General features: G+C 51.8%; 1 protein-coding gene across 1 annotated transcript; it reads right to left on the bottom strand.

The window, feature by feature from the left end:
• Positions 1-22,899: 22,899 nt before the first annotated feature.
• LOC140110546 (mothers against decapentaplegic homolog 6-like) lies at positions 22,900-52,546 on the bottom strand. Its single transcript, XM_072132259.1, has 5 exons — positions 52,441-52,546; positions 25,337-25,378; positions 24,786-25,264; positions 23,974-24,084; positions 22,900-23,586 (listed from the first exon to the last, which is right to left on the bottom strand). The coding sequence occupies exons 3-5, from the start codon at positions 25,198-25,200 to the stop codon at positions 23,051-23,053; spliced, it is 1,062 nt and encodes a 353-aa protein (XP_071988360.1). The 5' UTR covers positions 25,201-25,264; positions 25,337-25,378; positions 52,441-52,546; the 3' UTR covers positions 22,900-23,050.
• Between the last annotated feature and the right edge of the window lie 19,543 nt (positions 52,547-72,089).

Here is a 72,089-nt window from a genome sequence, read left to right as displayed (position 1 = left end):
CAGCACTGAGGGGGCCGCACACACACACACAGCACTGAGGGGGCCACACACACACACACACACACAGCACTGAGGGGTCCACACACACACACAGCACTGAGGGGTCCACACACACACAGCACTGAGGGGGCCGCACACACACAGCACTGAGGGGGTCCACACACACACACACAACACTGAGGGGTCCACACACACACAGCACTGAGGGGGCCACACACACAGCACTGAGGGGGCCACACACACACACACAGCACTGAGGGGGTCCACACACACAGCACTGAGGGGGCCACACACACAACACTGAGGGGGCCACACACACAGCACTGAGGGGGCCACACACACACACACAGCACTGAGGGGGTCCACACACACAGCACTGAGGGGGCCACACACACAGCACTGAGGGGGTCCACACACACAACACTGAGGGGGTCCACACACACAACACTGAGGGGTCCACACACACAGCACTGAGGGGTCCACACACACACACACAGCACTGAGGGGTCCACACACACAGCACTGAGGGGGCCACACACACACACAGCACTGAGGGGGCCACACACACAACACTGAGGGGGCCGCACACACACACACAGCACTGAGGGGGCCACACACACAACACTGAGGGGGCCACACACACACACAGCACTGAGGGGGCCACACACACAACACTGAGGGGTCCACACACACACACAGCACTGAGGGGGCCACACACACAACACTGAGGGGGCCACACACACACACACAGCACTGAGGGGTCCACACACACAGCACTGAGGGGGCCACACACACACACAGCACTGAGGGGGCCACACACACAACACTGAGGGGGCCGCACACACACACACAGCACTGAGGGGGCCACACACACAACACTGAGGGGGCCGCACACACACACACAGCACTGAGGGGTCCACACACACAGCACTGAGGGGGCCGCACACACACACACAGCACTGAGGGGGCCACACACACAGCACTGAGGGGGCCACACACACACAGCACTGAGGGGCCCACACACACAGCACTGAGGGGGCCGCACACACACAGCACTGAGGGGGCCGCACACACACACACAGCACTGAGGGGGCCGCACACACAGCACTGAGGGGGCCGCACACACAGCACTGAGGGGGCCACACACACACACACACAGCACTGAGGGGGCCACACACACACACAGCACTGAGGGGGCCGCACACACACAGCACTGAGGGGGCCACACACACACACAGCACTGAGGGGGCCGCACACACAGCACTGAGGGGGCCACACACACACACACACACAGCACTGAGGGGGCCACACACACAGCACTGAGGGGGCCGCACACACACACAGCACTGAGGGGGCCGCACACACACACACACAACACTGAGGGGGCCACACACACACAGCACTGAGGGGGCCGCACACACACACACACACACAGCACTGAGGGGGCCACACACACACGGCACTGAGGGGGCCGCACACACAACACTGAGGGGGTCCACACACACAGCACTGAGGGGGCCACACACACAGCACTGAGGGGGCCGCACACACACAGCACTGAGGGGGCCGCACACACACAGCACTGAGGGGGCCACACACACACACACACAGCACTGAGGGGGCCACACACACACGGCACTGAGGGGGCCGCACACACAACACTGAGGGGGTCCACACACACAGCACTGAGGGGGCCACACACACAGCACTGAGGGGGCCGCACACACACAGCACTGAGGGGGCCACACACACACACACACAGCACTGAGGGGGCCACACACACACAGCACTGAGGGGGCCACACACACACACACAGCACTGAGGGGGCCACACACACACACACAGCACTGAGGGGGCCACACACACACACACACAGCACTGAGGGGGCCACACACACACAGCACTGAGGGGGTCCACACACACACACAGCACTGAGGGGGCCACACACACACAGCACTGAGGGGGCCGCACACACACACACAGCACTGAGGGGGTCCACACACACACAACACTGAGGGGGTCCACACACACAACACTGAGGGGGCCCACACACACAGCACTGAGGGGGCCACACACACACAGCACTGAGGGGGCCACACACACACACAACACTGAGGGGGCCACACACACACACAGCACTGAGGGGGCCACACACACACACAACACTGAGGGGGCCACACACACACACAACACTGAGGGGGCCACACACACACACAACACTGAGGGGGCCACACACACACACACACACAGCACTGAGGGGGCCGCACACACACACACACTGCACTGAGGGGGCCACACACACACACAGCACTGAGGGGGCCACACACACACAGCACTGAGGGGGCCGCACACACACACACACACACAGCACTGAGGGGGCCGCACACACACAGCACTGAGGGGGCCGCACACACACACACACACAGCACTGAGGGGGCCGCACACACACACACACACAGCACTGAGGGGGCCACACACACAGCACTGAGGGGGCCACACACACACAGCACTGAGGGGGCCGCACACACACACACACAGCACTGAGGGGGCCGCACACACACACACACAGCACTGAGGGGTCCACACACACACACACACAGCACTGAGGGGTCCACACACACACAGCACTGAGGGGTCCGCACACACACACACAGCACTGAGGGGGCCGCACACACACACAGCACTGAGGGGGCCGCACACACAGCACTGAGGGGGCCGCACACACAGCACTGAGGGGGCCGCACACACACACAGCACTGAGGGGGCCACACACACACACACAGCACTGAGGGGGCCACACACACACAGCACTGAGGGGGCCGCACACACACACACAGCACTGAGGGGGCCGCACACACACACACACAGCACTGAGGGGTCCACACACACACACACAGCACTGAGGGGTCCACACACACACACAGCACTGAGAGGGCCACACACACACACACAGCACTGAGGGGGTCCACACACACAGCACTGAGGGGGTCCACACACACAGCACTGAGGGGGCCACACACACAGCACTGAGGGGGTCCACACACACAGCACTGAGGGGGCCACACACACACACACAGCACTGAGGGGGTCCACACACACAGCACTGAGGGGGCCACACACACACACACACAGCACTGAGGGGGCCGCACACACACACACAGCACTGAGGGGGCCGCACACACACACACATAGCACTGAGGGGGCCACACACACACACACACAGCACTGAGGGGGCCGCACACACACAGCACTGAGGGGGCCACACACACAGCACTGAGGGGGTCCACACACACAGCACTGAGGGGGCCACACACACACACACACAGCACTGAGGGGGCCGCACACACACACACACAGCACTGAGGGGGCCACACACACACACACACAGCACTGAGGGGGCCGCACACACACAGCACTGAGGGGGCCACACACACAGCACTGAGGGGGTCCACACACACAGCACTGAGGGGCCCCTTGTGTGTTTTGAAGCAACAGAACAAAATAATTAGAGAAAAAAAAAAAAACCCTGAATCCGGATAACAAGGTAAGAAGTGGATGAAATCTTCACATTGTGGCCCAAATGTAGTAACCCGGTGCCCTGGGCATTAGTACCAGTCTGCGCATTCCTGGTGCATGTTTTATCACACTATGTGCAGGGGGGGGGTATTCAGACCCCTTTACATTTGTCACTCCCAGTAATGTGCCCTCTGCTCCCCCCCCAGTAATGTGCCCTCTGCCTCCCCCCCCCCCCAGTAATGTGCCCTCTGCCTCCCCCCCCCCAGTAATGTGCCCTCTGCCTCCCCCCCCCCAGTAATGTGCCCTCTGCCTCCCCTCCCAGTAATGTGCCCTCTGCCCCCCCCCCCCCAGTAATGTGCCCTCTGCTCCCCCCCAGTAATGTGCCTTCTGCCTCCCCCCCCCCCAGTAATGTGCCCTCTGCCTCCCCTCCCCAGTAATGTGCCCTCTGCCTCCCCTCCCCAGTAATGTGCCCTCTGCCTCCCCCCCCCCCCCAGTAATGTGCCCTCTGCCTCCCCCCCCCCCAGTAATGTGCCCTCTGCCTCCCCCCCCCCAGTAATGTGCCCTCTGCCTCCCCCCCCCCAGTAATGTGCCCTCTGCCTCCCCCCCCCAGTAATGTGCCCTCTGCCTCCCCCCCCAGTAATGTGCCCTCTGCCCCCCCCCCCCCAGTAATGTGTCCTCTGCCTCCCCCCCCAGTAATGTGCCCTCTGCCGCCATCTAGACAAAAATAACAGAACTATTTCAAAATTTCAATATCACATGGTCACAGCCCCTTTGCTATGCCTCTAATATGTAACTCACATGCTGTCCGTTTCCTTCTGATCCTCCTTGAGATGGTTCTACTCCTTCACTGGAGTCCAGCTGGATTAATTAAACTGATTGGACTTGATTAGGAAAGGCCACACCTGTGTATATAAGACCTCACTGTCACAGCACATGAGAATCATCACTTCTAAGGAACTGCCCAAGGAGCTCCGAGACAGAATTGTCGCAAGATGAGAAATAGTCTGGATTTTGACCGGGTACAGGTGGAGACCCAGACAGTCAAGATACTGACCTATGTAGACAACTTATTGTTTTTTCTTACATCTCAATAATTATTGATACCGAATCTTTTGAAAGATCAAATTTTACTGTCAATATGCAGAAGTCTGAGGCAATGACTTTAAACATTCCTCCAAATCGGAGTAACCACCTTAATGATATAGATCATTTTAAACGCATTCATTTACAATTTTACTCAGTTTTATGGCTGTTTTTGCTCTTATCACTCAGTGATAGTCAGCGTAAGATTCCTGATCCCTCTGTGCTATGAGCTGCTGTGTGCTGACAATGTGCTTAGATTTTCAGGATACAGGTTTCTCTACACTTTATCTGACACATAGGAAGAGAGATGAGATGCATATTACACACAATGACACAGTCCGCTTTGCTACATCTCTGCTCTCACACTATCAGGTCTGAAGTGCCCCCCCCACCCCCCCTTTTAGGATGACCATTGGCTGTTATATAGCCGGCAATATGTCCGGGTCAGGCAGCTGAACGCGAACATGAATGTCAAATCCACCTACCGCTAGTCATGGGTCTTCAAGAAGAATCCCAAGAAACACAGAACTGTAACGATGGACACATGAAATATGTCCGTGTGCATGAACGTTTAATTCCAAAAAATTTATTTGAGGAAATATTTTATTTCCGGAAAATGTTCAGGTGCCAACACTTGGTGCCATTCAACAGTAAAAAAACAGAACCAGCGAGTGCAGCTAATGAGCCCCACAAATCGGGACGTCAATGACCATAGTATTTACACAGAGGCCATGCTCTCGGGGTGGAGGACTGCGTCTGTGTAATGGTTTGTTACTACCACAGAGAGACTCCAAGGTAAGTGATGGACAGAGTATATCCCAGTGAGGTCTCGGGTAGGACCTTGTCTGCAGAGCTTGCACTCTGTCACCATGGACGCACCGCTGTCACATGCGGGATATCCTGACAGTGCTGCGCCCGGCTCTGACACATCTTATAATGATTCTCCCTCCCCCCACACAAACACACAGGGAGGGATTACCGGACGGACCTGTTCTGCAGCATCCCCTCCATCCAACTTTTCTCCCCTCCCCCCCCCCCAGAGCTACCCGCTGGGCACAACAACCTGTCTTGTCTCCACCCTCACCTGATCTCACCCACCTGACGCTGCAGGTGCCAGCCCTCTGCCACACAAACAAGCCCGAACACGGGGCAAGACCCTGCACTGAAACATGGACATTCATGTGAAAAAATAAGTGCCCCCCCCCCCCCCCAATGTAAACCACTGCTTTTCAGATCCATTAGAAGTGGATGAAACGGAAAACAAATGGGGCACATTTACTTAGCCAGTCCTGTCGCGATCTCGCGGTGCGTTGTCCGACGAGGATTCGGTTCTGCCGCGATCCACTAAGATCGAGCATCTGTCGCTTCTGTGCCGAGGTGCGCCGGAGTTCACCTTCTTCTTCCTGGTGCATGTGAGTGCATTGTCTTGCGACACAATTCCGTTTTTAAATTCCACGGTTTGTACGAATCCATCGGGTTGTCCGACGGCTACGCCCCCCGTTTCTGTCGCATGCAAGCCGGCGCCGATGCGCCACAATCCGATCGCGTGCGCCAAAAACCCGGAGCAATTCAGGGCAAGACAGAAATAATCGCAAAACCTGAACGAAAGTGCAACATTCGGACCTTTAGTAAATGTTCCCCAATGTGACATCTGACACAACTTTGCTCGATCTACTGCCCTCTCTCCATTTACTAGGGGTGCCCTTATATCCAGTGCCCAGTAGACGTCCAGGTCTGTGAGGAAGTGTCAGGCTTTAAACCACAGAGATCTCTGATGCTTCGCCTAGTGGGTTCTCGACAAGGCCCTTATGAGGACACCAAACAATTGCCATAACTGAGTTTGTGAGGTGGGGATTTTTTCCACTTTTTTGTTTTAGAAAAACCTATAAGGGACAGCAATTGGGGAGTAATTGAAGACCCATGATAATTCCTTCACCAGACGATATCTGTGTGTTTCCTCTCCCAACTGGCCATCGATGAAGACTCCATCGTGATTGTTCTCATAACACCTGGCACAATCCCTATCCACAAATGTGACCAGGGTTTGGCTCAGATGTTACACATAGACTTGAGCCAGGGACAACCCCCCCGAAGGGGCAAATGTATCAGTTTCCTATTTGCCCCCACAAAATACTGCCTCTTTAGTGGTTTTCTTCAAAAGTGGAAAACCCCATTGGTCATGATCTGATTGGATGGTAGAACGTGGATTTTAAGGGTGTGTTGTGGGTTTACTAGGTGGGTCTTTAGGTTGTAGTCCCTGGTATAATTATGGTTTGCCAGTAATCGTGGCATAAGGTAGGGTGGCTATCACGATGATCAAAGGAAATGAACATCTTCCTTTCCCGAAAAAATACGTCGTCCTTTCCATCATACGTGTTGGGATCATCCATCACAAGATAAACAGTTTTATTTTTCTCCATCCTGGAAAATGTATTTGTGTATTAGTTTGGTGGTCCATGAATGATCTACATGATAGCACAGACTACACAAGAACGTATTTCCCATCCTGACCCTTGTCGATGGCCTCTCACTTAGCCTTCTGACCTCATCTAAGCAGAAACTGAAAAACAACTGTCTTCAGATGGCGGCCTCCCTCCCTCCCGGAAGAGACTCACGGGTTTGACTTTCAACTTAAAAGGACATTGACTTCTAATCCCCGATAGGTGGTGCTAGAGTTACAATTTTCCATTTTTCTTCCTGGAAAACGTATTTGTATATCCGTTCTCCTCTTCCTTAGGAGCCCAGCGCCTCGACTCAGGACAGTTACCTGAAAGAGTTTTCTTGCAAACCAGAATTTGTCCAATTGGCGTCTCAGTCCTGTTTGAAAACTTGTCAATGACCCGATGGTGCCGAAGGCATTTGTGAGAGCGGACGAGGGCCCAGACAGAAGGAAAGAAGGTTGTAGGATGAAATGCAAAGGAAGGCTACAAGGGAATACAGGAGCCTCATCAATAGTCTAGAGTGTCTCCTTGTTTTAGGTTTTAGGGGTTGTTATATTCTTTAGAAAATATTGCTCCGTCAGACTATTCCTCCGAGGACAGAAGAAAAGTCTAGGGCTGTAGTCCAGACCTTACACAGAACTCTTCAGAACTTGGAGAAAATCTGTGTTGTGTAAGAGGAAGATCTTGATGAAGTTTTAAACCAACTACAAAGCAAACGAGAAATATAATAACGGGAAAAAGTGAGCCACAGTCCAGAAACCATCCACCACGACTCAGATAATCATCTTTATATCTGTGATTCAATCCACCAAGTCCTCGTTTCAAAGGTCCATTCAAACAGATTCGAAGCTTCTTGTTTGTGTGGCTCAGCCTAGTACATGTAATGCAAGGGGAGACATCTTCTGTCCAGCCTGGCAACCAAAACAAGGTGTATGTTCCTGTATCACCTGACGATGATCTGATTGGACAACAACTTGCTGGGTCCTGGGATACAATCCTGCCATGACCAATCACAAGTTACGAGTATATCGGTCAAGTCAGGATTCCATTTGTGTCTGACATGTGTAAGGTCCTCAGCTTTAGGTTTGGAGGCCACAAAGAGGACATCTGCTCTATAATTTCCTCCACTGAAACAATTGGAGAAAAAGTTGACTCTGGGGTTCCCCCATGCTGAGGAGGAGAAGCAAAGGATCCAACAAGACCTTCAATGGATCTACCCGTGGCAGGTGTAAAGCCCGTTAGCCATGGGATTGCCTTTTCTTTCTTACAGAAGACATCGATAGGTTATTGATAGTGTGGGGATGGACCAGTCAGGAGAGAAATTGACTTGAGCAGGAGTAGATGGGTGCAGACCAAGTTTGGAGGTACAGAACCCAGTAAGCCCATTCAGTGTCACTTAGGCAAGGTTTAGGAGTTTAGAACTAGGAGGAAAACCTGTGATTCAATGATGACTGAAGGGAGGAGATTGTGATCACACACACAAAGTGTCAGGCTTCAGAGGTAGTCGACCCACTGGACCATCGCGGACGATGGCGTAAGCCGATACTTGGGAGCGGAGTCTAAGTGACACACGGTTTTCACCAATGCGGGTTGGACTTGCTACGGCGTGGTACCACCAGGTCGTTCCACAGGTGTGACTTTGTCCACGGGGACAGCCAAGGCGAGGTACAGTGACATTGAGCAGAATCGTAGTCGGGGACAGGCAGGAGATCAGGACGGGCAGCGGGGGATCAGAGTCAGGGACGTAGCAATAGGTCAAGGCAGGCAGCAGAGGAGCGGAACCGGGGGTCGCAACGGGAAATTACAATATCCGCGCAGGGCGTGAGACAAAGCTTTCTCTTAGGCACAAGGCACGAAGATCTGGCAGGGAGAGGCAGGTTTATATAGAATTCTGGGAAAAGGCCAGCGCCAATTAATGGCCCTTTAAACTTTCTGAAGCCGGCGTTCACTTCCCGAGGACCGGGATCAGCAGCAGGGAAAGCGCCAGCGTGTATGGGGGGGCATGGGTGAGTCCGCGACCCGAGTTATGCACATAGTCATGTGCATGAATCCCAAAAAAGATATAATTTACGCAATTTATCACATTTTATAGACAGAGAAATCTAATTGAAATATCAGAATCTCCAGTAGTGTACATGTATACAATTATAAAAAGAAAAGTAACTTTTTAAAATCTTTTTAAATATTCCAGATCATTGTCATCCCATTGATAGCAATCTGTCCCCTATATGTAGAGGTTACACTGGCTCTTGTACGTAGATACGCCCTTACATTGCCTTACACGTTGTATAAATCAGTGATTCTTTGCTCTCCATGTGACACATTTTTCCAGTTATCTCCAATGTTTCCTGCGAGAGCCGGCGGAGAGACGTATGTATACAAAGCTCCAGGCGATGGAGGTCGCCCACTCCCCCCAGTAAGCCAAACCACAGCCCCATCCTGAGCTCAACTTCAGAGATAGCCCACTTCCCTGTGGAAACCCAGAAGCGCCCACCACCGAGACCACCAGACAGAAGAGAAGATAAAACCTCTGAGACTTCCGCTGTCACCGAGCATAAATATAGCTGCACCTGTGATGTCAGGAGAAGAAACCGCAAGACCCCACATTACAGGGGAGAGAGAGAGGCTGAGATTTAGCGGGGGCGACAGGAAACAAAGAGAGGAGCAGATCACTATACAAGAAAGTACACGGGGAAAGGTGCATGAGATGGAGGTCTATAGATCACTTATAAAACCATGGCCAACGACTGAAATCAAAACTGGCTGCATTGCCGGTGGTGACCAATCTAGGCCCAGCTTCCAGGAAGAAGCTCGATGACTTTTACATTGACTTATAGGACTGAATGGAAATTCAATGATGAGGGTTTAGAAATGTTGTCCGTCTTATAATACGTTCCATACAAGGGGTATGGTACAAAGGACACCGTCGCTGGTGGCAGGTTGTCATTGGTAGGACATGTTATGGGAAGCCATTGGTGGCCTAAGACCAAATGTCCATTACTAAGTGCCATGAGATGTTGCTTGCAGAGACAAGGGGAGGAATGAAGGAGCCGCCTGTGTCTCCATAGTGGATGACAAAGTGATGGGGTCTCTGCAGCACAACATAACATAACCACTGGCCCTGAACAACTAGGCCAAGATGGCAGCTATCCCGTAAGAAGACCATCAGTCTCTCTATGTCGACTGGTTTAAGTGTCTTTGATTGAGCTGAGGAGGCACGTCTAGCATGCAATAGTCTCCTGTCAAGAGGTACAGTACCCAAAAGTAGCCCCAGAACTTTTCCATTGGGTAGTGGTCACTGTTGTAGCAAGACTTGGTATGTGAGAAGACCCAACCCGTCATCCGTTACATATCTGTCTCGGACAAAACTGCATGTTCTGCAACATTTCCATGTGTGAGTATGTATGCAAGGTATATACAGAGCAAATACTGATATCCATCGCACCAGCTTCTAATATACTGTAGATACTGTTGTATTGAAAGGTTCAGTGGCTCTGATCATCTTCATGGTCAGTGTCCACCGACAGCCCTGGTCACTGCCGAGAACCGTAGCTAAGGGGAAAAAAAACTGTCCACTGGACAGTTATTAGTTGTGTCCCCCAAAAGTCTGCTCTCTCGTAAGAAGAAGAAGCCATCACTAACAGCCATGAGAAAGCACAGAAAGTAATTGGACAAAGCGTCTGAGCTCAGAGGAGACCGAAACTAAGCCAAAGGCTTCCACCACAGATCCTCCTTAACATCCGCACCGAGATACCTGAAGGCTGCATCATGCTGGGGCAAAGCCAAACCTCAGCGGGGATCGGGGAGCTACTCGGAGCCCATAGGAAGATGGATGGAGCTAAATGGGCAGAAATCCTGGAGGAAAGCCTCATAGAGGCTGCAGAAGACTGGAGATCGAGTGCACCTTCCACCAGGACGATGCCCTAAATGTACAATCAGAGCGACTATGGAAGGGACATCACAGTAGCTTTGTGTGTGCAATGTCACAATTCAGACCTAAATCACATTGAGAATCTGAGACCTCACAAATGTTTTCTAAGCAATGTGCTAGAGCAGTGGTGGCGAACCTATGGCACGAGTGCCAGAGGTGGCACTCAGAGCCCTTTCTGTGGGCACTCAGGCCATCACCACAGGACAGAATCCACCAAATCTTCCTGCAGTCTCAGGCAACTTATGAGATGATGCTCTCAGCGCTATTTTAAAGCGACACTTCATTGGCCGTTTGGAGCGGCAGGAAAAGTGAGGTGGTGTTTACTGGACTGCGTCATCTTTGGAGGTCATCCTGCTGGACCCACCAATCTTCCTCTACAGAGAGACCCTCTTTCTTTCAACTGTATTAGTGGCTTCAGGGGCTGATACGATTGAAAGATGTGGAAGAAGAGTAATAAGTTACTGCTTAAAATGCCATGTTGGCACTTCAAAGTAAATAAGTGGAGTTTGGTCGTAGTTTGGGCACTCGGTCTCTAAAAGGTTCGCCATCACTGTGCTAGAGCTACGCCGCAAAGGAGAATGGGAACCTCTAGCCTCTAGATGTAAAAATAATAATGGGAGCAACATCCAGCCTGTATATGTGCAAATTAGAATGGAAGAGACCTCCTGCCTACATTTACTTACCCGGCCTCTGGAGTTCACCGAAAGTGCATTGTCCGTGTATAATGCGCTGTGCGGGGAGCCACTAAGATCCTGCGCCCGATATCCTGCATGTGTCACTTCCCCACTCAGGTCCCTGGAGTTCACCTTCTTCTTCCTGGTGCATGTAAGTGCATTGTCCGTGTATAATGCGCTTTGCGGGGAGTCACTAAGATCCTGCACCCGATATCCTGCATGTGTCGCTTCCCCACTCAGGTCCCTGGAGTTCACCTTCTTCTTCCTGGTGCATGTAAGTGTATTGTCCGTGTATAATGTGCTGTGCGGGGAGTCACTAAGATCCTGCACCCGATATCCTGCATGTGTCACTTCCCCGCTCAGGTCCCTGGAGTTCACCTTCTTCTTCCTGGTGCATGTAAGTGCATTGTCCGTGTATAATGCGCTGTGCGGGGAGTCACTAAGATCCTGCACCCGATATCCTGCATGTGTCGCTTCCCCACTCAGGTCCCTGGAGTTCACCTTCTTCTTCCTGGTGCATGTAAGTGTTTTGTCCGTGTATAATGCGCTGTGCGGGGAGTCACTAAGATCCTGCGCCCGATATCCTGCATGTGTCACTTCCCCGCTCAGGTCCCCGGAGTTCACCTTCTTCTTCCTGGTGCATGTAAGTGCATTGTCCGTGTATAATGCGCTGTGCGGGGAGTCACTAAGATCGTGCACCCGATATCCTGCATGTGTCGCTTCCCTGCTCAGGTCCCTGGAGTTCACCTTCTTCTTCCTGGTGCATGTAAGTGCATTGTCCGTGTATAATGCGCTGTGCGGGGAGTCACTAAGATCCTGCGCCCGATATCCTGCATGTGTCGCTTCCCCGCTCAGGTCCCCGGAGTTCACCTTCTTCTTCCTGGTGCATGTAAGTGCATTGTCCGTGTATAATGCGCTGTGCGGGGAGTCACTAAGATCCTGCACCCGATATCCTGCATGTGTCACTTCCCCGCTCAGGTCCCCGGAGTTCACCTTCTTCTTCCTGGTGCATGTAAGTGCATTGTCCGTGTATAATGCGCTGTGCGGAGAGTCACTAAGATCCTGCGCCTGATATCCTGCATGTGTCGCTTCCCCGCTCATGTCCCTGGAGTTCACCTTCTTCTTCCTGGTGCATGTAAGTGCATTGTCCGTGTATAATGCGCTGTGCGGGGAGTCACTAAGATCCTGCGCCCGATATCCTGCATGTGTGGCTTCCCCACTCAGGTCCCTGGAGTTCACCTTCTTCTTCCTGGTGCATGTAAGTGCATTATCCGTGTATAATGTGCTGTGCAGGGAGTCACTAAGATCCTCCATCCGATATCCTGCATGTGTCGCTTCCCCGCTCAGGTCCCCGGAGTTCACTTTCTTCTTCCTGGTGCATGTAAGTGCATTGTCCGTGTATAATATGCTGTGCGGGGAGTCACTAAGATCCTGCACCCGATATCCTGCATGTGTGGCTTCCCCACTCAGGTCCCTGGAGTTCACCTTCTTCTTCCTGGTGCATGTAAGTGCATTGTCCGTGTATAATGCACTGTGCGGGGAGTCACTAAGATCCTCCATCCGATATCCTGCATGTGTCGCTTCCCCGCTCAGGTCCCCGGAGTTCACTTTCTTCTTCCTGGTGCATGTAAGTGCATTGTCCGTGTATAATATGCTGTGCGGGGAGTCACTAAGATCCTGCACCCGATATCCTGCATGTGTTGCTTCCCCGCTCAGGTCCCAGGAGTTCACCTTCTTCTTCCTGGTGCATGTAAGTGCATTGTCCGTGTATAATGCGCTGTGCGGGGAGTCACTAAGATCCTGCGCTCGATATCCTGCATGTGTCACTTCCCCGCTCAGGTCCCCAGAGTTCACCTTCTTCTTCCTGGTGCATGTAAGTGCATTGTCTGTGTATAATGCGCTGTGCGGGGAGTCACTAAGATCCTGCACCCGATATCCTGCATGTGTTGCTTCCCCGCTCAGGTCCCCGGAGTTCACCTTCTTCTTCCTGGTGCATGTAAGTGCATTGTCCGTGTATAATGCGCTGTGCTGCGTCACTAAGATCCTGCACCCGATATCCTGCATGTGTCACTTCCCCGCTCAGGTCCCTGGAGTTCACCTTCTTCTTCCTGGTGCATGTAAGTGCATTGTCCGTGTATAATGTGCTGTGCGGGAAATCACTAAGATCCTGCCCCCGATATCCTGCATGTGTCGCTTCCCCGCTCAGGTCCCTGGAGTTCACCTTCTTCTTCCTGGTGCATGTAAGTGCATTGTCCGTGTATAATGTGCTGTGCGGGGAGTCACTAAGATCCTGCACCCGATATCCTGCATGTGTCACTTCCCCGCTCAGGTCCCTGGGGTTCACCTTCTTCTTCCTGGTGCATGTAAGTGCATTGTCCGTGTATAATGTGCTGTGCGAAGAGTAACTAAGATCCTGCACCCGATATCCTGCATGTGTCGCTTCCCCGCTCAGGTCCCTGGGGTTCACCTTCTTCTTCCTGGTGTATGTAAGTGCATTGTCCGTGTATAATGCGCTGTGCGGGGAGTCACTAAGATCCTGTGTCCGATATCCTGCATGTGTCGCTTCCCCGCTCAGGTCCCTGGAGTTCACCTTCTTCCTGGTGCATGTAAGTGCATTGTCCGTGTATAATGCGCTGTGCGGGGAGTCACTAAGATCCTGTGCTCAATATCCTGCATGTGTCACTTCCCCGCTCAGGTCCCTGGAGTTCACCTTCTTTCTGGTGCATGTAAGTGCATTGTCCGTGTATAATGCGCTGTGCGGGGAGTCACTAAGATCAGGCACCCGATATCTTGCATGTGTCGCTTCCCCGCTCAGGTCCCCGGAGTTCACCTTCTTCTTCCTGGTGCATGTAAGTGCATTGTCCATGTATAATGCGCTGTGCGGAGAGTCACTAAGATCCTGCACCTGATATCCTGCATGTGTCACTTCCCCGCTCAGGTCCCTGGAGTTCACCTTCTTCCTGGTGCATGTAAGTGCATTTTCCGTGTATAATGCGCTGTGCGGGGAGTCACTAAGATCCTGTGTCCGATATCCTGCATGTGTCGCTTCCCCGCTCAGGTCCCCAGAGTTCACCTTCTTCCTGGTGCATGTAAGTGCATTGTCCGTGTATAATGCGCTGTGCGGGGAGTCACTAAGATCAGGCACCCGATATCTTGCATGTGTCGCTTCCCCGCTCAGGTCCCCGGAGTTCACCTTCTTCTTCCTGGTGCATGTAAGTGCATTGTCCGTGTATAATGCGCTGTGCGGGGAGTCACTAAGATCCTGCACCCGATATCCTGCATGTGTCACTTCCCCGCTCAGGTCCCTGGAGTTCACCTTCTTCTTCCTGGTGCATGTAAGTGCATTGTCCGTGTATAATGCGCTGTGCGGGGAGTCACTAAGATCCTGTGTCCGATATCCTGCATGTGTCGCTTCCCCGCTCAGGTCCCTGGAGTTCACCTTCTTCCTGGTGCATGTAAGTGCATTGTCCGTGTAGAATGCGCTGTGCGGGGAGTAACTAAGATCCTGCGCCCGATATCCTGCATGTGTCACTTCCCCGCTCAGGTCCCCGGAGTTCACCTTCTTCTTCCTGGTGCATGTAAGTGCATTGTCCTTGTATAATGCGCTGTGCGGGGAGTCACTAAGATCAGGCACCCGATATCTTGCATGTGTCGCTTCCCCGCTCAGGTCCCCGGAGTTCACCTTCTTCTTCCTGGTGCATGTAAGTGCATTGTCCGTGTATAATGTGCTGTGCGGGGAGTCACTAAGATCCTGCACCCGATATCCTGCATGTGTCACTTCCCCGCTCAGGTCCCTGGAGTTCACCTTCTTCTTCCTGGTGCATGTAAGTGCATTGTCCGTGTATAATGCGCTGTGCGGGGAGTCACTAAGATCCTGTGCCTGATATCCTGCATGTGTCACTTCCCCGCTCAGGTCCCTGGAGTTCACCTTCTTCTTCCTGGTGCATGTAAGTGCATTGTCCGTGTAGAATGCGCTGTGCGGGGAGTCACTAAGATCCTGCGCCCGATATGCTGCATGTGTCGCTTCCCCGCTCAGGTCCCCGGAGTTCACCTTCTTCTTCCTGGTGCATGTAAGTGCATTGTCCGTGTATAATGCGCTGTGCGGGGAGTCACTACTAAGATCCTGCACCCGATATCCTGCATGTGTCGCTTCCCCGCTCAGGTCCCTGGAGTTCACCTTCTTCTTCCTGGTGCATGTAAGTGCATTGTCCGTGTATAATGCGCTGTGCAGGGAGTCACTAAGATCGTGCACCCGATATCCTGCATGTGTCGCTTCCCCGCTCAGGTCCCTGGAGTTCACCTTCTTCTTCCTGGTGCATGTAAGTGCATTGTCCATGTATAATGCGCTGTGCGGGGAGTCACTAAGATCGTGCACCCGATATCCTGCATGTGTCGCTTCCCCGCTCAGGTCCCTGGAGTTCACCTTCTTCTTCCTGGTGCATGTAAGTGCATTGTCCGTGTATAATGCGCTGTGCAGGGAGTCACTAAGATCCTGCGCCCCATATCCTGCATGTGTCGCTTCCCCACTCAGGTCCCTGGAGTTCACCTTCTTCTTCCTGGTGCATGTAAGTGCATTGTCCGTGTATAATGCGCTGTGCGGGGAGTCACTAAGATCCTGCGTCCGATATCCTGCATGTGTCGCTTCCCCGCTCAGGTCCCTGGAGTTCACCTTCTTCTTCCTGGTGCATGTAAGTGCATTGTCCATGTATAATGCGCTGTGCGGGGAGTCACTAAGATCCTGCTCCCGATATCCTGCATGTGTCGCTTCCCCGCTCAGGTCCCCGGAGTTCACCTTCTTCTTCCTGGTGCATGTAAGTGCATTGTCCGTGTATAATGCGCTGTGCGGGGAGTCACCAAGATCGTGCACCCGATATCCTGCATGTGTCGCTTCCCCGCTCAGGTCCCTGGAGTTCACCTTCTTCTTCCTGGTGCATGTAAGTGCATTGTCCATGTATAATGTGCTGTGCGGGGAGTCACTAAGATCCTGCACCCGATATCCTGCATGTGTCGCTTCCCCGCTCAGGTCCCTGGAGTTCACCTTCTTCTTCCTGGTGCATGTAAGTGCATTGTCCGTGTATAATGCGCTGTGCAGGGAGTCACTAAGATCCTGCGCCCCATATCCTGCATGTGTCGCTTCCCCGCTCAGGTCCCTGGAGTTCACCTTCTTCTTCCTGGTGCATGTAAGTGCATTGTCCGTGTATAATGCGCTGTGCGGGGAGTCACTAAGATCCTGCGTCCGATATCCTGCATGTGTCGCTTCCCCGCTCAGGTCCCTAGAGTTCACCTTCTTCTTCCTGGTGCATGTAAGTGCATTGTCCATGTATAATGCGCTGTGCGGGGAGTCACTAAGATCCTGCTCCCGATATCCTGCATGTGTCGCTTCCCCGCTCAGGTCCCCGGAGTTCACCTTCTTCTTCCTGGTGCATGTAAGTGCATTGTCCGTGTATAATGCGCTGTGCGGGGAGTCACTAAGATCGTGCACCCGATATCCTGCATGTGTCGCTTCCCCGCTCAGGTCCCCGGAGTTCACCTTCTTCTTCCTGGTGCATGTAAGTGCATTGTCCGTGTATAATGCGCTGTGCGGGGAGTCACTAAGATCCTGCACCTGATATCCTGCATGTGTCACTTCCCCGCTCAGGTCCCCGGAGTTCACCTTCTTCTTCCTGGTGCATGTAAGTGCATTGTCCGTGTATAATGCGCTGTGCGGGGAGTCACTAAGATCCTGCGCCCGATATCCTGCATGTGTCGCTTCCCCGCTCAGGTCCCTGGAGTTCACCTTCTTCCTCCTGGTGCATGTAAGTGCATTGTCCGTGTATAATGTGCTGTGCGGGGAGTCACTAAGATCCTGCACCCGATATCCTGCATGTGTCACTTCCCCGCTCAGGTCCCTGGAGTTCACCTTCTTCCTCCTGGTGCATGTAAGTGCATTGTCCGTGTATAATGTGCTGTGCAGGGAGTCACTAAGATCCTGCGCCCCATATCCTGCATGTGTCGCTTCCCCGCTCAGGTCCCTGGAGTTCACCTTCTTCTTCCTGGTGCATGTAAGTGCATTGTCCGTGTATAATGCGCTGTGCGGGGAGTCACTAAGATCCTGCCCCCGATATCCTGCATGTGTCACTTCCCCGCTCAGGTCCCTGGAGTTCACCTTCTTCTTCCTGGTGCATGTAAGTGCATTGTCCGTGTATAATGCGCTGTGCGGGGAGTCACTAAGATCCTGCACCCGATATCCTGCATGTGTGGCTTCCCCGCTCAGGTCCCCGGAGTTCACCTTCTTTTTAGTGGTGCATCTAATTTCTGCGTTCAGCCGCTCTGGCTGATGGCCCGGCCCCTAACTTGTGTCGCATGGAAGCAGCGCAGCTGTGCGACAAAAAGATCACGTGCGTCACAATCCCAGTGCAGACACTTCTTAAATATCTGTGCAAGACGTGTAATCCACGAAAAAAAGTGAACAATCCGATGAAAGTGAGCAGCGTGACCCTTAGTAAATGAGCCCCTGTAAGGACGAATTAGAATGGAGGGAACCTTACGCCTCTAGATGTGCAAAGATGAATGAGGATGAGAACAAAACAAACCTTTCCCATTTTAGGATAATTAGGAACAAAAATTGGTTATATTTACCAAATGCCAAAATAATTTTAGAGAGGATTTTTGAGGCACTGCGTGCGTGCCTCCCTGTATTTTATCTTGTATGAAGACTTTTGCCATTTTTACATGTAAATCTATAGGGCAGATCCGATTATTCTTTCTTATTCTGTAGCTTATCACATGATAAATGTATATCCGCAGGTAACGCTCGTCCTCCACCAGGAAAGGCGGCGATTATAGGAACATGGTCATTGATAGGTATGAAAATTTTATTATAAACTGATACAAAAGAGTTAATATATTCATATATCAGGCCCCTCCCCCACATGTATAATATAACATACATAATAACCTCCAGTGTAATGTTCCCAGCCCCCAAAAAACGCAAATGTATTCAATATTCAAACCCCATAAACATTTAAATATAATTAACAGTGAGGAATCAAGTATTAAATGTATAGATAATAAATATAGGTGCGACACCGCCACCTGCTGGACACTGCACATAACAGCCCATACCTCCACCTGCCGGACACTGCACGTAACAGCCCACACCTCCACCTGCCGGACACTGCACATAACAGCCCACACCTCCACCTGCCGGACACTGCACGTAACAGCCCACACCTCCACCTGCCGGACACTGCACATAACAGCCCACACCTCCACCTGCCGGACACTGCACATAACAGCCCACACCTCCGCCTGCCGGACACTGCACATAACAGCCCACACCTCCGCCTGCCGGACACTGCACGTAACAGCCCACACCTCCACCTGCCGGACACTGCACGTAACAGCCCACACCTCCACCTGCCGGACACTGCACGTAACAGCCCACACCTCCACCTGCCGGACACTGCACGTAACAGCCCACACCTCCACCTGCCGGACACTGCACATAACAGCCCATACCTCCACCTGCCGGACACTGCACGTAACAGCCCACACCTCCACCTGCCGGACACTGCACGTAACAGCCAACACCTCCACCTGCCGGACACTGCACGTAACAGCCCACACCTCCACCTGCCGGACACTGCACGTAACAGCCCACACCTCCACCTGCCGGACACTGCACGTAACAGCCCACACCTCCACCTGCCGGACACTGCACATAACAGCCCACACCTCCACCTGCCGGACACTGCACGTAACAGCCCACACCTCCACCTGCCGGACACTGCACGTAACAGCCCACACCTCCACCTGCCGGACACTGCACGTAACAGCCCACACCACCACCTGCCGGACACTGCACGTAACAGCCCACACCTCCACCTGCCGGACACCGCACGTAACAGCCCACACCTCCACCTGCCGGACACCGCACGTAACAGCCCACACCTCCACCTGCCGGACACCGCACGTAACAGCCCACACCTCCACCTGCCGGACACCGCACGTAACAGCCCACACCTCCACCTGCCGGACACTGCACGTAACAGCCAACACCTCCACCTGCCGGACACTGCACGTAACAGCCCACACCTCCACCTGCCGGACACTGCACGTAACAGCCCACACCTCCACCTGCCGGACACTGCACGTAACAGCCCACACCTCCACCTGCCGGACACTGCACGTAACAGCCCACACCTCCACCTGCCGGACACTGCACGTAACAGCCCACACCTCCACCTGCCGGACACTGCACGTAACAGCCCACACCTCCACCTGCCGGACACTGCACGTAACAGCCCACACCTCCACCTGCCGGACACTGCACGTAACAGCCCACACCTCCACCTGCCGGACACTGCACGTAACAGCCCACACCTCCACCTGCCGGACACTGCACGTAACAGCCCACACCTCCACCTGCCGGACACTGCACGTAACAGCCCACACCTCCACCTGCCGGACACTGCACGTAACAGCCCACACCTCCACCTGCCGGACACTGCACGTAACAGCCCACACCTCCACCTGCCGGACACTGCACGTAACAGCCCACACCTCCACCTGCCGGACACTGCACGTAACAGCCCACACCTCCACCTGCCGGACACTGCACGTAACAGCCCACACCTCCACCTGCCGGACACTGCACGTAACAGCCCACACCTCCACCTGCCGGACACTGCACGTAACAGCCCACACCTCCACCTGCCGGACACTGCACATAACAGCCCACACCTCCACCTGCCGGACACTGCACATAACAGCCCACACCTCCACCTGCCGGACACTGCACGTAACAGCCCACACCTCCACCTGCCGGACACTGCACATAACAGCCCACACCTCCACCTGCCGGACACTGCACGTAACAGCCCACACTTGAATCCAGCACCCATGCAGAGACATTTATCTGTGCACCGATAAAATATCACAACAGCCCCCGAGTCGGGGCTGCAGGTAATTTGCTGAGTTTGCGGAGTCTCCATCAGACAGGACATTAGATTGAGGGCCGGTGATCCCTTCTTGGATCGTGAGGACGCTCTGATGCCTCGCACCCTCCATGTCAGATACCACTGCCTGGGCCATTGAATATACTCGTTTATGGATCCTTCAGCCCGATGATGGAGCTTGTGATGGAAATGTGACAATCCTGCTTGTACTGGAGGTAGATTCCTGAGTCCAGTGGTGGAGCTTGTGTAGGTTATAAATCCCTACAGCAGAAGATATAGTTTTTTTTCTGGAGATGGATCCCCCACCGGATAACAGAGCTATGACCCGAGAGCGATCCCATTGCAGATGATACAATTTGTGCTCAAGATCAGTCTCTCCATATAATGAGGATATTCAGGTTCACAATGGTGGCCTATTCATGGTGAGGATGGACCTCGTACTCAGAGGCACCCTGTGCCTGATGATTAGGCTGGTTGGTAGGGATCCCGTATGGGCTGGAGATGGAGCCCTGTGCCTGATGATTAGGCTGGTTGGTAGGGATCCCGTATGTGCTGGAGATGGAGCCCTGTGCCTGATGATTAGGCTGGTTGGTAGGGGTCCCGTATGTGCTGGAGATGGAGCCCTGTGCCTGATGATTAGGCTGGTTGGTAGGGATCCCGTATGGGCTGGAGATGGAGCCCTGTGCCTGATGATTAGGCTGGTTGGTAGGGATCCCGTATGTGCTGGAGATGGAGCCGTGTGCCTGATGATTAGGCTGGTTGGTAGGGGTCCCGTATGTGCTGGAGATGGAGCCCTGTGCCTGATGATTAGGCTGGTTGGTAGGGATCCCGTATGTGCTGGAGATGGAGCCGTGTGCCTGATGATTAGGCTGGTTGGTAGGGATCCCGTATGTGCTGGAGATGGAGCCCTGTGCCTGATGATTAGGCTGGTTGGTAGGGATCCCGTATGTGCTAGAGATGGAGCCCTGTGCCTGATGATTAGGCTGGTTGGTAGGGATCCCGTATGTGCTGGAGATGGAGCCCTGTGCCTGATGATTAGGCTGGTTGGTAGGGGTCCCGTATGTGCTGGAGATGGAGCCCTGTGCCTGATGATTAGGCTGGTTGGTAGGGATCCCGTATGTGCTGGAGATGGAGCCCTGTGCCTGATGATTAGGCTGGTTGGTAGGGATCCCGTATGTGCTGGAGATGGAGCCCTGTGCCTGATGATTAGGCTGGTTGGTAGGGATCCCGTATGTGCTGGAGATGGAGCCCTGTGCCTGAGGATGAAGCTGGTTGGTAGGGATCCCGTATGTGCTGGAGATGGAGCCGTGTGCCTGATGATTAGGCTGGTTGGTAGGGGTCCCGTATGTGCTGGAGATGGAGCCGTGTGCCTGATGATTAGGCTGGTTGGTAGGGATCCTGTATGTGCTGGAGATGGAGCCCTGTGCCTGATGATTAGGCTGGTTGGTAGGGGTCCCGTATGTGCTGGAGATGGAGCCCTGTGCCTGATGATTAGGCTGGTTGGTAGGGATCCCGTATGTGCTGGAGATGGAGCCGTGTGCCTGATGATTAGGCTGGTTGGTAGGGATCCCGTATGTGCTGGAGATGGAGCCCTGTGCCTGATGATTAGGCTGGTTGGTAGGGATCCCGTATGTGCTGGAGATGGAGCCCTGTGCCTGATGATTAGGCTGGTTGGTAGGGATCCCGTATGTGCTGGAGATGGAGCCCTGTGCCTGATGATTAGGCTGGTTGGTAGGGATCCCGTATGTGCTGGAGATGGAGCCCTGTGCCTGATGATTAGGCTGGTTGGTAGGGATCCCGTATGTGCTGGAGATGGAGCCCTGTGCCTGATGATTAGGCTGGTTGGTAGGGATCCCGTATGTGCTGGAGATGGAGCCCTGTGCCTGAGGATAGAGCTGGTTGGTAGGGATCCCGTATGGGCTGGAGATGGAGCCCTGTGCCTGATGATTAGGCTGGTTGGTAGGGATCCCGTATGTGCTGGAGATGGAGCCCTGTGCCTGATGATTAGGCTGGTTGGTAGGGGTCCCGTATGTGCTGGAGATGGAGCCCTGTGCCTGATGATTAGGCTGGTTGGTAGGGGTCCCGTATGTGCTGGAGATGGAGCCCTGTGCCTGATGATTAGGCTGGTTGGTAGGGATCCCGTATGTGCTGGAGATGGAGCCTTGTGCCTGGTGATTAGGCTGGTTGGTAGGGATCCCGTATGTGCTGGAGATGGAGCCGTGTGCCTGATGATTAGGCTGGTTGGTAGGGATCCCGTATGTGCTGGAGATGGAGCCGTGTGCCTGAGGATGGAGCTAGTTCTGGAGAAGGACCCTTGAACCTGATGACGGATGTTGATTTGAGTAAATGGCAGAGATACGGCATCCATGGTCAAGCAAGTGGACGTCACGTTGGCAGACTTGAAGCTATTATTCAGGCACACACAATATTTTTCGGACGGCTTCATCCATTTCATGGATTTGCCTCTCATTTTGTGGTGCTTAGCAGAATCTCCAGCCAGCAGGGGCAGGAAGTAATGAATTGCCGGGAGTAGCAGGCGCCCCAACCCTTGGCAAAACTGATGCGGACACTGTGGAGGTCACACGGTCCATCTGCCAGTTTTGAGCGCTCTGATAATTCGGCTGCTTTCTCCCCATCAAACACTTTAATGGAGAACCCAGGGGGAAGCTTGTGCACAGCTTGACCACGGGTGGTGGCGAAGGCTAATGTGTGCGAGTTGATGAAGATGGGGTGCTCGCTGCAGTTATACACCCAGACCTCCCCCTGCTCGTGGCTCAGGACCACTCCTTGGCCAATCTTCTTACGAGTGCGTCTCACTATCTCGTTACGGGGTTCAGACCCCAGGAAGCCCAGGCAGAATCCACTGGCTTTGGGTAGGTCATAGAAGATGTGAACGGAAGGTTCGGTGACGCTGTAGAGGCTCCCCACACGCGTGCGATGTTCCCAGTATGCCAGCTTACACCAATGACCATTCTGTATGGAGCCCCTGGACAGAGTCGTATCTGCAACAACAAAAAGAGACATTACTTATACCCCAAATCCCATGTCTGGGGGTTATGGACCAGAACATAACAGTGACCCACATGCTATTCTCTAGCCTGTGATAAGGAACATTTGGCCATGACTTGACCTGATGTGGGATAATAGGGAAAGCTGTATGTCTTTTTTTCAAAATCCCATCTGTGGACGTCGCGGTTTCAACATTTTTGGATTTCATCTACACACAAACGCATCTTTCACAAGATCAACATCTCCTCCTGCGGGACCCAAATTCTAGACAACACTCTCGATCGTGTGCTTTCCTCATGGTGCACGTCTGGTGACTCCACATCCATCTACACACCTGTCCACATGTAAGACACGTGCCCCTCCACTGTCTGTGTGCTCACCATATAATCCTCGCGCATTATAGCGAATGGACTCCTCCTCAGTGAGTGGCACCTTAGACGGGTCAGGCCAGGCGGCTTCTCTTCTCTTGTAGACGGGGGAGGTGATCACTTCTGTATCAGGGGAAGAATATTTGTGGTTGATAAATGAGGTGACTGCATTTATGATGAGCAATCATGTTTTTTGATATTTGCATCCTCCTCTTTACTAATGCCGATTCCACTAATATACCATATCCCACATGTTTCTGCATCCCCAATGTTATGTTCACATAATTTTCAGACTCTTTTCGGCTATTATTCTACGCCCCCTCTCCCGTTGCTCTGCGCCCCCTCTCCCGTTGCTCTGCGCCCCCTCTCCCCTTGCTCTGCGCCCCCTCTCCCCTTGCTCTGCGCCCCCTCTCCCCTTGCTCTGCGCCCCCTCTCCCCTTGCTCTGCGCCCCCTCTCCCCTTGCTCTGCGCCCCCTCTCCCCTTGCTCTGCGCCCCCTCTCCCCTTGCTATGCGCCCCCTCTCCCCTTGCTCTGCGCCCCCTCTCCCCTTGCTCTGCGCCCCCTCTCCCCTTGCTCTGCGCCCCCTCTCCCCTTGCTCTGCGCCCCCTCTCCCCTTGCTCTGCGCCCCCTCTCCCCTTGCTCTACGCCCCCTCTCCCCTTGCTCTACGCCCCCTCTCCCCTTGCTCTACGCCCCCTCTCCCCTTGCTCTACGCCCCCTCTCCCGTTATTCCATTTCCCCTCTCCCATTATTCCCTTTTCCTTTCTCCTCTCCAGTTATTCTCCATCTCCTGGCCCGCTATTCCCTGCCTCTTCCCCTCCAGTACCTGGTGTTGCCAGCCGGCTAAAGTGATATGGGTTGCAGCAGACAGAGGCGCCCTCTGCACTCCTCTTCCAGAAGTTCTGGCAATGGCTCAGGCTCTTGAGCTCGCTGGGGTAGCGGAGGTCCGGCCATCGGTACAACCTGCAGACCAGCACCTGGGGTGACAGCTTCCCAGAGCGTATTTCCCAGGGGAGTAAGATACAGCCGCAATCCCAGCGGCCGTGACTCTCCACTGCCTCCGACAACTTCCACAGCTGCTCATCCTTCAGCTTTTTAAAGAGTTGGTGGACTGCCGGGCGCAGGGCATTGTGGAGGTCCTCGGGGATGCAGGGTGCCCCTTCCCCCTGTCCCCGACTACTCGGTGTACAGCGCCGCTTCCAAAGCTGCCTGACTGAGAGAGAGCGCCGAGAGCGGAACATAAGATGAAGGCGATCGCTCTGCAAGACCCGAGCACCAAACACGTCACACCCGAGCCACGTCCACCTGCCAGAGGGAAGAAACCAAAGTGTGAACACTGCTCCACACCTTCACCAGACTGTGCAAGGAGACACTTACCTGCTTAGTCACATGTTCTGTGTGCTCAGAGATTCCATTATCCTGCATAGAAACCAGAAGAGATAACAAGGACATTGCTTATCCAGAGAATGCCAGCAGGGGGCACCGTCCCACAATAAGGTATACAAAGTGATAATAGAGCCACTACCCACCACAAATATCAACCCAAGTCAAAGTGTACAATTCAGCTTACACCTCAAGATTATCACTGTATGAGTAATGTCATGTATGTACAGTGACTGCACCAGCAGCAGAATAGTGAGTGCAGCTCTGGAGTATAATACAGGATGTAACTCAGGATCAGTACAGGATAAGTAATGTCATGTATGTACACAGTGACTGCACCAGCAGCAGAATAGTGAGTGCAGCTCTGGGGTATAATACAGGATGTAATTCAGGATCAGTACAGGATAAGTAATGTCATGTATGTACACAGTGAGTGCACCAGCAGCAGAATAGTGAGTGCAGCTCTGGGGTATAATACAGGATGTAACTCAGGATCAGTACAGGATAAGTAATGTCATGTATATACACAGTGACTGCACCAGCAGCAGAATAGTGAGTGCAGCTCTGGGGTATAATACAGGATGTAACTCAGGATCAGTACAGGATAAGTAATGTCATGTATGTACACAGTGACTGCACCAGCAGCAGAATAGTGAGTGCAGCTCTGGAGTATAATACAGGATGTAACTCAGGATCAGTACAGGATAAGTAATGTCATGTATGTACACAGTGACTGCACCAGCAGCAGAATAGTGAGTGCAGCTCTGGAGTATAATACAGGATGTAACTCAGGATCAGTACAGGATAAGTAATGTCATGTATGTACACAGTGAGTGCACCAGCAGCAGAATAGTGAGTGCAGCTCTGGAGTATAATACAGGATGTAACTCAGGATCAGTACAGGATAAGTAATGTCATGTATGTACACAGTGACTGCACCAGCAGCAGAATAATGAGTGCAGCTCTGGAGTATAATACAGGATGTAACTCAGGATCAGTACAGGATAAGTAATCTCATGTATGTACACAGTGACTGCACCAGCAGCAGATAGTGAGTGCATCTCTGGTGTTGCTCGTTACCTCGTTAGCTGTCTGTTGCTGTGAGAGGCTGTGTGCTGCTGCTGCTCCTGAGCTCCAGGGAAAACCACCTCCACCTGGGGCCTGCTCTCTCCTCTCCCAGGGAGGGAGTGGGTTTCCAGGCATGAGCCAGGGCAGCAAGTCCCAGACTCCTGCTTCCCGGTCTAGGCCGGTGGGAGGCAGGGGTAGCCAGGAACCGGCCAGCGCTGCGGAAGCCTTGGGGGTAAGAAGATCTGCAAGGAACAGCAGCAATGCTGCTCCAAGTACCCCCAGGCCAGCTAAGACATCAAAAAGCACCAAAACCCCAGGAAAGCTGGATACCTCGGGAAAGCTGGGTACCAAGGAAAAGCTGGATACTGCGGGAAAGCTGAGTGCTCAGGGAGGTGAGGCTGACCTCAGTGAAGAGGGCTGGGGAATGCTGAGGACCCGGGAGTCTATTTCCAGCTATGCCTCCCGGGCTCTGGGCCACCTCTCTGAGTACGAAGAAGCCAGCAAGACGGTGAGGAGACTGCGGGAGGAGCTCAGGTGCGCCCATGCCAGGGCAAGCTCTGCCCAGAAGAGGAGGAAGGAGCAGATTCTGGCAGAGATATCCAGGCTCCAGACTGACATCCAGGCCTTGGAGGAGAGGAAAGCTTATCTGCTGGAGAGGAGTGGACCATTCAAGGAAAAGATCCTTAATGATGAGCGGTTCCGGGAGATGGAGGAGGAGAAGCAGAGGCGGCTGATGGGGCTTCAGCCAGAGAGTCAGACGGAGGAGGAAAGTCCGGTACCGTGCAGTGGGCCCCCTGCAGGACAAGCGGCTATGTCATCTGGCTGCGGTTCTGCCGGCCCGGGTGAGGATAGTGACAGCCACCAGGGAGGGGCGCTGATGGAGGAGATCCGACGGCTCGAGTCCCCTGTGCACCTCCAGGACTTTACTTTTGGAGACGATCTGCCGGAGGATGCACCGGGGGGCAGCAAACCACGAAAGAAGAAGACCAAATCCGTGGAAGTGGTGAGTCTAGTCTACAGCCCCCTCCCCGTAAAACCCGAGTCGGCCGCAGGGTCAGCTCACTGTGCGAGCCCCGTTACCCAGCCCAGCACGGGTCCTGCAGTGGACTCAGTGCCAGGGAGCGGGGAGATTACAGGTGTGACATCTGATGTGGCGATGGGCTCCGTCTCTGTTTGTGGTAACAGTGGGGGAGCAGGGGAGGCATCGGCCGCAAGGCCGGACAGTAAGGGCGGCTCGGCAGTGGCGATACCATCCAAATCCAGTGCTGCGGTGCGTCTCCCGGTGGGAGGGGGGGATAGCCCGGCACTGGTGGCAGCTTCCGGTGCCTCGGCGCCTCTTCATGCTGTTGCCGCTGATCACTTGGTTATTGAGCGGCGGCAGTGTGGAGGGGTCGCTGAGGCTGAGGGCTCCGAACCTCCCAAACCTAAACCTAAAGTCCTGTTTTGTGTCGGTATTGGAGATAGTCTGCAGACGAGTGGGGATCAGCGGCGCCTCACACCGGCCAAAGATCAGCGGCGACTCTTACCTTCCCCTAAGAAAAGTAAAATAACATCTGCTACCGATGATGCGGAGGGCACAAGTGTGACACAAGTCGGGGTCCCCTCTGGGCGATGCTCTGCGAGGGGACCCCCGTCCCTTGTGCCTGAAGATGCGGAGGTGGTCATGTCCCCTAATGTTGTTGCTGGTCCAGCCAGTGTGAGTGGAGTCAGTAATGTTGTGGTGGATAATGTGAATGGTGTGAGTGGTGCTGAATCTTTTCCAGCTTTGGGGGTGAGTGATGGAGTGACTGGTGGTGTGAGTGGCGCGGCTGAGTGTAACATGCAGGTGGGTAGTGTTAATGTGGTGGGTGCAGGGGTTGGTCCGGTTGCTCCCCCAGTGGCGGCCCCTATTAAGAGCTATGCCAGTGTCGCTGCTGGGGGAAATAGGGTTCCATCATCCTCGTCTCTGGGCTCTGGGGACGGCTTTTTGCAACGGCGCCTCCTGCAGGCCTTACAGAAGGGAGAAAGGACGATCAATGTAGCGGGGCAGGAGGTTGATTTGTCGTTTTGGATAGAGAGGCACGGCCTGTCTGCCTTCCGAGAGCAAAGAGGCAGGGAGACATCATGGTCGCTCCCGACAACCGGGCCGGGTGCTAACCGTAGGAATGTGGTCCGTCTTCGGTGGCGTGGCAGTGATGTGTGTCCCCCTCGGGCACGGGTAGTTGAGCTGCTGCTGAAGATGGACTTCAAGGCGGCTGACATCTTTGCCTTGATCCATCCCTATGGTACATCTGAGTTTGATATCAGCTTTGTTCGGCCGGAGGGGCTTGAGCTCTTCTGGTCCAACTATGAGCTGAGATACAACGAGCCCGAGTGGCGGGACTTTGCTGTGCAAGCAGTGTCCCGCCAGAGCGAACTCAAGAAAGTGACCGTTCTTACCCGTAACGAATCATTATCTTGCTTTGACATCATGACCTGGATGAATCGTTATGGAGAGGTACTGGGAGTACCTGAGAAAAATCGTGATGAGTATGGTATCTGGTCAGGGACCTGGACCTTCATGGTGAAGTTGAGGCATTCAGGTAACTCAGTCGCCCACATCCCTTCATCAGCCTTCCTGGGGAGGGATCGGATCCTGATCTTCTACCGGGGGCAGCCTAAGCTGTGTCACAGGTGCGGTGACCCCACACATTTCAGCGCAAACTGCACCGTGCAGAAGTGTGCGTTGTGTGGGGGTGTCGGCCATCTCGCTGCATCCTGTACAGGGCAAATTTGGTGTAACCTGTGTGGTGATCTCGGTCACCCGTACAGTCGTTGTCCTCTTTCCTTCGCTAATGCGGGCTCAACCTCAGCGGATGAAAGCCATGAGGCTGAATCTGCTGGGGAGGGGACTAGCCGAGGCGGAGGAATAGAGGGGCCAGGGAAGAAAGACAGGAAAAAGACGCCTGCCCAGCTAAGGCGTCTAGAGAAGCGTCAACAGGAGAGAGAGCGGGGGGAGTCTCGGGCTGCTGGGACAACCTCTGGCACTGTCCTGGAGACCACACCTGTCGCTGAGGCCCCAGGGGATGATGTACTGGATGAGGAGGTCAGGAGGATCGAGAGAGAGGAAGGTGCCACGTCCTCAGACTCCTCCCATTATGAGAGTATGGACGAGGATAATAGGGCGTGGCTAGAGGAAAAGCGTAAGCGTGGCGCCAAAAAGAAGAAAAAGGGTAAAAAGAAGGGAGGTGTAAGATCTTCTCCCTCCCTGACTAAGGTACCCAAGGAAGGTGCAACCGACCCCCCGCTGGTCGAACTTTCAAATCGATTCCTGGCCCTGGATGGAGCCTCTCCTGCCGATGGAGGGGCTGGGGGTGAAGGGCCAGCGGTGGCGGAGCCTGCAGGGGGTGCCGAGTCTCCCCCTGGGGAGTCAGGGTCCTCAGGAGGGGAGACTGGCCCAGAGTCTGGAGACGAGGATGAGGTGGCAGGTCCTGGATCTGCCCCTGAAGCATCAGAGGTGCGGGAGATGGACACCACAATATGTCTAAAAAGGGGGTGTTCATTTCCCGAGGGTGGTGGTAAGATGGGTAAAAAGAAAGCCGTCTAACTCAATCACTCATGATGGCGGCACCCACTCCATTGACGCTGGCGTCCATTAATGTCGCCAGCATTAAGTCTGATGCGGCTAGATTTGCGGCCTTTGATTTTCTCGGCCGTGTTGAAGCCGACATTTTATTTTTGCAGGAGACCAGGCTGCCAGATTTGGCGGCCGTGTTTAAAGCTAAGAGGGAATGGATACACGGGCCTTCCTATTGGTCTCTTGCGGCCGAGCCGTATAGCGGAGTGGCGGTCCTTTTTACCGCACCGGTAGAATGCCGACGAGTTATTGAGTTAGAAATGGGGAGGTGCCTGATCCTGGATGTCCTCATGAAGGGACAAGAACTTCGCCTAATTAACATCTATGGTCCCCAGTCCAGGTGGAGTTCTCCGACCACTGTTTAATTTTGTTTTCTCTGAATGTTACAGAGACCCCCCGGATGGGAAGAGGCTACTGGAAGCTCAATTCGTCTCTCCTGGAGGAAGCGGAGATCAGACAATCCTTTGAGGACTTTCTTCAGAGCCAGGTACCTTTGCTGGGCCTTTGTAGCAGTAAGTCAGAGTGGTGGGAGATGCTCAAGAAAAGGGTGGCGAGATTCTTCCGCCAGCTCTCGAGCCTCAGGAGCCTGGACAGGTACCGCCTGTATCAGGGCCTGAGGAGAAAACTCGAGCATCTCGTCTCGACTGGAGGTAGTCGTGAGGACATCTCCAGAGTGAAATCCTTGCTGAAGAGGTGTCAGTACGATAGACACGCATCTTTGGTTTTTGAGAGGGATTACGGGAAATACCGCTCGCCCGACCCTTACAGAAACTGCAAGATGTCAGTGAATGGTAAAGTTGTCACGGGACTGGTTGACAGTACGGGATCCCTGAAAAGGTCCAGATCAGGGATCCTGGAGGTCGTCAGATCCTTCTACTCGCACCTCTTGGGCAGGAAGGATCTAGATCGGGATGTGATGTCGGGTTTCCTGGCTGAAACTGTCCCTGAGCCAGGAGTAGACCCCTCTCTTGATGTTTTGACAGAGATGATCAGGGAAGAGGAAGTCAGCCGGGCGATTGAAGGGCTCGCCCTCAAGAAATCGCCAGGCCCGGATGGCTTAACATCTGAGTTTTATAAGACCTTTAAGGACGCCTTGGTTCCCCTCTTGACTGAGGTATTCAATGAGTGTCTTTCCTCGGGCGCTCTGCCGAAGTCAATGAGGAGGTCTGCCCTGATCATTCTGTCAAAGGGTAAGGACCGATCTCGTATTGAGAACTGGCGTCCCATAGCGCTTCTCAATGCGGACAGAAAGGTTTTGGCAAAGGTGCTGTTTAATCGGCTGGTGCAGTTTGCGCCCCGGCTCCTTTCGGGGACCCAGCGCTGCTCTGTTCCAGGCCGCAGTACATTTAGTGCTGTGCTTTGTGTCCGGGAGGCAGTGGAGCAGGGCAGGGCTGGTAACTGGAAGGGGTACTTGCTGTCCTTGGATCAGGCAAAAGCGTTTGATCGGGTTAACCACAAGTACCTCTGGTCTGTCCTTCTGAGGTATGGCCTGCCTGGGGAGTTTGTCAATTGGCTGAAAGTTTTGTACGCAGGGGCAGAGAGTTTCCCGCTTGTGAACGGTTGGATTGGCCGCTCTTTTGAGGTCGGGTCTGGTGTTCGCCAGGGTTGTCCTCTGAGCCCACTTTTATACGTGTTCGCGATTGACCCATTCCTTAGGAGGGTTGATCGTGGGCCGTTGGTGGGAGTCGGGATGGATCGGGCAGCACCGGAAGCCACTCTAAGGGTGGTAGCATATGCTGATGATGTCACCGTTTTCGTGTCCTCGGGAGGGGAGGCGCAATGGGTGATGTCAGAGGTTGACCGCTACTCAGAGGTTTCTGGGTCCAAGATCAACCGGGATAAGTGTGAGAGTCTCTGGCTGGGAGAGGGGGATCCAGGCTTTGATCTCCCGGACACTCTTCCAGGGCCCCAGGACTCCGCCAAAGTTCTCGGCATCGAATTCTGCCAGGGGGATTACCCCATGCAAAACTGGGACGGCAGGCTTAAGATCGCTGCTCAGAAGGTGGACCAGTGGAAGGGTTGGTCTTTGACCCTCAGAGAAAGGGTTAATCTGATCAAAACTTACCTGCTCCCATTGCTGATATATCTGGGCAGTGTGTGCATGTTGCCAGAACCCCTCTGGACTCGGGTCTACAGTCTGTTCTTCCAGCTGTTATGGGGGAATAGGCTGAACCTAATCAAGAGGGAGGTTACTTACCGCACGAGGAGACAAGGAGGGTTGTGTATGGTCAACCCTGTGGTGTTCCTAGTGAATACCTTTCTTAAGATCAATGTAGCAAACCTCTGGAAAGAGAGGGCTCCTCCGTGGGTATACTCCTGCAGGGGATGGTTTCGGCCTTTCTTCCAGGAATGGGAGACAGGAGGACAAGTGAAGGATCTCCGTACACCGCATGGGCATCTTCCGGCTTACGCTACCCCGGTTCTGAAGGTGATTCGCCGGTGGGGTCTGGGAATGTGGGAGATCAGGACCATGTCGAGGAAAGTCCTTGACAAAAGGGTTCTGTTGACCCATTTCCAGAAGCCTCTGGCCCTCAGGGATTGCCCAAGTCGGGATCTGGGGGTAGGTTTGAGTTTATTGAATTCCATCAGGATCCCCTTGAAGTTTTGGGACGTGACTTGGCTCTGCTTCCATGGAAAGCTGTGTGTGAGGGACAATCTGAAGTGTAGGAGCTCTGAGGAAAGGGGTTGTCCCCGGGAGGAGTGCGGTGGTCTGCTGGAGAGCATGGACCACTTCCTGCTTCAGTGCCCCTTTAACACAGAGGTGTACAACCGGGTGGGCGCTTCCATCCATTGGCCCGGGTTGGCCGGTCTCTCCTATGCGGAGTGGGCCTATGGAGCATTCAGAGGCCTGGGTGGCCGGGACCGCTGCACGTTATTCCTAGTCAGTCTAGTGGTCAGGTACCACACGTGGAACGCACGGTGTTTAGTATCGACGCAGCGTAAAATCCTCCCGGCGGATGAGGTGGTTAGGAACATTGTGGGTGACCTGGTGAAGGTGCGCTCTCTGGAGTATGAGAGGCTGGGCACGGGGAGGGCCTCACTCCTTAGTGCCCCTTAGTCTGTCCTCTCCCCTCCTGGTGAAGGTGCGCTCTCTGGAGTATGAGAGGCTGGGCACGGGGAGGGCCTCTCTCCTTAGTGTCCCTTAGTCTGTCCTCTCCCCCCTGGTGAAGGTGCGCTCTCTGGAGTATGAGAGGCTGGGCACGGGGAGGACCTCTCTCCTTAGTGTCCCTTAGTCTGTCCTCTCCCTCCTGGTGAAGGTACGCTCTCTGGAGTATGAGAGGCTGGGCACGGGGAGGGCCTCTCTCCTTAGTGTCCCTTAGTCTGTCCTCTCCCTCCTGGTGAAGGTGCGCTCTCTGGAGTATGAGAGGCTGGGCACGGGGAGAGCCTCTCTCCTTAGTGTCCCTTAGTCTGTCCTCCTCCCTCCTGGTAAAGGTGCACTCTCTGGAGTATGAGAGGCTGGGCACGGGGAGGGCCTCTCTCCTTAGTGTCCCTTAGTCTGTCCTCTCTCCTCCTGGTGAAGGTGCGCTCTCTGGAGTATGAGAGGCTGGGCACGGGGAAGGCCTCTCTCCTTAGTGTCCCTTAGTCTGTCGTCTCCCCTCCTGGTGAAGGTGCGCTCTCTGGAGTATGAGAGGCTGGGCACGGGGAGGACCTCTCTCCTTAGTGCCCCTTAGTCTGTCCTCTCCCCCCTGGTGAAGGTGCGCTCTCTGGAGTATGAGGGGCTGGGCACGGGGAGGACCTCTCTCCTTAGTGCCCCTTAGTCTGTCCTCTCCCCCCTGGTGAAGGTGCGCTCTCTGGAGTATGAGAGGCTGGGCACGGGGAGGACCTCTCTCCTTAGTGCCCCTTAGTCTGTCCTCTCCCCCCTGGTGAAGGTGCGCTCTCTGGAGTATGAGAGGCTGGGCACGGGGAGGGCCTCTCTCCTTAGTGTCCCTTAGTCTGTACTCTCCCCCCGGGTGAAGGTGCGCTCTCTGGAGTATGAGAGGCTGGGCACTCGGAGGGCCTCTCTCCTTAGTGTCTCTTAGTCTGTCCTCTCCCCCCCTGGTGAAGGTGCGCTCTCTGGAGTATGAGAGGCTGGGCACGGGGAGGACCTCTCTCCTTAGTGTCCCTTAGTCTGTCCTCTCCCTCCTGGTGAAGGTGCGCTCTCTGGAGTATGAGAAGCTGGGCACGGGGAGGACCTCTCTCCTTAGTGTCCCTTAGTCTGTCCTCTCCCTCCTGGTGAAGGTGCGCTCTCTGGAGTATGAGAAGCTGGGCACGGGGAGGGCCTCTCTCCTTAGTGTCCCTTAGTCTGTCCTCTCCCCCCTGGTGAAGGTGCGCTCTCTGGAGTATGAGAGGCTGGGCACGGGAAGGGGCCTCTCTCCTTAGTGCCCCTTAGTCTGTCCTCTCCCCCCTGGTGAAGGTGCGCTCTCTGGAGTAGGAGAGGCTGGGCACGGGGAGGGCCTCTCTCCTTAGTGTCCCTTAGTCTGTCCTCTCCCCCTTGGTGAAGGTGCGCTCTCTGGAGTATGAGAGGCTGGGCACGGGGAGGACCTCTCTCCTTAGTGTCCCTTAGTCTGTCCTCTCCCCCCCTGGTGAAGGTGCGCTCTCTGGAGTATGAGAGGCTGGGCACTCGGAGGGCCTCTCTCCTTAGTGTCTCTTAGTCTGTCCTCTCCCCTCCTGGTGAAGGTGCGCTCTCTGGAGTATGAGAGGCTGGGCACGGGGAGGGCCTCTCTCCTTAGTGTCCCTTAGTCTGTACTCTCCCCCCGGGTGAAGGTGCGCTCTCTGGAGTATGAGAGGCTAGGCACTCGGAGGGCCTCTCTCCTTAGTGTCTCTTAGTCTGTCCTCTCCCCCCCTGGTGAAGGTGCGCTCTCTGGAGTATGAGAGGCTGGGCACGGGGAGGACCTCTCTCCTTAGTGTCCCTTAGTCTGTCCTCTCCCTCCTGGTGAAGGTGCGCTCTCTGGAGTATGAGAAGCTGGGCACGGGGAGGGCCTCTCTCCTTAGTGTCCCTTAGTCTGTCCTCTCCCCCCTGGTGAAGGTGCGCTCTCTGGAGTATGAGAGGCTGGGCACGGGGAGGTCCTCTCTCCTTTGTGTCCCTTAGTCTGTCCTCTCCCCTCCTGGTGAAGGTGCGCTCTCTGGAGTATGAGGGGCTGGGCACGGGGAGGACATCTCTCCTTAGTGCCCCTTAGTCTGTCCTCTCCCTCCTGGTGAAGGTGCACTCTCTGGAGTATGAGAGGCTGGGCACAGGGAGGACCTCTCTCCTTAGTGCCCCTTAGTCTGTCGTCTCCCTCCTGGTGAAGGTGCACTCTCTGGAGTATGAGAGGCTGGGCACGGGGAGGACCTCTCTCCTTAGTGTCCCTCAGTCTGTCCTCTCCCCTCCTGGTGAAGGCGCACTCTCTGGAGTATGAGAGGCTGGGCACGGGGAGGACCTCTCTCCTTAGTGTCCCTTAGTCTGTCCTCTCCCTCCTGGTGAAGGTGCACTCTCTGGAGTATGAGAGGCTGGGCACGAGGAGGACCTCTCTCCTTAGTGTCCCTCAGTCCGTCCTCTCCCCTCCTGGTGAAGGCGCACTCTCTGGAGTATGAGAGGCTGGGCACGGGGAGGACCTCTCTCCTTAGTGTCCCTCAGTCCGTCCTCTCCCCTCCTGGTGAAGGCGCACTCTCTGGAGTATGAGAGGCTGGGCACGGGGAGGACCTCTCTCCTTAGTGTCCTTTAGTCTGTCCTCTCCCCCCGGGTGAAGGTGCGCTCTCTGGAGTATGAGAGGCTGGGCACGAGGAGGACCTCTCTCCTTAGTGTCCCTCAGTCTGTCCTCTCCCCTCCTGGTGAAGGCGCACTCTCTGGAGTATGAGAGGCTGGGCACGGGGAGGACCTCTCTCCTTAGTGTCCCTCAGTCTGTCCTCTCCCCTCCTGGTGAAGGCGCACTCTCTGGAGTATGAGAGGCTGGGCACGGGGAGGACCTCTCTCCTTAGTGTCCTTTAGTCTGTCCTCTCCCCCCGGGTGAAGGTGCGCTCTCTGGAGTATGAGAGGCTGGGCACGGGGAGGACCTCTCTCCTTAGTGCCCCTTAGTCTGTCCTCTCCCTCCTGGTGAAGGTGCGCTCTTTGGAGTATGAGAGGCTGGGCACAGGAAGGACCTCTCTCCTTAGTGCCCCTTAGTCTGTCCTCTCCCTCCTCGTGAAGGTGCGCTCTCTGGAGTATGAGAGGCTGGGCACCGAGAGGACCTCTCTCCTTAGTGTCCCTTAGTCTGTCCTCTCCCTCCTGGTGAAGGTGCGCTCTCTGGAGTATGAGAGGCTGGGCACGGGGAGGACCTCTCTCCTCAGTGTCCCTTAGTCTGTCCTCGCCCTCCTGGTGAAGGTGCGCTCTCTGGAGTATGAGAGGCTGGGCACGGGGAGGGCCTCTCTCCTTAGTGTCCCTTAGTCTGTCCTCTCCCCCTGGTGAAGGTGCGCTCTCTGGAGTATGAGAGGCTGGGCACGGGGAGGACCTCTCTCCTTAGTGTCCCTTAGTCTGTCATCTCTCCCCTGGTGAAGGTGCGCTCTCTGGAGTATGAGAGGCTGGGCACGGGGAGGGCCTCTCTCCTTAGTGTCCCTTAGTCTGTCATCTCCTCTCCTGGTGAAGGTGCGCTCTCTGGAGTATGAGAGGCTGGGCACGGGGAGGGCCTCTCTCCTTAGTGCCCCTTAGTCTGTCCTCTCCCTCCTGGTGAAGGTGCGCTCTCTGGAGTATGAGAGGCTGGGCACGGGGAGGACCTCTCTCCTTAGTGTCCCTTAGTCTGTCCTCTCCCTCCTGGTGAAGGTGCGCTCTCTGGAGTATGAGAGGCTGGGCACAGGGAGGACCTCTCTCCTTAGTGTCCCTTAGTCTGTCCTCTCCCTCCTGGTGAAGGTGCGCTCTCTGGAGTATGAGAGGCTGGGCACGGGGAGGACCTCTCTCCTTAGTGTCCCTTAGTCTGTCCTCTCCCCTCCTGGTGAAGGTGCACTCTCTGGAGTATGAGAGGCTGGGCACGGGGAGGGGGTTCTCCTTAGTGCCCCTTAGTCTGTCCTCTCCCCTCCTGGTGAAGGCGAACTCTCTGGAGTATGAGAGGCTGGGCATGGGGAGGGCCTCTCTCCTTAGTGCCCCTTAGTCTGTCCTCTCCCCTCCTGGTGAAGGCGCACTCTCTGGAGTATGAGAGGCTGGGCACGGGGAGGGCCTCTCTCCTTAGTGCCCCTTAGTCTGTCCTCTCCCCTCCTGGTGAAGGTGCGCTCTCTGGAGTATGAGAGGTTGGGCACGGGGAGGGCCTCTCTCCTTAGTGTCCCTTAGTCTGTCCTCTCCCCCTGGTGAAGGTACGCTCTCTGGAGTATGAGAGGCTGGGCACAGGGAGGACCTCTCTCCTTAGTGTCCCTTAGTCTGTCCTCTCCCCTCCTAGTGAAGGTGGGCTCTCTGGAGTATGAGAGGCTGGGCACGGGGAGGACCTCTCTCCTTAGTGTCCCTTAGTCTGTCATCTCCTCTCCTGGTGAAGGTCCGCTCTCTGGAGTATGAGAGGCTAGGCACGGGGAGGACCTCTCTCCTTAGTGCCCCTTAGTCTGTCCTCTCCCCTCCTGGTGAAGGTGCGCTCTCTGGAGTATGAGAGGCTGGGCACAGGGAGGACCTCTCTCCTTAGTGTCCCTTAGTCTGTCCTCTCCCCTCCTGGTGAAGGTGCGCTCTCTGGAGTATGAGAGGCTGGGCACGGGGAGGACCTCTCTCCTTAGTGTCTCTTAGTCTGTCCTCTCCCTCCTGGTGAAGGTGCGCTCTCTGGAGTATGAGAGGCTGGGCATGGGGAGGACCTCTCTCCTTAGTGTCCCTTAGTCTGTCCTCTCCCCCCCTGGTGAAGGTGCGCTCTCTGGAGTATGAGTGGCTGGGCACGGGGAGGTCCTCTCTCCTTAATGTCCCTTAGTCTGTCCTCTCCCCTCCTGGTGAAGGTGCGCTCTCTGGAGTATGAGAGGCTGGGCACGGGGAGGACCTCTCTCCTTTGGAGGGGGTTCTCCTTTAGTGTCCCTTAGTCTGTCGTCTCCTCTCCTGGTGTTGGGCTGATGCTGCACAGTAGATTTTTGTTTTGTGTTCTGAGGTTATAGTGATGTTGGGCTTGCAGGCGCCGAACTTGGGCTTTATGTGGTTTGTATTGTTGTTGTTCAGGTTTTATTTGTATTCTGTTTTCTTTTTTTATGTTGTAAATACTGTATATACTGTATATATTGTATATAGTGGGGTTTGGGATTAGTGTTAGGTTGGGAGGGGGGTGATGGTGGTGGGATTTACGAACTGACCTTGGACTCTATGACCCTGGACACTGGTCTGGACTACTTAACGCAAACTTTGGACGTTAGACCAGTGTCTGGGGGTAAGGGGAGGGTGCGGGCGAGGGATCTAGTTTAGTGTTATATGTATTATGTGTTTGTTATTATATATTTATAAAAAAAAAAAAAAAAAAAAATTGGTGTGGGGTGGTTTGTTATTAGAGGGTGTGGGGTGGGTTTATGTATATTTATAGTCATTTTTGTTTATTTGCGGGTGTGGTTTGTCTTATTGTTTATTGGTTTGGTTTAGGTTGTGATAATCGGTTGGGTGGGGGTTGTGGTATTTGGTGTTCATTCATTTTGGTGTATTGTAAGTTATTATTTTTGCTAGGTGTGAATGTGGCTGGACCAGCAGGTAAGATATTGTATATATTTTGTATATATTATATATTATGTTTGGTTTGTATTGTTATGTTTTTTATAAAATAAAAGATCTACAGCAGCGGTGGCGAACCTATGGCACGGGTGCCAGAGGCGGCACTCAGAGCCCTTTTTGTGGGCACCCGCCCCATCACAGCAGACAAGACTCTTCCTGCAGTTCCAAGCAACTTAAAAGATGCTGCTTTCAGTCATATATTTAAGTGATACTTACTTCACTACTTGGGACTGTAGGAAGTGGGAGAAGGGCCGAATTATCTTTGGAGGACCTACTGCCGGCCCCACGGTTCTCTGTGTACATTGCTTTCATTTTTGGTTGGCACCTCGCGATAAATAAGGGGGGTTTTGGCTTGCAGTTTGGGCACTCGGCTACTAAAAGGTTTGCCATCACTGATCTACAGGATGTAACTCAGGATCAGTACAGGATAAGTAATGTCATGTATGTACACAGTGACTGCACCAGCAGCAGAATAGTGAGTGCAGCTCTGGAGTATAATATAGGATATAACTCAGGATCAGTACAGGATAAGTAATGTCATGTATGTACACAGTGACTGCACCAGCAGCAGAATAGTGAGTGCAGCTCTGGGGTATAATACAGGATATAACTCAGGATCAGTACAGGATAAGTAATGTCATGTATGTACACAGTGACTGCACCAGCAGCAGAATAGTGAGTGCAGCTCTGGGGTATAATACAGGATGTAACTCAGGATCAGTACAGGATAAGTAATGTCATGTATGTACACAGTGACTGCACCAGCAGCAGAATAGTGAGTGCAGCTCTGGGGTATAATACAGGATGTAACTCAGGATCAGTACAGGATAAGTAATGTCATGTATGTACACAGTGACTGCACCAGCAGCAGAATAGTGAGTGCAGCTCTGGAGTATAATACAGGATGTAACTCAGGATCAGTACAGGATAAGTAATGTCATGTATGTACACAGTGACTGCACCAGCAGCAGAATAGTGAGTGCAGCTCTGGGGTATAATACAGGATGTAACTCAGGATCAGTACAGGATAAGTAATGTCATGTATGTACACAGTGACTGCACCAGCAGCAGAATAGTGAGTGCAGCTCTGGGGTATAATACAGGATGTAACTCAGGATCAGTACAGGATAAGTAATGTCATGTATGTACACACTGACTGCACCAGCAGCAGAATAGTGAGTGCAGCTCTGGGGTATAATACAGGATGTAACTCAGGATCAGTACAGGATAAGTAATGTCATGTATGTACACAGTGACTGCACCAGCAGCAGAATAGTGAGTACAGCTCTGGGGTATAATACAGGATGTAACTCAGGATCAGTACAGGATAAGTAATGTCATGTATGTACACAGTGACTGCACCAGCAGCAGAATAGTGAGTGCAGCTCTGGGGTATAATACAGGATGTAACTCAGGATCAGTACAGGATAAGTAATGTCATGTATGTACACAGTGACTGCACCAGCAGCAGAATAGTGAGTGCAGCTCTGGAGTATAATACAGGATGTAACTCAGGATCAGTACAGGATAAGTAATGTCATGTATGTACACAGTGACTGCACCAGCAGCAGAATAGTGAGTGCAGCTCTGGGGTATAATACAGGATGTAACTCAGGATCAGTACAGGATAAGTAATGTCATGTATGTACACAGTGACTGCACCAGCAGCAGAATAGTGAGTGCAGCTCTGGGGTATAATACAGGATGTAACTCAGGATCAGTACAGGATAAGTAATGTCATGTATGTACACAGTGACTGCACCAGCAGCAGAATAGTGAGTGCAGCTCTGGGGTATAATACAGGATGTAACTCAGGATCAGTACAGGATAAGTAATGTCATGTATGTACACAGTGACTGCACCAGCAGCAGAATAGTGAGTGCAGCTCTGGGGTATAATACAGGATGTAACTCAGGATCAGTACAGGATAAGTAATGTCATGTATGTACACAGTGACTGCACCAGCAGCAGAATAGTGAGTGCAGCTCTGGGGTATAATACAGGATGTAACTCAGGATCAGTACAGGATAAGTAATGTCATGTATGTACACAGTGACTGCACCAGCAGCAGAATAGTGAGTGCAGCTCTGGAGTATAATACAGGATGTAACTCAGGATCAGTACAGGATAAGTAATGTCATGTATGTACACAGTGACTGCACCAGCAGCAGAATAGTGAGTGCAGCTCTGGGGTATAATACAGGATGTAACTCAGGATCAGTACAGGATAAGTAATGTCATATATGTACACAGTGACTGCACCAGCAGCAGAATAGTGAGTGCAGCTCTGGGGTATAATACAGGATGTAACTCAGGATCAGTACAGGATAAGTAATGTCATGTATGTACACAGTGACTGCACCAGCAGCAGAATAGTGAGTGCAGCTCTGGGGTATAATACAGGATGTAACTCAGGATCAGTACAGGATAAGTAATGTCATGTATGTACACAGTGACTGCACCAGCAGCAGAATAGTGAGTGCAGCTCTGGGGTATAATACAGGATATAACTCAGGATCAGTACAGGATAAGTAATGTCATGTATGTACACAGTGACTGCACCAGCAGCAGAATAGTGAGTGCAGCTCTGGAGTATAATACAGGATGTAACTCAGGATCAGTACAGGATAAGTAATGTCATGTATGTACACAGTGACTGCACCAGCAGCAGAATAGTGAGTGCAGCTCTGGGGTATATTACAGGATGTAACTCAGGATCAGTACAGGATAAGTAATGTCATGTATGTACACAGTGACTGCACCAGCAGCAGAATAGTGAGTGCAGCTCTGGAGTATAATACAGGATGTAACTCAGGATCAGTACAGGATAAGTAATGTCATGTATGTACACAGTGACTGCACCAGCAGCAGAATAGTGAGTGCAGCTCTGGGGTATAATACAGGATGTAACTCAGGATCAGTACAGGATAAGTAATGTCATGTATGTATGCAGTGACTGCACCAGCAGCAGAATAGTGAGTGCAGCTCTGGGGTATAATACAGGATGTAACTCAGGATCAGTACAGGATAAGTAATGTCATGTATGTACACAGTGACTGCACCAGCAGCAGAATAGTGAGTGCAGCTCTGGAGTATAATACTGGATGTAACTCAGGATCAGTACAGGATAAGTAATGTCATGTATGTACACAGTGACTGCACCAGCAGCAGAATAGTGAGTGCAGCTCTGGGGTATAATACAGGATGTAACTCAGGATCAGTACAGGAAAAGTAATGTCATGTATGTACACAGTGACGGCACCAGCAGCAGAATAGTGAGTGCAGCTCTGGGGTATAATACAGGATGTAACTCAGGATCAGTACAGGATAAGTAATGTCATGTATGTACACAGTGACTGCACCAGCAGCAGAATAGTGAGTGCAGCTCTGGGGTATAATACAGGATGTAGCTCAGGATCAGTACAGGATAAGTAATGTCATGTATGTACACAGTGACTGCACCAGCAGCAGAATAGTGAGTGCAGCTCTGGAGTATAACACAGGATGTAACTCAGGATCAGTACAGGATAAGTGATGTCATGTATATACACAGTGACTGCACCAGCAGCAGAATAGTGAGTGCAGCTCTGGGGTATAATACAGGATGTAACTCAGGATCAGTACAGGATAAGTAATGTCATGTATGTACACAGTGACTGCACCAGCAGCAGAATAGTGAGTGCAGCTCTGGGGTATAATACAGGATGTAACTCAGGATCAGTACAGGATAAGTAATGTCATGTAGGTACACAGTGACTGCACCAGCAGCAGAATAGTGAGTGCAGCTCTGGGGTATAATACAGGATGTAACTCAGGATCAGTGCAGGATAAGTAATGTCATGTATGTACACAGTGACTGCACCAGCAGCAGAATAGTGAGTGCAGCTCTGGAGTATAATACTGGATGTAACTCAGGATCAGTACAGGATAAGTAATGTCATGTAGGTACACAGTGACTGCACCAGCAGCAGAATAGTGAGTGCAGCTCTGGGGTATAATACAGGATGTAACTCAGGATCAGTGCAGGATAAGTAATGTCATGTATGTACACAGTGACTGCACCAGCAGCAGAATAGTGAGTGCAGCTCTGGAGTATAATACTGGATGTAACTCAGGATCAGTACAGGATAAGTAATGTCATGTATGTACACAGTGACTGCACCAGCAGCAGAATAGTGAGTGCAGCTCTGGGGTATAATACAGGATGTAACTCAGGATCAGTACAGGAAAAGTAATGTCATGTATGTACACAGTGACGGCACCAGCAGCAGAATAGTGAGTGCAGCTCTGGGGTATAATACAGGATGTAACTCAGGATCAGTACAGGATAAGTAATGTCATGTATGTACACAGTGACTGCACCAGCAGCAGAATAGTGAGTGCAGCTCTGGGGTATAATACAGGATGTAGCTCAGGATCAGTACAGGATAAGTAATGTCATGTATGTACACAGTGACTGCACCAGCAGCAGAATAGTGAGTGCAGCTCTGGAGTATAATACAGGATGTAACTCAGGATCAGTACAGGATAAGTAATGTCATGTATGTACACAGTGACTGCACCAGCAGCAGAATAGTGAGTGCAGCTCTGGGGTATAATACAGGATGTAGCTCAGGATCAGTACAGGATAAGTAATGTCATGTATGTACACAGTGACTGCACCAGCAGCAGAATAGTGCGTGCAATCTCATTCTGCTGTGTGCTACTGAAGGGTGTGGCTGTGTGCTGCTGAGCTCCTGCACCACCTGGTGGAAGATCAATCCACCCAGGCCTGCTCTCTCCTCCCCAGGGAGGGAGTGGGTTTTCTGGGATGAGTGAACCAGGCAAATCCCGGGCTTCTGCCTCTCGGACCAGGCCGGCGGGGGGCAGGAAAAGCCAGATACCGGCCAACATGGAGGGGGTGAGAAGATCTGCCCGAACCCAAGGACGCAGCGATGTGACCTCGGCTGCCACCCCCAAGACCCAGGGAAGCCGCAAGGTCTCCGGAACACATAAGATCAAGGCAAGTAACATCAGCCTGAGTGCTCCTCCTGGAAAGCTGAGTGACTGTGCGGGAAAGTTGGGTGGTTCAGCTGGAAAGCTGGGTGCTCACGGAGGTGTGCAAAAAGCATGGGGACATCTAAAGGCCCGGGAGTCTGCTACCATCTATGGCTCCCGGATTGCTGAGCACCTCCGTGAGTACGAGGAAGCTGGCAAGGCGATGAATAGGCTCCAGGAGGAGATACGCGAGACCTTGGCCCTAGCGGGGGTGGCTACACAGAAGAAAAAGTCTGATCTTCTTAACACCATTGACAGACTTAAAGCCGAGGTCACCGCTCTGCAGGAAAAGCGTCATCTTATCCGCGAGCACAGCGGTCCGTTCAGGGAAAAGCTGGAGAATGACGCCCGGTTTGATGATATGCGCCAGGAGCAGCTGAGAAAGCTGAAGGGGCTTCAGATCCAGGCGGATGAAGGCGATGGCGATGATGAGGAGGATGAGGAAGACCTGCCGTGTCCGTCTGGTGGCCTGCACCAACACCAGCAGGCCTCGCACGACAGGCTGCCTGCAGAGCAAGCGCCATTACCATCAGGCTGCGGCTCTGTCAACCTGGAGGAGGAAAGTGATGACAGCGGCCAGGGGGGGGCGCTAATGGCTCAGATCCGTCAGCTTGAGTCCCCAGTTCACCTCCAGAACTTCTCCTTCGGCGATGATTTGCCAGATGACAACCTAAAGAGAAAGAAGAGAGCCAAGAAGACCAAGGCGTCTCAGGAGGTGAATCTGGTGTTTCGTCCCCTCCCTGTTCCCTCCGGGCGGGCAGCAGTGTCAGCCTGTCGTGTAGGCCCCGTTACCCAGCCCAGCACGAATCCTGCAGTGGACTCGGTGCCAGGGTGCGGGGAGATTGCAAAGCCACGTTCCATCATGGCGCAGAGCACCAGCCTTGTTTGTAGTAGCAAGGATGGTGCAGGGAAGGCATCGGCTGAAAGGCCGGACAGTGAGGGCGATCCAGCAGGTCCTGGTACTGTGCGCTGCCCCCCAGTGGGAGGGGGGGGTGGCCCGGTGCCAGGGGCAGTGGCGGTGGCTCCTGTGGCCCCTAGCGCTGTGGCTGCATCTAGCTCCGGTGGGCAGCGGCAGTGTGATGGGGCTGCTGGGGCTTGTGGTGCGGCGCCTCCCAAGCGTCCTGTGCAGCCTGTGGGAAAGGGCGCAGGAAAAGTTTTATTTTGTATCGGTGCATCTGACCCTGGAGATGACCATAAGAGACTGTCCGGAGTCAATAAGGACAAGCGGCCTCTTTCATCCAGCGAGCAGCGATGCTCAAACCTTAGAAAAACTGCGGGACAACAAGGGGTTAATGCCAATGAGGCAGAGGGCACAAGTAAGATCGGGGTTGGAGCTGCCTCTTCTCAGGCTGTATCAGCTATGGAGGTGGCTCTACCTCCAGTGCCCAGTGACGCAGAGGCAACCCCAGGTCCTCCTGGCCCAGCTGGTGTGAGTGATGCAAGGAAGCGAGGCAGTGATGCAAGGAAGCGAGGCAGTAATGTACATAGTGTGGTGAATGTGGGGGTGGTGAATGGCGCTGAGGGGGATCCTGGTGTGAGTGCTGGTCCATCTGCACCCCCAGTGGTGGCCGCTCCCATAAGGAGCTCTGCGAGTGTCACCGCTGGGGCAAGTGGGGTTAACTCCTTGTCTCCTGGCTCTGAGAATAGCGTTTTGCAAAGGCGTCTTCTGGAGGCTCTCAGGAGAGGGGAAAAGTCAATCACTGTAGAGGGGAGAGAGGTTGATCTGTCCTTCTGGACAGACAGGCATGGCCTGGCAGCCTTCCAAGAGAAAAGGGGGGGAGAGACTGTATGGTCTTTACCCACAACCGGGCCCGGAGCTTCCCGTAGGAATGTGGTTCGTCTTCGCTGGAGGGGCAGTGACGCATGCCCACCCAGGTCAAGGGTGGTGGAGCTCCTCCTGAAGATGAACTTCAGGGCTAGTGACATCTTTGCCCTGATACATCCTTATGGTACTCCGGAGTTCGACGTCAGCTTTGTCCGGCCGGAGGGCTTAGAGCTCTTCTGGTCGAATTATGAGCTGGCAAAGAACGAGCCCGCATGGCGAGACTTTGCTGTACAAGCAGTGTCTCGCCAAAACACAGTCAAGAAGGTGACCGTTTTGACCCGTAACGAGTCACTTTCTTGCATGGACATCATGACGTGGCTCAGTCGTTATGGTGAGGTTGTACAGGTACCTCAGAAAAACCGCGATGAATTTGGCATTTGGTCTGGGGCCTGGACCTTCATGATGAAGTTGAAGTGTTCAGGCGGCACAGTCGCCCACATTCCCTCTTCAGCCTTTCTTGGGCGAGACAGAATCCTGATTTTCTACCAGGGGCAGCCGAAGGTCTGTCACAGGTGCGGTGACCCCACACACTTTAGCGCCAGCTGCCAAGTGCAGAAGTGCGCTTTGTGTGGTGGGCTAGGTCATCTCGCTGCATCCTGTAAGGACATTAGGTGTAACCTGTGTGGTGAGCTCGGTCACCCTTTCAGCCGTTGTCCTCGCTCCTTTGCCAATGCGGTTGTGACCCCAGTGGAGGAGAGCCATGAGGTTGCTTCTGCTGGGGAAGGTACCAGCAGAGGTGGAGGAGCTGAGGGGTCTGTGAAGAAAAGTAAGAATAAGTCACCTTCTCAGTTGAGGCGGCTTGAAGCCAGACAAAAAGGGAGAGAACTGGGGAAGCCTCAGGTTGCTGGGGTGACCCTTGGTCCTTCCTCAGAGGCTGGTCATGCTACTGAGGCCCTGAGGGATGATGAGTTGGATGAGGAGGTCAGGAGGATGGAGCACGAGAAAGGTGCCATGTCCTCCACGTCCTCCCATTATGAGAGTATGGATGAGGATAACAGGATTTGGCTAGAAAATAAGCGCAAGCAGAAAAAGAAAAAGCGCGGCCTATCTAAGGTACCTAAGGAAGGGAAAACTTCCTCCCCTCTGGTTGAGCTTTCCAACCGGTTCCTCACCCTCGATGAGATCGCCTCCTCGGAAGGAGAGGCTGAGGGTGGGGTTCTGGAGGTGGCGGCGGAGCAGCCTGCAGGGGGCGCCGAGTCTCTATCCTCTGGGGAAGCCGGGTCCTCAGAGTGGGAGACTGACTCAGAGTCAGGAGACAAGGACGAGGGAGAGGGTGGTCCGGGTGGGTCCTTGGGGGCCAGTAATAACATGGACACCTCGATTTCGTTAAAAAGAAGTTGCCCCAATTCTGAAGGGAAAAGGGAAAAGGGATCATCCTCAGAGGACAGTAGAGGGAAGGGAGGTAGTAAGAAAAAAGCCGTCTAACTCAATCACTCATGATGGCGGCACCCACTCCGTTGACGCTGGCGTCCATTAATGTCGCCAGCATTAAGTCTGATGCGGCTAGATTTGCGGCCTTTGATTTTCTCGGCCGCGTTGAAGCCGACATTTTATTTTTGCAGGAGACCAGGCTGCCAGATTTGGCGGCCGTGTTTAAAGCTAAGAGGGAATGGAGACACGGGCCTTCCTATTGGTCTCTTGCGGCCGAGCCGTATAGCGGAGTGGCGGTCCTTTTTACCGCACCGGTAGAATGCCGACGAGTTATTGAGTTAGAAATGGGGAGGTGCCTGATCCTGGATGTCCTCATGAAGGGACAAGAACTTCGTCTTATTAACATCTATGGTCCCCAGTCCAAGTGGGACAGGAAGTGTCTCTTTATGAGGATCAAGCCCTACCTTTTTACAAGTCGGCAGGTGGTCTTTGGAGGGGACTTCAATGCTGTCACGAGGTCCCAGGATAGGGGAGGTTCCAGAGACAAGCTGACTTATGATAGCGTCGCTCTTAATAGCATAGCTAGTGAGGCTCGCCTGGTGGATGTCCACATCCGGCACACCCCAGGCCACGCGGGGTTCACCTATTATAGGGGTAGCTGTAGGTCTAGAATAGACAGGTTTTATTTAAAGGAGGAAGCCATCTCTTCAGCAGTGTCCGTTGTTGAGGTGGAGTTCTCCGACCACTGTCTAATTTTGTTTTCTCTGAATGTTACAGAGACCCCCCGGATGGGAAGAGGCTACTGGAAGCTCAATTCGTCTCTCCTGGAAGAAGCGGAGATCAGACAATCCTTTGAGGACTTTCTTCAGAGCCAGGTACCATTGCTGGGCCTTTGTAGCAGTAAGTCAGAGTGGTGGGAGATGCTCAAGAAAAGGGTGGCGAGATTCTTCCGCCAGCTCTCGAGCCTCAGGAGCCTGGACAGGTACCGCCTGTATCAGGGCCTGAGGAGGAAACTCGAGCACCTCGTCTCGACTGGAGGTAGTCGTGAGGACATCTCCAGAGTGAAATCCTTGCTAAAGAGGTGTCAGTACGATAGACACGCATCTTTGGTTTTTGAGAGGGATTACGGGAAATACCGCTCGCCCGACCCTTACAGAAACTGCAAGATGTCAGTGAATGGTAAAGTTGTCACAGGACTGGTTGACAGTACGGGATCCCTGAAAAGGTCCAGATCAGGGATCCTGGAGGTCGTCAGATCCTTCTACTCACACCTCTTGGGCAGGAAGGATCTAGATCGGGATGTGATGTCGGCTTTCCTGGCTGAAACTGTCCCTGAGCCAGGAGTAGACCCCTCTCTTGATGTTTTGACAGAGATGATCAGGGAAGAGGAAGTCAGCCGGGCGATTGAAGGGCTCGCCCTCAAGAAATCGCCAGGTCCGGATGGCTTAACATCTGAGTTTTATAAGACCTTTAAGGACGCCTTGGTTCCCCTCTTGACTGAGGTATTCAATGAGTGTCTTTCCTCGGGCGCTCTGCCGAAGTCAATGAGGAGGTCTGCCCTGATCATCCTGTCAAAGGGTAAGGACCGATCTCGTATTGAGAACTGGCGTCCCATAGCGCTTCTCAATGCGGACAGAAAGGTTTTGGCAAAGGTGCTGTTTAATCGGCTGGTGCAGTTTGCGCCACGGCTCCTTTCGGGGACCCAGCACTGCTCTGTTCCAGGCCGCAGTACATTTAGTGCTGTGCTTTGTGTCCGGGAGGCAGTGGAACAGGGCAGGGCTGGTAACTGGAAGGGGTACTTGCTGTCCTTGGACCAGGCAAAAGCGTTTGATCGGGTTAACCACGAGTACCTCTGGTCTGTCCTTCTGAGGTATGGCCTGCCGGGGGAGTTTGTCAATTGGCTTAAGGTTTTGTACGCAGGGGCAGAGAGTTTCCCGCTTGTGAACGGTTGGATTGGCCGCTCTTTTGAGGTTGGGTCTGGTGTTCGCCAGGGTTGTCCTCTGAGCCCACTTTTATACGTGTTCGCGATTGACCCATTCCTTAGGAGGGTTGATCGGGGGCCGTTAGTGGGAGTCGGGATGGACCGGGCAGCACCAGAAGCCACTCTAAGGGTGGTAGCGTACGCCGATGACGTCACCGTTTTTGTGTCCTCGAGAGGGGAGGCGCAATGGGTGATGTCAGAGGTTGACCGCTACTCAGAGGCTTCTGGGTCCAAGATCAACCGGGATAAGTGTGAGAGTCTCTGGCTGGGAGAGGGGGATCCAGGCTTTGATCTCCCGGACACTCTTCCAGGGCCCCAAGACTCTGCCAAAGTTCTCGGCATCGAATTTGGCCAGGGGGATTACCCCATGCAAAACTGGGACGGCAGGCTTAAGATCGCCGCTCAGAAGGTGGACCAGTGGAAGGGTTGGTCTTTGACCCTCAGAGAAAGGGTAAATCTGATCAAAACCTACCTGCTCCCATTGCTGATATATCTGGGCAGTGTGTGCATGTTGCCAGAACCCCTCTGGACTCGGGTCTACAGTCTGTTCTTCCAGCTGTTATGGGGGAATAGGCTGAACCTAATCAAGAGGGAGGTTACTTACCGCACGAGGAGACAAGGAGGGTTGTGTATGGTCAACCCTGTGGTATTCCTAGTGAATACCTTTCTTAAGATCAATATCGCCAACCTCTGGAAAGAGAGGGCTCCTCCGTGGGTATACTCCTGCAGGGGATGGTTTCGGCCTTTCTTCCAGGAATGGGAGACAGGAGGGCGAGTGAAGGATCTTCGCACACCGCATGGGCATCTTCCGGCTTACGCTACCCCGGTTCTGAAGGTGATTCGCCGGTGGGGTCTGGGAATGTGGGAGATCAGGACCATGTCGAGGAAACTCCTTGACAAAAGGGTTCTGTTGACCCATTTCCAGAAGCCTCTGGCCCTCAGGGATTGCCCAAGTCGGGATCTTGGGGTGGGTTTGAGTTTATTGAATTCCATCAGGATCCCCTTGAAGTTTTGGGACTTGACTTGGCGCTGCTTCCATGGAAAGCTGTGTGTGAGGGACAATCTGAAGTGTAGGAGCTCTGAGGAAAGGGGTTGTCCCCGGGAGGAGTGCGGTGGCCTGCTGGAGAGCATGGACCACTTCCTGCTTCAGTGCCCCTTTAACACAGAGGTGTACAACCGGGTGGGCGCTTCCATCCATTGGCCCGGGTTGGCCGGTCTCTCCTATGCGGAGTGGGCCTATGGAGCATTCAGAGGCCTGGGTGGCCGGGACCGCTGCACGTTATTCCTAGTTAGCCTAGTGGTCAGGTACCACGCGTGGAACGCACGGTGTTTAGTGTCGACGCAGCGTAAAATCCTCCCGGTGGATGAGGTGGTTAGGAACATTCTGGGTGACCTGGTGAAGGTGCGCTCTCTGGAGTATGAGAGGCTGGGCACGGGGAGGGCCTCTCTCCTTTGGAGGGGGTTCTCCTTTAGTGTCCCTTAGTCTGTCATCTCCTCTCCTGGTGTTGGGCTGAAGCTGACACTGTAGATTTTTGTTTTGTATCTGAGGTTATAGTGATGTAGGGCTTGCAGGCGCCGAACCTGGGCTTTATGTGGTTTGGATTTGTTATGTTGATTTGTTTAATGTGTTTGTATCTTGTGTACATTGTGTATTTATTTATAGTTATATGTAGTTATAGTTCTTGTGTGTTTATAGGTTGGTTGGTTTTGGGGTGTTGGTGTTAGGGTGTTAGGTTGGGAGGGGGGTGGACGGGACTTGGACTGTACGATCCTGGGCACTGGTCTGGACTATATAACGCGAACTTTGGACGTTAGACCAGTGTCTGGGGGGGGAGAGTGATGGGCGTGGGATTTAGTTAGCTATATTTAATGTTATTAATGTTATTTCAGTTATATTCATTGTTATTTCTGTGTTTATTTCTTGTTCGTTTATGTGTATTTTGCTGTGTATTTCAAAAAAAAAAAAAAAAAAAAAAAAAAAAAAAAAAAAATTAGGTGGTGGGAATGGGTGATGGTTTTGTTTGTTCTTATGCTGAGTGTGTGGTGTGTGTGGCTGGGCCAGGAGATTTCCGTAAGACTCTTTTAGTTTGTATTATTGTTTTGTTATTATTATTATTGTTTTATTTTGCCAGAAGTTATGGCTTGATTTATGTTTATGGTTGTTATGTTTTTCATTTTTATATAAAATAAAAGATTTACAGGATGTAACTCAGGATCAGTACAGGATAAGTAATGTCATGTATGTACACAGTGACTGCACCAGCAGCAGAATAGTGAGTGCAGCTCTGGGGTATAATACAGGATGTAACTCAGGATCAGTACAGGATAAGTAATGTCATGTATGTACACAGTGACTGCACCAGCAGCAGAATAGTGAGTGCAGCTCTGGGGTATAATACTGGATGTAACTCAGGATCAGTACAGGATAAGTAATGTCATGTATGTACACAGTGACTGCACCAGCAGCAGAATAGTGAGTGCAGCTCTGGGGTATAATACAGGATGTAACTCAGGATCAGTACAGGATAAGTAATGTCATGTATGTACACAGTGACTGCACCAGCAGCAGAATAGTGAGTGCAGCTCTGGGGTATAATACTGGATGTAACTCAGGATCAGTACAGGATAAGTAATGTCATGTATGTACACAGTGACTGCACCAGCAGCAGAATAGTGAGTGCAGCTCTGGGGTATAATACAGGATGTAACTCAGGATCAGTACAGGATAAGTAATGTCATGTATGTACACAGTGACTGCTCCAGCAGCAGAATAGTGAGTGCAGCTCTGGGGTATAATATAGGATGTAACTCAGGATCAGTACAGGGTAAGTAATGTCATGTATGTACACAGTGACTGCACCAGCAGCAGAATAGTGAGTGCGGCTCTGGGGTATAATACAGGATGTAACTCAGGATCAGTACAGGATAAGTAATGTCATGTATGTACACAGTGACTGCACCAGCAGCAGAATAGTGAGTGCAGCTCTGGGGTATAATACAGGATGTAACTCAGGATCAGTACAGGATAAGTAATGTCATGTATGTACACAGTGACTGCACCAGCAGCAGAATAGTGAGTGCAGCTCTGGGGTATAATACAGGATGTAACTCAGGATCAGTACAGGATAAGTAATGTCATGTATGTACACAGTGACTGCACCAGCAGCAGAATAGTGAGTGCAGCTCTGGAGTATGATACAGGATGTAACTCAGGATCAGTACAGGATAAGTAATGTCATGTATGTACACAGTGACTGCACCAGCAGCAGAATAGTGAGTGCAGCTCTGGTGTATAATACAGGATGTAACTCAGGATCAGTACAGGATAAGTAATGTCATGTATGTACACAGTGACTGCACCAGCAGCAGAATAGTGAGTGCAGCTCTGGGGTATAATACAGGATGTAACTCAGGATCAGTACAGGATAAGTAATGTCATGTATGTACAGTGACTGCACCAGCAGCAGAATAGTGAGTGCAGCTCTGGGGTATAATACAGGATGCTATATGTGGGGTATAATCCAGTAGATGTCTGGGTGTTGGGGGTCCCTGGATGATGGGGGTTGCAGTCTCCTCTCACCTGTGTCCGGGCTCCGGCTCTGCTGAGGATCCGTCCTGTTTCCTTCTCTGCTAAAGAGTCTGGAAGACTTGGAGTCCTGGAGTTTCCTGCCTCTCCCCATCACATCCCACTGCCCACCCATGGGTGTCACCAAGAGTACAGGGGCACCCAGAGATATATACAGGAGAAGTAGTCCTGTGCATGTATACAGGATAGGAGTAGTAGTACTGTGTATGTATACGGGATAGGAGTAGTAGTACTGTGCATGTATACAGGATAGGAGTAGTAGTACTGCCCATGTATACAGGATAGGAGTAGTAGTACTGCCCATGTATACAGGATAGGAGTAGTAGTCCTGTGCATGTATACAGGATAGGAGTAGTAGTCCTGTGCATGTATACAGGATAGAAGTAGTAGTCCTGTGCATGTATACAGGATAGGAGTAGTAGTACTGCCCATGTATACAGGATAGGAGTAGTAGTACTGCCCATGTATACAGGATAGGAGTAGTAGTCCTGTGCATGTATACAGGATAGGAGTAGTAGTACTGCCCATGTATACAGGATAGGAGTAGTAGTCCTGTGCATGTATACAGGATAGGAGTAGTAGTACTGTGCATGTATACAGGATAGGAGTAGTAGTACTGCCCATGTATACACGATAGGAGTTGTAGTCCTGTGCATGTATACAGGATAGGAGTAGTAGTACTGCCCATGTATACAGGATAGGAGTAGTAGTCCTGTGCATGTATACAGGATAGGAGTAGTAGTACTGTGCATGTATACAGGATAGGAGTAGTAGTACTGCCCATGTATACAGGATAGGAGTTGTAGTCCTGTGCATGTATAAAGGATAGGAGTAGTAGTACTGCCCATGTATACACGATAGGAGTAGTAGTACTGTGCATGTATACAGGATAGGAGTAGTAGTACTGCCCATGTATACAGGATAGGAGTAGTAGTCCTGTGCATGTATACAGGATAGGAGTAGTAGTACTGCCCATGTATACAGGATAGGAGTAGTAGTACTGCCCATGTATACAGGATAGGAGTAGTAGTCCTGTGCATGTATACAGGATAGGAGTAGTAGTACTGCCCATGTATACAGGATAGGAGTTGTAGTCCTGTGCATGTATACAGGATAGGAGTAGTAGTACTGCCCATGTATACAGGATAGGAGTAGTAGTCCTGTGCATGTATACAGGATAGGAGTAGTAGTCCTGTGCATGTATACAGGATAGGAGTAGTAGTACTGTGCATGTATACAGGATAGGAGTAGTAGTCCTGTGCATGTATACATGATAGGAGTAGTAGTCCTGTGCATGTATACAGGATAGGAGTAGTAGTCCTGTGCATGTATACAGGATAGGAGTAGTAGTACTGCCCATGTATACAGGATAGGAGTAGTAGTCCTGTGCATGTATACAGGATAGGAGTAGTAGTACTGTGCATGTATACAGGATAGGAGTAGTAGTCCTGTGCATGTATACAGGATAGGAGTAGTAGTACTGCCCATGTATACAGGATAGGAGTAGTAGTACTGTGCATGTATACAGGATAGGAGTAGTAGTCCTGTGCATGTATACAGGATAGGAGTAGTAGTCCTGTGCATGTATACAGGATAGGAGTAGTAGTCCTGTGCATGTATACAGGATAGGAGTAGTAGTCCTGTGCATGTATACAGGATAGGAGTAGTAGTCCTGTGCATGTATACAGGTTAGGAGTAGTAGGACTGCCCATGTATACAGGATAGGAGTAGTAGGACTGCCCATGTATACAGGATAGGAGTAGTAGTACTGCCCATGTATACAGGATAGGAGTAGTAGTACTGTGCATGTATACAGGATAGGAGTAGTAGTCCTGTGCATGTATACAGGATAGGAGTAGTAGTCCTGTGCATGTATACAGGATAGGAGTAGTAGGACTGCCCATGTATACAGGATAGGAGTAGTAGTCCTGTGCATGTATACAGGATAGGAGTAGTAGTCCTGTGCATGTATACAGGATAGGAGTAGTAGTCCTGTGCATGTATACAGGATAGGAGTAGTAGTCCTGTGTGCAGACATGGCTGTGCTGATGTTTCTCTGCTCCCGCCACTTCCTTCCATATTCTGTTTATTAAGTCTGAGACTTCCCCAGGAGATAAGAGAACAGCCTGGCGCCTGCACCGCCGCCCTCACCAGCCTGTGTATCTAAGCCAGCCCCCTGCCCTACCGACCGCTGAGCTGTGTATCCAAGCCAGCCCCCTGCCCTACCGACCACTGAGCTGTGTATCTAAGCCAGCCCCCTGCCATACTGACCGCTGAGCTGTGTATCTAAGCCAGCCCCCTGCCATACTGACCGCTGAGCTGTGTATCTAAGCCAGCCCCCTGCCCTACCGACCGCTGAGCTGTGTATCTAAGCCAGCCCCCTGCCATACTGACTGCTGAGCTGTGTATCTAAGCCAGCCCCCTGCCATACTGACTGCTGAGCTGTGTATCTAAGCCAGCCCTGTGTAATGCTGACCGCTGAGCTGTGTATCTAATCCTCTCCTGTGTGATACTGCTGAGCTGTGTATCTAATCCTCTCCTGTGTGATACTGCTGAGCTGTGTATCTAATCCTCTCCTGTGTGATACTGCTGAGCTGTGTATCTAATCCTCACCTGTGTGATACTGCTGAGCTGTGTATCTAATCCTCACCTGTGTGATACTGCTGAGCTGTGTATCTAATCCTCACCTGTGTGATACTGCTGAGCTGTGTATCTAATCCTCACCTGTGTGATACTGCTGAGCTGTGTATCTAATCCTCACCTGTGTGATACTGCTGAGCTGTGTATCTAATCCTCACCTGTGTGATACTGCTGAGCTGTGTATCTAATCCTCACCTGTGTGATACTGCTGAGCTGTGTATCTAATCCTCACCTGTGTGATACTGCTGAGCTGTGTATCTAATCCTATCCTGTGTGATACTGCTGAGCTGTGTATCTAATCCTCTCCTGTGTGATACTGCTGAGCTGTGTATCTAATCCTTTCCTGTGTGATACTGTCTGCTGAGCTGTGTATCTAATCCTCTTCTGTGTGATACTGCCTGCTGAGCTGTGTATCTAATCCTCTCCTGTGTGATACTGTCTGCTGAGCTGTGTATCTAATCCCATCCTGTGTGATACTGCTGAGCTGTGTATCTAATCCTCTCCTGTGTGATACTGCTGAGCTGTGTATCTAATCCTCTCCTGTGTGATACTGTCTGCTGAGCTGTGTATCTAATCCCATCCTGTGTGATACTGCTGAGCTGTGTATCTAATCCTATCCTGTGTGATACTGACTTCTGAGCTGTGTATCTAATCCTCTCCTGTGTGATACTGCTGAGCTGTGTATCTAATCCTCTCCTGTGCGATACTGTCTGCTGAGCTGTGTATCTAATCCTATCCTGTGTGATACTGTCTGCTGAGCTGTGTATCTAATCCTCTCCTGTGTGATACTGCTGAGCTGTGTATCTAATCCTCTCCTGTGTGATACATTGCTGAGCTGTGTATCTAATCCTCTCCTGTGTGATACTGACTGCTGAGCTGTGTATCTAATCCTCTCCTGTGTAATACTGACTGCTGAGCTGTGTATCTAATCCTCTCATGTGTGATACTGCTGAGCTGTGTATCTAATCCTCTCCTGTGTGATACTGCTGAGCTGTGTATCTAATCCTCTCCTGTGTGATACTGCTGAGCTGTGTATCTAATCCTATCCTGTGTGATACTGCCTGCTGAGCTGTGTATCTAATCCTCTCCTGTGTGATACTGCTGAGCTGTGTATCTAATCCCCTCCTGTGTGATACTGCCGAGCTGTGTATCTAATCCCCTCCTGTGTGATACTGCTGAGCTGTGTATCTAATCCTCTCCTGTGTATACTGCTGAGCTGTGTATCTAATCCCCTCCTGTGTGATACTGCTGAGCTGTGTATCTAATCCTCTCCTGTGTGATACTGCTGAGCCGTGTATCTAATCCTCTCCTGTGTGATACTGCTGAGCTGTGTATCTAATCCTCCCCTGTGTGATACTGCTGAGCTGTGTATCTAATCCTCTCCTGTGTGATACTGCTGAGCTGTGTATCTAATCCTCTCCTGTGTGATACTGACTGCTGTGCTGTGTATCTATTCCCATGCTGTGTGATACTGCTGAGCTGTGTATCTAATCCTCTCCTGTGTGATACTGCTGAGCTGTGTATCTAATCCTCTCCTGTGTGATACTGCTGAGCCGTGTATCTAATCCTCTCCTGTGTGATACTGCTGAGCTGTGTATCTAATCCTATCCTGTGTGATACTGCTGAGCTGTGTATCTAATCCTCTCCTGTGTGATACTGTCTGCTGAGCTGTGTATCTAATCCTCTCCTGTGCGATACTGTCTGCTGAGCTGTGTATCTAATCCTCTCCTGTGTGATACTGCTGAGCTGTGTATCTAATCCTCTCCTGTGTGATACTGCTGAGCTGTGTATCTAATCCTATCCTGTGTGATACTGCTGAGCTGTGTATCTAATCCTATCCTGTGTGATACTGCTGAGCTGTGTATCTAATCCTGTGTGATACTGCTGAGCTGTGTATCTCATTCTCTACTGTGTGATACTGCTGAGCTGTGTATCTAATCCTCTTCTGTGTGATACTGCTGAGCTGTGTATCTAATCCTCTCCTGTGTGATACTGCCTGCTGAGCTGTGTATCTAATCCTCTGCTGTGTGATACTGCTGAGCTGTGTATCTAATCCTCTCCTGTGCGATACTGCTGAGCTGTGTATCTAATCTTCTCCTGTGTGATACTGCTTGCTGAGCTGTGTATCTAATCCTCTCCTGTGTGATACTGTCTGCTGAGCCGTGTATCTAATCCTCTCCTGTGTGATACTGCTGAGCTGTGTATCTAATCCTCTCCTGTGTGATACTGTCTCCTGAGCTGTGTATCTAATCCTCTCCTGTGTGATACTGTCTGCTGAGCTGTGTATCTAATCCCATCCTGTGTGATACTGCTGAGCTGTGTATCTAATCCTCTCCTGTGTGATACTGTCTGCTGAGCTGTGTATCTAATCCTCTCCTGTGTGATACTGCTGAGTTGTGTATCTAATCCTCTCCTGCGTGATACTGCTGAGCTGTGTATCTAATCCTTTCCTGCGTGATACTGCTGAGCTGTGTATCTAATCCTCTCCTGTGTGATACTGCTGAGCTGTGTATCTAATCCTCTCCTGTGTGATACATTGCTGAGCTGTGTATCTAATCCTCTCCTGTGTGATACATTGCTGAGCTGTGTATCTAATCCTCTCCTGTGTGATACTGCTGAGCTGTGTATCTAATCCTAGCCTGTGTGATACTGTCTGCTGAGCTGTGTATCTAATCCTCTCCTGTGTGATACTGTCTGCTGAGCTGTGTATCTAATCCTATCCTGTGTGATACTGTCTGCTGAGCTGTGTATCTAATCCTATCCTGTGTGATACTGTCTGCTGAGCTGTGTATCTAATCCTCTCCTGTGTGATACTGTCTGCTGAGCTGTGTATCTAATCCTATCCTGTGTGATACTGTCTGCTGAGCTGTGTATCTAATCCTCTCCTGTGTGATACTGCTGAGCTGTGTATCTAATCCTCTCCTGTGTGATACTGTCTGCTGAGCTGTGTATCTAATCCTCTCCTGTGTGATACTGCTGAGTTGTGTATCTAATCCTCTCCTGCGTGATACTGCTGAGCTGTGTATCTAATCCTATCCCGTGTGATACTGCTGAGCTGTGTATCTAATCCTCTCCTGTGTGATACAGTGCTGAGCTGTGTATCTTATCCCCTCCTGTGTGATACTGCTGAGCTGTGTATCTGATCCTCTCCTGTGTGATACTGCTGAGGTGTGTATCTAACCCTCTCCTGTGTGATACTGCTGAGCTGTGTATCTAATCCTCTCCTGTGTGATACATTGCTGAGCTGTGTATCTAATCCTCTCCTGTGTGATACTGTCTGCTGAGCTGTGTATCTAATCCTATCCTGTGTGATACTGTCTGCTGAGCTGTGTATCTAATCCTCTCCTGTGTGATACTGTCTGCTGAGCTGTGTATCTAATCCTATCCTGTGTGATACTGTCTGCTGAGCTGTGTATCTAATCCTCTCCTGTGTGATACTGACTGCTGAGCCGTGTATCTAATCCTCTCCTGTGTGATACTGTCTGCTGAGCTCTGTATCTAATCCTATCCTGTGTGATACTGTCTGCTGAGCTGTGTATCTAATCCTCTCCTGTGTGATACTGCTGAGCTGTGTATCTAATCCTCTCCTGTGTGATACTGCTGAGCTGTGTATCTAATCCCCTCCTGTGTGATACTGCCTGCTGAGCTGTGTATCTAATCCTCTCCTGTGTGATACTGACTGCTGAGCTGTGTATCTAATCCTCTCCTGTGTGATACTGTCTGCTGAGCTGTGTATCTAATCCTCCCCTGTGTGATACTGCCTGCTGAGCTGTGTATCTAATCCTCTCCTGTGTGATACTGACTGCTGAGCTGTGTATCTAATCCTCTCCTGTGTGATACTGCTGAGCTGTGTATCTAATCCCCTCCTGTGTGATACTGCTGAGCTGTGTATCTAATCCTCTCCTGTGTGATACTGCTGAGCCGTGTATCTAATCCTCTCCTGTGTGATACTGCTGAGCTGTGTATCTAATCCTCTCCTGTGTGATACTGCTGAGCTGTGTATCTAATCCTCTCCTGTGTGATACTGCTGAGCTGTGTATCTAATCCTCTCCTGTGTGATACTGCTGAGCCGTGTATCTAATCCTCTCCTGTGTGATACTGCTGAGCTCTGTATCTAATCCTATCCTGTGTGATACTGCTGAGCTGTGTATCTAATCCTCTCCTGTGTGATACTGACTGCTGAGCTGTGTATCTAATCCTCTCCTGTGTGATACTGCTGAGCTGTGTATCTAATCCTCTCCAGTGTGATACTGCCTGCTGAGCTGTGTATCTAATCCGCTCCTGTGTGATACTGCTGAGTTGTGTATCTAATCCGCTCCTGTGTGATACTGCTGAGTTGTTTATCTAATCCTCTCCTGTGTGATACTGCTGAGCTGTGTATCTAATCCTCTCCTGTGTGATACTGACTGCTGAGCTGTGTATCTAATCCTCTCCTGTGTGATACTGTCTGCTGAGCTGTGTATCTAATCCTCCCCTGTGTGATACTGCCTGCTGAGCTGTGTATCTAATCCTCTCCTGTGTGATACTGACTGCTGAGCTGTGTATCTAATCCTCTCCTGTGTGATACTGCTGAGCTGTGTATCTAATCCCCTCCTGTGTGATACTGCTGAGCTGTGTATCTAATCCTCTCCTGTGTGATACTGCTGAGCCGTGTATCTAATCCTCTCCTGTGTGATACTGCTGAGCTGTGTATCTAATCCTCTCCTGTGTGATACTGCTGAGCTGTGTATCTAATCCTCTCCTGTGTGATACTGCTGAGCTGTGTATCTAATCCTCTCCTGTGTGATACTGCTGAGCCGTGTATCTAATCCTCTCCTGTGTGATACTGCTGAGCTCTGTATCTAATCCTATCCTGTGTGATACTGCTGAGCTGTGTATCTAATCCTCTCCTGTGTGATACTGACTGCTGAGCTGTGTATCTAATCCTCTCCTGTGTGATACTGCTGAGCTGTGTATCTAATCCTCTCCAGTGTGATACTGCCTGCTGAGCTGTGTATCTAATCCGCTCCTGTGTGATACTGCTGAGTTGTGTATCTAATCCGCTCCTGTGTGATACTGCTGAGTTGTTTATCTAATCCTCTCCTGTGTGATACTGCTGAGCTGTGTATCTAATCCTCTCCTGTGTGATACTGCTGAGCTGTGTATCTAATCACCTCCTGTGTGATACTGTTGAGCTGTGTATCTAATCCCCTCCTGTGTGATACTGCTGAGCTGTGTATCTAATCCTCTCCTGTGTGATACTGCTGAGCTGTGTATCTAATCCTCTCCTGTGTGATACTGCTGAGCTGTGTATCTAATCCTCTCCTGTGTGATACTGCTGAGCTGTGTATCTAATCCTCTCCTGTGTGATACTGCTGAGCTGTGTATCTAATCCTCTCCTGTGTGATACTGACTGCTGAGCTGTGTATCTAATCCTCTCCTGTGTGATACTGACTGCTGAGCTGTGTATCTAATCCTCTCCTGTGTGATACTGACTGCTGAGCTGTGTATCTAATCCTCTCCTGTGTGATACTGACTGCTGAGCTGTGTATCTAATCCCCTCCTGTGTGATACTGTGCTGAGCTGTGTATCTAATCCTCTCCTGTGTGATACTGTCTGCTGAGCTGTGTATCTAATCCTCTCCTGTGTGATACTGTCTGCTGAGCTGTGTATCTAATCCTCTCCTGTGTGATACTGCTGAGCTGTGTATCTAATCCTCTCCTGTGTGATACTGCTGAGCTGTGTATCTAATCCTCTCCTGTGTGATACTGATGAGCTGTGTATCTAATCCTCTCCTGTGTGATACTGACTGCTGAGCTGTGTATCTAATCCTCTCCTGTGTGATACTGACTGCTGAGCTGTGTATCTAATCCCCTCCTGTGTGATACTGTCTGCTGAGCTGTGTATCTAATCCTCTCCTGTGTGATACTGCTGAGCTGTGTATCTAATCCCCTCCTGTGTGATACTGCTGAGCTGTGTATCTAATCCCCTCCTGTGTGATACTGCTGAGCTGTGTATCTAATCCCCTCCTGTGTGATACTGCTGAGTGGTGCGGGGCGCTGGGTCCTGCTGATAGACGGGTGACATGATGGCGGCTCGGATACGCAGTATCCCCGCAGCTCCCGCCAGTCTGGGTCCTTCTGCTTCCTCCGACCCTGAGAGCCGGGATCTTATCTGCAGCCGCACCGCAGAGCATCGCACCACAGAGCAACGCTCTGCAGGGAGGACACAGAAGTATCTGTTGGGGGCAGTAGTCCTCCATGTACAGGATTAGTACAGTGTGTGAGGTGGATGCTGGGGGTAGTAGTCCTCCTCCGTGTACAGGATCAGTACAGTGTGTGAGGTGGATGCTGGGGGCAGTAGTCCTCCTCCATGTACAGGATTAGTACAGTGTGTGAGGTGGATACTGGGGGTAGTAGTCCTCCTCCATGTACAGGATCAGTACAGTGTGTGAGGTGGATGCTGGGGGCAGTAGTCCTCCTCTATGTACAGGATCAGTACAGTGTGTGAGGTGGATGCTGGGGGCAGTAGTCCTCCATGTACAGGATTAGTACAGTGTGTGAGGTGGATGCTGGGGGCAGTAGTCCTCCTCCATGTACAGGATCAGTACAGTGTGTGAGGTGGATGCTGGGGGTAGTAGTCCTCCTCTATGTACAGGATCAGTACAGTGTGTGAGGTGGATGCTGGGGGCAGTAGTCCTCCTCTATGTACAGGATCAGTACAGTGTGTGAGGTGGATGCTGGGGGCAGTAGTCCTCCTCTATGTACAGGATCAGTACAGTGTGTGAGGTGGATGCTGGGGGTAGTAGTCCTCCTCCATGTACAGGATCAGTACAGTGTGTGAGGTGGATGCTGGGGGCAGTAGTCCTCTATGTACAGGATCAGTACAGTGTGTGAGGTGGATGCTGGGGGCAGTAGTCCTCCTCTATGTACAGGATCAGTACAGTGTGTGAGGTGGATGCTGGGGGTAGTAGTTGGTGTCGCCAGGCTGCCTGTCTCACCCTCAGACGTCTCTTCCTGTCTGGGGACTTGGTTTTATTTAGCGCAGGGACAATGACTTCTCCGGATACAACCCCCGGCCCCATGACAACTCTGCTGTGTCACCTCCAGGGGCCCCGCAGTATATACATCACACTGTATCCCCCCATAGATGTCTCCTCCCCGCAGTATATACATCACACTGTATCCCCCCATAGATGTCTCCTCCCCGCAGTATATACATCACACTGTATCCCCCCCCATAGATGTCTCCTCCCCGCAGTATATACATCACACTGTATCCCCCCCATAGATGTCTCCTCCCCGCAGTATATACATCACACTGTATCCTCCCCATAGATGTCTCCTCCCCCGCAGTATATACATCACACTGTATCCCCCCCATAGATGTCTCCTCCCCGCAGTATATACATCACACTGTATCCCCCCATAGATGTCTCCTCCCCGCAGTATATACATCACACTGTATCCTCCCCATAGATGTCTCCTCCCCCGCAGTATATACATCACACTGTATCCCCCCCATAGATGTCTCCTCCCCGCAGTATATACATCACACTGTATCCCCCCCATAGATGTCTCCTCCCCCGCAGTATATACATCACACTGTATCCTCCCCATAGATGTCTCCTCCCCGCAGTATATACATCACACTGTATCCCCCCCATAGATGTCTCCTCCCCCGCAGTATATACATCACACTGTATCCCCCCATAGATGTCTCCTCCCCGCAGTATATACATCACACTGTATCCCCCCATAGATGTCTCCTCCCCATAGATGTCTCCTCCCCGCAGTATATACATCACACTGTATCCTCCCCATAGATGTCTCCTCCCCCGCAGTATATACATCACACTGTATCCCCCCATAGATGTCTCCTCCCCGCAGTATATACATCACACTGTATCCCCCCATAGATGTCTCCTCCCCGCAGTATATACATCACACTGTATCCTCCCCATAGATGTCTCCTCCCCCGCAGTATATACATCACACTGTATCCTCCCCATAGATGTCTCCTCCCCGCAGTATATACATCACACTGTATCCTCCCCATAGATGTCTCCTCCCCGCAGTATATACATCACACTGTATCCCCCCATAGATGTCTCCTCCCCGCAGTATATACATCACACTGTATCCCCCCATAGATGTCTCCTCCCCGCAGTATATACATCACACTGTATCCCCCCATAGATGTCTCCTCCCCGCAGTATATACATCACACTGTATCCTCCCCATAGATGTCTCCTCCCCCGCAGTATATACATCACACTGTATCCCCCCATAGATGTCTCCTCCCCCGCAGTATATACATCACACTGTATCCCCCCATAGATGTCTCCTCCCCCGCAGTATATACATCACACTGTATCCCCCCATAGATGTCTCCTCCCCGCAGTATATACATCACACTGTATCCTCCCCATAGATGTCTCCTCCCCGCAGTATATACATCACACTGTATCCTCCCCATAGATGTCTCCTCCCCCGCAGTATATACATCACACTGTATCCTCCCCATAGATGTCTCCTCCCCGCAGTATATACATCACACTGTATCCTCCCCATAGATGTCTCCTCCCCGCAGTATATACATCACACTGTATCCCCCCATAGATGTCTCCTCCCCGCAGTATATACATCACACTGTATCCCCCCATAGATGTCTCCTCCCCGCAGTATATACATCACACTGTATCCCCCCATAGATGTCTCCTCCCCGCAGTATATACATCACACTGTATCCTCCCCATAGATGTCTCCTCCCCCGCAGTATATACATCACACTGTATCCCCCCATAGATGTCTCCTCCCCGCAGTATATACATCACACTGTATCCCCCCATAGATGTCTCCTCCCCCGCAGTATATACATCACACTGTATCCCCCCATAGATGTCTCCTCCCCGCAGTATATACATCACACTGTATCCTCCCCATAGATGTCTCCTCCCCGCAGTATATACATCACACTGTATCCTCCCCATAGATGTCTCCTCCCCGCAGTATATACATCACACTGTATCCTCCCCATAGATGTCTCCTCCCCGCAGTATATACATCACACTGTATCCTCCCCATAGATGTCTCCTCCCCGCAGGTATATACATCACACTGTATTCCCCCCATAGATGTCTCCTCCCCCGCAGTATATACATCACACTGTATCCCTCCCATAGATGTCTCCTCCCCGCAGTATATACATCACACTGTATCCCCCCATAGATGTCTCCTCCCCCGCAGTATATACATCACACTGTATCCCCCATAGATGTCTCCTCCCCGCAGTATATACATCACACTGTATCCTCCCATAGATGTCTCCTCCCCCGCAGTATATACATCACACTGTATCCCCCCATAGATGTCTCCTCCCCGCAGTATATACATCACACTGTATCCTCCCCATAGATGTCTCCTCCCCGCAGTATATACATCACACTGTATCTCCCCATAGATGTCTCCTCCCCGCAGTATATACATCACACTGTATCCCCCATAGATGTCTCCTCCCCGCAGTATATACATCACACTGTATCCTCCCCATAGATGTCTCCTCCCCGCAGTATATACATCACACTGTATCCCTCCCATAGATGTCTCCTCCCCGCAGTATATACATCACACTGTATCCTCCCCATAGATGTCTCCTCCCCCGCAGTATATACATCACACTGTATCCCTCCCATAGATGTCTCCTCCCCGCAGTATATACATCACACTGTATCCCCCCCATAGATGTCTCCTCCCCGCAGTATATACATCACACTGTATCCTCCCCCATAGATGTCTCCTCCCCGCAGTATATACATCACACTGTATCCCCCCATAGATGTCTCCTCCCCGCAGTATATACATCACACTGTATCCTCCCCATAGATGTCTCCTCCCCGCAGTATATACATCACACTGTACCTCCCCATAGATGTCTCCTCCCCGCAGTATATACATCACACTGTATCCTCCCCATAGATGTCTCCTCCCCCGCAGTATATACATCACACTGTATCCCCCATAGATGTCTCCTCCCCGCAGTATATACATCACACTGTATCCTCCCCATAGATGTCTCCTCCCCGCAGTATATACATCACACTGTATCCTCCCCATAGATGTCTCCTCCCCCGCAGTATATACATCACACTGTATCCTTCCCCATAGATGTCTCCTCCCCCGCAGTATATACATCACACTGTATCCCCCCATAGATGTCTCCTCCCCGCAGTATATACATCACACTGTATCCCCCCATAGATGTCTCCTCCCCGCAGTATATACATCACACTGTATCCTCCCATAGATGTCTCCTCCCCGCAGTATATACATCACACTGTATCCTCCCCATAGATGTCTCCTCCCCGCAGTATATACATCACACTGTATCCTCCCCATAGATGTCTCCTCCCCGCAGTATATACATCACACTGTATCCTCCCCATAGATGTCTCCTCCCCCGCAGTATATACATCACACTGTATCCTCCCCATAGATGTCTCCTCCCCGCAGTATATACATCACACTGTATCCTCCCCATAGATGTCTCCTCCCCGCAGTATATACATCACACTGTATCCCTCCCATAGATGTCTCCCTCCCCGCAGTATATACATCACACTGTATCCCCCCATAGATGTCTCCTCCCCGCAGTATATACATCACACTGTATCCTCCCCATAGATGTTTCCTCCCCGCAGTATATACATCACACTGTATCCTCCCCATAGATGTCTCCTCCCCCGCAGTATATACATCACACTGTATCCTCCCCATAGATGTCTCCTCCCCGCAGTATATACATCACACTGTATCTCCCCATAGATGTCTCCTCCCCGCAGTATATAACATCACACTGTATCCTCCCCAGAGATGTCTCCTCCCCCGCAGTATATACATCACACTGTATCCCCCCATAGATGTCTCCTCCCCCGCAGTATATACATCACACTGTATCCCCCCCATAGATGTCTCCTCCCCGCAGTATATACATCACACTGTATCCCCCCATAGATGTCTCCTCCCCCGCAGTATATACATCACACTGTATCCTCCCCATAGATGTCTCCTCCCCGCAGTATATACATCACACTGTATCCTCCCCATAGATGTCTCCTCCCCGCAGTATATACATCACACTGTATCCTCCCCATAGATTGTCTCCTCCCCGCAGTATATACATCACACTGTATCCTCCCCATAGATGTCTCCTCCCCGCAGTATATACATCACACTGTATCCTCCCCATAGATGTCTCCTCCCCGCAGTATATACATCACACTGTATCCTCCCCATAGATGTCTCCTCCCCCGCAGTATATACATCACACTGTATCCCCCCATAGATGTCTCCTCCCCGCAGTATATACATCACACTGTATCCTCCCATAGATGTCTCCTCCCCGCAGTATATACATCACACTGTATCCTCCCCATAGATGTCTCCTCCCCGCAGTATATACATCACACTGTATCCTCCCCATAGATGTCTCCTCCCCCGCAGTATATACATCACACTGGTATCCTCCCCATAGATGTCTCCTCCCCGCAGTATATACATCACACTGTATCCCCCCATAGATGTCTCCTCCCCCGCAGTATATACATCACACTGTATCCCCCCATAGATGTCTCCTCCCCGCAGTATATACATCACACTGTATCCTCCCCATAGATGTCTCCTCCCCGCAGTATATACATCACACTGTATCCTCCCATAGATGTCTCCTCCCCGCAGTATATACATCACACTGTATCCCCCATAGATGTCTCCTCCCCGCAGTATATACATCACACTGTATCCTCCCCATAGATGTCTCCTCCCCCGCAGTATATACATCACACTGTATCCTCCCATAGATGTCTCCTCCCCGCAGTATATACATCACACTGTATCCCCCCATAGATGTCTCCTCCCCGCAGTATATACATCACACTGTATCCTCCCATAGATGTCTCCTCCCCGCAGTATATACATCACACTGTATCCTCCCCATAGATGTCTCCTCCCCGCAGTATATACATCACACTGTATCCTCCCCATAGATGTCTCCTCCCCGCAGTATATACATCACACTGTATCCTCCCCATAGATGTCTCCTCCCCGCAGTATATACATCACACTGTATCCTCCCCATAGATGTCTCCTCCCCCGCAGTATATACATCACACTGTATCCTCCCCATAGATGTCTCCTCCCCGCAGTATATACATCACACTGTATCCTCCCCCATAGATGTCTCCTCCCCGCAGTATATACATCACACTGTATCCCCCCCATAGATGTCTCCTCCCCGCAGTATATACATCACACTGTATCCCCCCATAGATGTCTCCTCCCCCGCAGTATATACATCACACTGTATCCCCCCATAGATGTTTCCTCCCCGCAGTATATACATCACACTGTATCCCCCCCATAGATGTCTCCTCCCCGCAGTATATACATCACACTGTATCCCCCCATAGATGTCTCCTCCCCGCAGTATATACATCACACTGTATCCTCCCCATAGATGTCTCCTCCCCCGCAGTATATACATCACACTGTATCCCCCCATAGATGTCTCCTCCCCGCAGTATATACATCACACTGTATCCTCCCCATAGATGTCTCCTCCCGCAGTATATACATCACACTGTATCCTCCCCATAGATGTCTCCTCCCCGCAGTATATACATCACACTGTATCCCCCCCATAGATGTCTCCTCCCCGCAGTATATACATCACACTGTATCCTCCCATAGATGTCTCCTCCCCGCAGTATATACATCACACTGTATCCTCCCCATAGATGTCTCCTCCCCGCAGTATATACATCACACTGTATCCTCCCCATAGATGTCTCCTCCCGCAGTATATACATCACACTGTATCTCCCATAGATGTCTCCTCCCCGCAGTATATACATCACACTGTATCCTCCCCATAGATGTCTCCTCCCCGCAGTATATACATCACACTGTATCCTCCCCATAGATGTCTCTCCTCCTTTCCTCCCCGCAGTATATACATCACACTGTATCCTCCCCATAGATGTCTCCTCCCCGCAGTATATACATCACACTGTATCCCCCCCATAGATGTCTCCTCCCCGCAGTATATACATCACACTGTATCCTCCCCATAGATGTCTCCTCCCCCGCAGTATATACATCACACTGTATCCTCCCCATAGATGTCTCCTCCCCGCAGTATATACATCACACTGTATCCTCCCCATAGATGTCTCCTCCCCGCAGTATATACATCACACTGTATCCCCCCATAGATGTCTCCTCCCCGCAGTATATACATCACACTGTATCCTCCCCATAGATGTCTCCTCCCCGCAGTATATACATCACACTGTATCCTCCCCATAGATGTCTCCTCCCCGCAGTATATACATCACACTGTATCCTCCCCATAGATGTCTCCTCCCCGCAGTATATACATCACACTGTATCCTCCCCATAGATGTCTCCTCCCCGCAGTATATACATCACACTGTATCCTCCCCATAGATGTCTCCTCCCCGCAGTATATACATCACACTGTATCCTCCCCATAGATGTCTCCTCCCGCAGTATATACATCACACTGTATCCTCCCCATAGATGTCTCCTCCCCGCAGTATATACATCACACTGTATCCTCCCATAGATGTCTCCCTCCCCGCAGTATATACATCACACTGTATCCTCCCCATAGATGTCTCCTCCCCCGCAGTATATACATCACACTGTATCCTCCCATAGATGTCTCCTCCCCGCAGTATATACATCACACTGTATCCTCCCCATAGATGTCTCCTCCCCGCAGTATATACATCACACTGTATCCCCCCCATAGATGTCTCCTCCCCGCAGTATATACATCACACTGTATCCCCCCATAGATGTCTCCTCCCCGCAGTATATACATCCTCCCCATAGATGTCTCCTCCCCGCAGTATATACATCAACTGTAATCCCCCCATAGTGTCTCTCCCCGCATATATACATCACACTGTATCCCCCCATAGATGTCTCCTCCCCCGCAGTATATACATCACACTGTATCCTCCCCATAGATGTCTCCTCCCCGCAGTATATACATCACACTGTATCCCCCCATAGATGTCTCCTCCCCGCAGTATATACATCACACTGTATCCTCCCCATAGATGTCTCCTCCCCGCAGTATATACATCACACTGTATCCTCCCCATAGATGTCTCCTCCCCCGCAGTATATACATCACACTGTATCCTCCCCATAGATGTCTCCTCCCCGCAGTATATACATCACACTGTATCCTCCCCATAGATGTCTCCTCCCCGCAGTATATACATCACACTGTATCCTCCCCATAGATGTCTCCTCCCCGCAGTATATACATCACACTGTATCCTCCCCATAGATGTCTCCTCCCCCGCAGTATATACATCACACTGTATCCTCCCCATAGATGTCTCCTCCCGCAGTAATATACCTCACACTGTATCCTCCCCATAGATGTCTCCTCCCGCAGTATATACATCACACTGTATCCTCCCCATAGATGTCTCCTCCCCGCAGTATATACATCACACTGTATCTCCCCATAGATGTCTCCTCCCCCGCAGTATATACATCACACTGTATCCCCCCATAGATGTCTCCTCCCCGCAGTATAACATCACACTGTATCCTCCCATAGATGTCTCCTCCCCGCAGTATATACATCACACTGTATCCTCCCCATAGATGTCTCCTCCCCGCAGTATATACATCACACTGTATCCTCCCATAGATGTCTCCTCCCCCGCAGTATATACATCACACTGTATCCTCCCCATAGGATGTCTCCTCCCCGCAGTATATACATCACACTGTATCCCCCCCATAGATGTCTCCTCCCCCGCAGTATATACATCACACTGTATCCTCCCCATAGATGTCTCCTCCCCGCAGTATATACATCACACTGTATCCTCCCCATAGATGTCTCCTCCCCGCAGTATATACATCACACTGTATCCTCCCCATAGATGTCCTCCCCGCAGTATATACATCACACTGTATCCCCCCATAGATGTCTCCTCCCCGCAGTATATACATCACACTGTATCCCCCCATAGATGTCTCCTCCCCCGCAGTATATACATCACACTGTATCCTCCCCATAGATGTCTCCTCCCCGCAGTATATACATCACACTGTATCCTCCATAGATGTCTCCTCCCCGCAGTATATACATCACACTGTATCCCCCCATAGATGTCTCCTCCCCGCAGTATATACATCACACTGTATCCCCCCCATAGATGTCTCCTCCCCCGCAGTATATACATCACACTGTATCCCTCCCATAGATGTCTCCTCCCCGCAGTATATACATCACACTGTATCCTCCCCATAGATGTCTCCTCCCCGCAGTATATACATCACACTGTATCCTCCCCATAGATGTCTCCTCCCCGCAGTATATACATCACACTGTATCCTCCCATAGATGTCTCCTCCCCCGCAGTATATACATCACACTGTAATCCTCCCCATAGATGTCTCCTCCCCCGCAGTATATACATCACACTGTATCCCCCCATAGATGTCTCCTCCCCCGCAGTATATACATCACACTGTATCCCCCCATAGATGTCTCCTCCCCGCAGTATATACATCACACTGTATCCTCCCCATAGATGTCTCCTCCCCGCAGTATATACATCACACTGTATCCTCCCATAGATGTCTCCTCCCCGCAGTATATACATCACACTGTATCCTCCCCATAGATGTCTCCTCCCCGCAGTATATACATCACACTGTATCCCCCCATAGATGTCTCCTCCCCCGCAGTATATACATCACACTGTATCCTCCCATAGATGTCTCCTCCCCCGCAGTATATACATCACACTGTATCCTCCCCATAGATGTCACCTCCCCGCAGTATATACATCACACTGTATCCTCCCCATAGATGTCTCCTCCCCGCCAGTATATACATCACACTGTATCCCCCCCATAGATGTCTCCTCCCCGCAGTATATACCATCACACTGTATCCTCCCCATAGATGTCTCCTCCCCCGCAGTATATACATCACACTGTATCCTCCCCATAGATGTTCTCCTCCCCCGCAGTATATACATCACACTGTATCCCCCCATAGATGTCTCCTCCCGCAGTATATACATCACACTGTATCCTCCATAGATGTCTCCTCCCCGCAGTATATACATCACACTGTATCCTCCCCATAGATGTCTCCTCCCCGCAGTATATACATCACACTGTATCCTCCCCATAGATGTCTCCTCCCCGCAGTATATACATCACACTGTATCCTCCCCATAGATGTCTCCTCCCCCGCAGTAATATCATCACACTGTATCCCCCCATAGATGTCTCCTCCCCGCAGTATATACATCACACTGTATCCTCCCCATAGATGTCTCCTCCCCGCAGTATATACATCACACTGTATCCTCCCCATAGATGTCTCCTCCCCCGCAGTATATACATCACACTGTATCCTCCCCATAGATGTCTCCTCCCCGCAGTATATACATCACACTGTATCCTCCCCATAGATGTCTCCTCCCCGCAGTATATACATCACACTGTATCCCCCCATAGATGTCTCCTCCCCGCAGTATATACATCACACTGTATCCTCCCCCATAGATGTCTCCTCCCCGCAGTATATACATCACACTGTATCCCCCCCATAGATGTCTCCTCCCCCGCAGTATATACATCACACTGTATCCCCCATAGATGTCTCCTCCCCGCAGTATATACATCACACTGTATCCTCCCCATAGATGTCTCCTCCCCGCAGTATATACATCACACTGTATCCTCCCCATAGATGTCTCCTCCCCCGCAGTATATACATCACACTGTATCCGTCTTCCTCCCATAGATGTCTCCTCCCCGCAGTATATACATCACACTGTATCCCCCCCATAGAGTCTCCTCCCCGCAGTATATACATCACACTGTATCCCTCCCCATAGATGTCTCCTCCCCGCAGTATATACATCACACTGTATCCTCCCCATAGATGTCTCC

This window comes from Engystomops pustulosus, unplaced genomic scaffold (genome assembly GCF_040894005.1).
Source record: "Engystomops pustulosus unplaced genomic scaffold, aEngPut4.maternal MAT_SCAFFOLD_306, whole genome shotgun sequence".
Lineage (NCBI taxonomy): Eukaryota > Metazoa > Chordata > Amphibia > Anura > Leptodactylidae > Engystomops > Engystomops pustulosus.
This window is presented reverse-complemented; position numbering and strand designations above follow the sequence as displayed.

Bases quoted from the DNA above. Each gene is read 5' to 3' on its own strand.
- LOC140110546 (XM_072132259.1), bottom strand. From the start codon at position 25,200: ATGTTCCGCTCTCGGCGCTCTCTCTCAGTCAGGCAGCTTTGGAAGCGG. The intron at 24,085-24,785 runs GTACTGGAGGGG...CCCCTGATACAG, and splicing joins TAGCCGGCTGGCAACACCAG to AAGTGATCACCTCCCCCGTC. The intron at 23,587-23,973 runs GTGAGCACACAG...TTGTTGTTGCAG, and splicing joins TAATGCGCGAGGATTATATG to ATACGACTCTGTCCAGGGGC.